The sequence below is a fragment of the Quercus suber genome, unplaced genomic scaffold (genome assembly GCF_002906115.3).
Source record: "Quercus suber isolate HL8 unplaced genomic scaffold, Cork oak 2.0 scaffold_671, whole genome shotgun sequence".
Classification (NCBI taxonomy): domain Eukaryota; kingdom Viridiplantae; phylum Streptophyta; class Magnoliopsida; order Fagales; family Fagaceae; genus Quercus; species Quercus suber.
The window spans coordinates 226,830-279,952 of NW_027070112.1; the positions used below are offsets into that span (position 1 = coordinate 226,830).

The 53,123-nt window shown below is 36.5% G+C and overlaps 4 protein-coding genes and 1 long non-coding RNA gene across 8 annotated transcripts; 4 read left to right on the forward strand and 1 right to left on the reverse strand.

Annotated features, from left to right (window-relative positions):
• Nucleotides 1-5,495: 5,495 nt before the first annotated feature.
• Nucleotides 5,496-5,966, reverse strand: LOC136064345 (uncharacterized). The gene has a single exon (XM_065765992.1). It carries the CDS (start codon nt 5,964-5,966, stop codon nt 5,496-5,498), a length of 471 nt encoding a protein of 156 aa, XP_065622064.1.
• An 8,831-nt stretch (nt 5,967-14,797) lies between these two features.
• Nucleotides 14,798-17,731, forward strand: LOC136064350 (3-oxoacyl-[acyl-carrier-protein] synthase, mitochondrial-like). The gene is made up of 6 exons (XM_065765997.1): nt 14,798-15,130; nt 15,561-15,790; nt 16,508-16,615; nt 16,718-16,789; nt 16,944-17,030; nt 17,533-17,731. Exons 1-6 carry the CDS (start codon nt 14,989-14,991, stop codon nt 17,686-17,688), a joined length of 795 nt encoding a protein of 264 aa, XP_065622069.1. The 5' UTR covers nt 14,798-14,988; the 3' UTR covers nt 17,689-17,731.
• A 106-nt stretch (nt 17,732-17,837) lies between these two features.
• Nucleotides 17,838-32,075, forward strand: LOC111986795 (3-oxoacyl-[acyl-carrier-protein] synthase, mitochondrial). Of its 2 annotated transcripts, XM_024018473.2 has the most exons (14): nt 17,840-18,165; nt 18,586-18,815; nt 19,533-19,640; nt 19,743-19,814; nt 19,969-20,055; nt 20,559-20,710; nt 20,858-20,938; nt 21,037-21,070; nt 21,191-21,257; nt 21,347-21,423; nt 30,068-30,128; nt 30,241-30,323; nt 30,812-30,883; nt 31,360-32,075. In XM_024018473.2, exons 1-14 carry the CDS (start codon nt 18,024-18,026, stop codon nt 31,522-31,524), a joined length of 1,431 nt encoding a protein of 476 aa, XP_023874241.1. In that variant the 5' UTR covers nt 17,840-18,023; the 3' UTR covers nt 31,525-32,075. The 2 variants fall into 2 exon arrangements, with proteins under 2 accessions (XP_023874242.1, XP_023874241.1); XM_024018474.2 differs by lacking the exons at nt 30,812-30,883; nt 31,360-32,075 and adding an exon at nt 30,401-30,803 and having other exon boundaries at nt 17,838-18,165.
• A 4,854-nt stretch (nt 32,076-36,929) lies between these two features.
• On the forward strand, nt 36,930-37,957 carry LOC111986812 (glycine-rich cell wall structural protein). 3 transcript variants are annotated; one of them, XM_065765986.1, is made up of 3 exons: nt 36,930-37,105; nt 37,560-37,637; nt 37,683-37,957. In XM_065765986.1, exons 1-3 carry the CDS (start codon nt 37,006-37,008, stop codon nt 37,826-37,828), a joined length of 324 nt encoding a protein of 107 aa, XP_065622058.1. In that variant the 5' UTR covers nt 36,930-37,005; the 3' UTR covers nt 37,829-37,957. The 3 variants fall into 3 exon arrangements, with proteins under 3 accessions (XP_065622058.1, XP_023874261.1, XP_023874262.1); XM_024018493.2 differs by having other exon boundaries at nt 37,560-37,957; XM_024018494.2 differs by having other exon boundaries at nt 37,563-37,957.
• Nucleotides 37,958-47,555: 9,598 nt separating this feature from the next.
• LOC136064349 (uncharacterized) lies at nt 47,556-49,108 on the forward strand. The gene is made up of 2 exons (XR_010625974.1): nt 47,556-47,940; nt 48,759-49,108. It is a non-coding gene; the product is annotated as an uncharacterized LOC136064349 (long non-coding RNA).
• The last annotated feature ends 4,015 nt before the right edge of the window (nt 49,109-53,123 follow it).

Below are 53,123 nucleotides of genomic sequence, written 5' to 3' on the forward strand. Positions count from 1 at the left end.
TTCAGCTTTCTTCATTTTCTTACAGCCGCCTTGGCTACTCTGGTATACTCTCCTGACTTCTCAAGTAATAAGGAGTAATTTTCTTGAAGATTAGCGGTATTCTCTTCTTCTTCTTCAACATCTGATTCTTCCACATTCCCAATAGACTCTGAATCAAAATGCTCACCAAGCTCCTTCACAAGTGCACCAAAATCATCCGATGACTCCACATGAGCAATGGTCATGAACGCGGAGTAGTTTCCCTCTCCGTCACAACTCTCTTCCGAGTCAGAATCAGAGGAGTCTGAATCACTGAGTGTCGTGGCATAGGCTTTGCCTTTTCCCCTCAGAAAATTTGGACACTCCTTTAGATGTCCATGGCCATTGCACTCATAGCATATAATTTCTGAAGAAGGTTGAAACTCCCTCCCTTCTTTCTTTGTAAACTCTTTCCTATCACCTTTTGAAGATGAAAATTTTCCTCTGTTGAATGGTTTTCCACTATTCTTCATCTTCAGAAATTTGCGGAAGTTTTTCGCAAGAAATGCTACCTCCTTTTCCACCCCATCTTCTTCGAAGGAATCACCTATCCTTTCGGTGATGGTTTTAAGAGCAAGTGATTTACTCATCTTATGGGAAGGCAGTCCCATCTGATATGTTTGGAGAGACCCAACTAATTCTTGAATCTTAATCTCATCCAAATCCTTGCTTTCCTCTATGGCTGTAACTTTTGCTCTAAAACTTTCAGGCAAGGACCTCAATACTTTTCTCACCACCTTAGCATCTTCAATCTTCTCCCCAAGATTGAGTTTAGCAATAACAATTTCATTGAGCTTCCCATAGAATGAATCAAATGGTTCATCATCACCCATCTTGAGCTCTTCAAATTTGGTGGTAAGCATCTGAAGCTTTGTGTCCTTAACTTTCTTTGTACCCTCATAAGTGGTCTCCAAAATCTCCCAAGCTTCCTTAGCAACTGTCAAATGAGAGATCCTGTAGAATTCATCAGGTGAAACAGCACAAAATATAGCGTTTAAAGCTTTACTATTTGCATTGGCTGCTGCGAGAGCTGCCTTATCCCAATTTGCCTTAGGAGCTTCCGGCTTAGTCCAGCCGAGCTCTACCGCATCCCAAACGGTATCTTCCATAGAGCATAAAAATGCTCTCATTCTGACTTTCCAGAATGCGTAATTGTTCCCATCAAAAAATGGTGGAACATTGAGCGATTGAGACCGGTCCATCTCAAATAGGGTCAAGGATCACACTAAGGTATTTAAACCAAGCAAGTGTACCTGCTCTGATACCAATTGAAAGCTCGAAAACGTATTGAAAAACACAAGAGCTGTTTAGACCCCCGATTAAAATTACGGCTCGATAGATTTTACACAACTTTAATATAAAGTGCGGAATAGTGTAAAAGCGAGCGGATGAACAATATAGCTACTCTAATCCATAAACTAAACAACACAGCAGTATAATGGAATATAAAAGAGTAGGGAAGAGAGATGCAAACACAGAAAACACCAAGACGTGTTTTTGAAGAGGAAACAGAAGAACTCGACGAAAAACCTCTCCGCCGCCCTCCAAGCGAAAATCAATCCACTAGACAATCAGTTGGGATACATGAGTAAGCAAGATACCCTCCAAGCCTAATCTACCCGATGTACCTAAGCCCTCCAAGCTCCTACTCCAACAAGGCTTCTCGGAACCGTGTCTTGTCTTAGTTATCCGGATCCCGCAATAAGCTCCATTTTGCATCTGCCATTCTAGGCTTCTTCCAATGCTTCCTAGCAGCACCAAAACGTCACACAACACTCTCCAAAGGTGTGGTAAGTATTTGGGCTATCAACCTTTCAATGGTGTGAAAATGGAGAGGGAAGGGTTGAGGAGATACCACAAGCAAGTGTATAGAGAAAGGTGGGGATGACAATCTCTAATTACAAATGTGTTTGGCTAGGGTTTTCTCTCTGAAGCATTCCTCAACATTTGTGGGTAATGGGGGTTTATATAGGATAGGTGCAAAATGTGTGAGTCAGTCAGTACAGGCTGGCAGAACAGCATGTCTCGCGGGTGTCTCGCGGGAAGGCCTTACCCGCGAGATACTCGCGAGAGACAGCTGTCTCCATCTGTCATGACTCTTCGCATTCCAGCATATGCAGGGCACATGCTTCACTTCGCGGGAAGCTTAGTCGCGAGATACCCGCGAGATTCCATCAGCTTCCAACTTGCTTGAGTCTTCACACACTCTCTATCACACACCCCTTAATTCCCACAACAAATACAGGGTATAAACGATTGATAGAAATTACAATCAAATTTGGTACGGAATAAAAGCCAACAAAACACATAGTTGTAAATCACAACTTTACAAGGACAATAGGATCTATCCAACTAAGACCCACCTTCAGTTGATGAATATGGACCTTCTTCCTCTCCATCTCGGTAGGGTTGCATAGATCCTCGACCTGGATGACCTAAGGTAGACTCTGCGCCGAGGAAGTTGCAAGAGTGGCAAGGGAATCAGTATGCATTTTTCTGCTTCTAAGAATTTGGTGTAAGGAAAAAGAGTCAAATCCTGACAAGTGCCTAGCCTGGTTTAGGTATTCTTGCATTCTTACATCCCTGACTTCTAGTTCCCTTTTTACTTAGCCTACAACTAACCTCAAATTTGAAAACATCTCTACTGCTTTTCCTCCCATTTTTTGAACCATAGCCATCCCCACAAGCAAAGCCTCGTACTCGGCCTCGTTGTTCGTGGCCGAGAAGCTTAGCCTTAAGGATTTCTCAATAGTGATCCTTTTAGGAGATACTACAACCAGCCCTACTCCTGATCCCCTTTAGTTTGCTGTGCCATCAACATACACCTTCCAAGGTAAGGGCTCCTACAAGGAGACAATCCCTACTGATTTTCCATCCATGCTTGGCCTTTCACCGTTTTCTTCAAACGAAGGCTCAACAAACTCAGCCACTAAGTCGGTGAGGACATGGCCCTTTATAGAGGTGCAAGGCATGTATTTACTATCGAAGGCTCCTAGGATCATTGCCCATTTTACAACCCTCCCTATGTAATCAACTTTCCAAAGTAGTGATCGGAGAGGGAGTTGGAACAGTATGAGCTGGAAGCAATGTAGGAGCTTTTATGTAGCATACACTACTGCCAAGATGGCTATTTCCAGTGGTAAATAGTGAACCTCTACCTCGTGTAATGATTTGTTCACATAATAAACTGGTCTTTGCACCCTATTCTCATCCCGCACCAGTACCAGACTCACCACATGTGAGGCTACAACAATGTAAGCGAATAAAACCTCAGCCTCCTCGTGTTTAGACATAATGGGTGCCCAAGAAAGATATTCCTTCAATTGTTAGAAGGCCGAAGAACACTCCTATGTCTATTCGAATCCCTTCCACTTATGCAACAACTGGAAGAAGGGCCTACACCTATCTGCTAATCGAGAAATGAATCAATTCAAAGCGGCAGTCAATCTTATCAACTTTTGGACCTCTTTGGGATTTTGAGGAGGCTACAGGTCGTGGATTGCTCTAATTTGATCTGGGTCGAGTTCAATTCCATGGTAGGTAACCATATAACCTAGAAACTTGCTAAAGCCCACTTCAAAAGAACACTTAGAGGCATTAAGGAATAGTTTATGTCTCCTCATTATCTCGAAAATATTTTCGAGATCATTTATATGCCCGGATTCCACATTACTCTTTACCACCATATCGTCTATGTAGACCTCAATACTCTTGTCCAGTTGTGGTTTCAACATCATGGTCATCATTCTCTGATAAGTTAACCCCGCATTCTTCAACCCAAAGGGCATCATTTTGTAATGATAATTTCCTGTGGGCTTAACAAAAGAAGTCTTCTCCTAATCACCCAAAGCTAAGCGTATTTAGTGATATCCCTGGAAAGCGTCCAAAAAGCTCATCCGAGGATGGCCCATAGTTGCTTCCACCAATTGATCTATCCGAGACAAGGGGAAAAGATCCTCTGGGCAAGCCTTATTTAAATCTGTAAAGTCTACATACACCCACCATTTCCTGCTTTTCTTCTTTACCACCATTGTGTTGGCCAACCACTTAGGGTAAAACACCTTATTTATGGCCTCAGCTCGCTTAAGTATGAGTACTTCTTCCTTGACAGCATCAGAATGTTCTTTGGATGAGCATTGAGGTTATTACTTTTTGGGGAGGACAGATGGATTGATGTTTAAATGGTAACAAATGAAGTCCAGATCCACTCCAAGGGCCTCATAAGCGCTTCATGCAAATACATCAATATTTTTTTTTGGAGAAAATCTATCAGCTCTTACTTTTGCCAAGGAGGCAGCTGAACTCCGACCTGGAAGAATTTCTCCTCATCATTGCCAATAACAACTTTTTCCAATTGCTCACACTTAACCCTTTTTGCCACTGCCCCCGTAGACAACTCCGGCACCCTTAATTGCTATAAGTCCCTCGCCGCAGAGGCCGAGGACTCACCCCCAGTCTGATGTCTAATTGTGACCACCATGCATTACCTGGTCATGGATTAGCTCCCCATCGGTTCCTCAACCCGTCCCCTGGATGGATATTTCCCCTTCAAGTGCAAGGTGGAAGGTACGGCCCCCATGGCGTGAAACTAAGGCCTTGCCACAATGGCAGTGTAAGGGGAATAGGCATCTACCACAATGAAGTTCACTTCCACGACCTCTATTCTTGTCTGAACAGGTAGTCGGATTTGGCCTTTTGGAAAGACAATCTTGCCGTCAAACCCTATTAGAGGGGAATCATAGTGTGTTAGGTCCTCAAACCTCAACTTTAGTCCCTTAAATAGGTCAAGGTACATGATCTCTGCACTGCTGCCCTGACCTACCAACACCCTCTTCACATCATACCCTCATATCCTGAGGGTAACTACTAGGGCATCATCGTGTGGCTACAAGGTTCCCACTTTGTCTTCATTGAAAAAGCTCAAAGCTGGTTAGGCCTCCACTTTACTCCTCTTTGAATTAGGGGACGAGCCATCTGTAGATAGTCAAACTACAGTCATCACCTTAGATGGTTGAGAACTAGTTCTTCTCGGGGCTACTAGGATGACGTTGATTGTACCTAAAGGTGGTCTTGCGGAAGCATTTCTTTGAGCCCTTAACCCTGCCTGACCGCCATGTCCGTTGGGCTGATGCAGGAATTGCTTCAACTTTCCCACCTTAACTAATTGCTCTAAGTGGCTCCACAAAGTCTTGCAATCCTCGATAATGTGCCCTTGTTCCTGGTGGTACTAGCAATAAAGACTTTAGTTGCACTTCGTGAGATCCCCCCTAATTCTATTTAGCCATTGAAAGTGTGGCTCATTCTTGATTTTTTTCCAGGATTTGGTGTACCGGCTCTCAGAACACAATACTAACTACTTAAGTAGTAATAGATCTAGAATGCCTTGCAAAATCTCTTCGAGGTCAGTTGTTATTATACATGTCCGACCTGAGATCCCTTTTGTCCTATGGGACGACCTTAGCCTTCCCCTTTCCCTGTTACTGGTCCTCGTTGACCCATTTATACTCATCAATACGATTAATGAGCCTACACATACTCTTGACTGGTTTTCTGGTCAAAGACTTTCTCAGATCATACTTGGCAGGCAAGCCGACCTTGAAGGTCCTCATAGCTACGTCATCAAAGTCTCCATTTATCTCGTTGAACATCTCCCAGTACCTGTCAGAGTACGTTTTCAAGGTCTCCCTCTCTTGCATTGCCATAGACAACAAAAAGTCCAAAGGCTGAGGAACCCTGCTGCAAGTCACAAAACGGGCCCTAAACACCCGAGTAAGCTCCTTAAAGGAGTTGATAAAGTCTTCCTTCAGACTGTCAAACCATCTCATCACCACAGGCCCCAAGTTGGATAGGAACACTTTGCACAACAAGGCCTCGCTCTTGGAGTGCACAACCATTCTCTGGTTGAAATGGCTCACATGCTCCGTGGGATCCATTCGTCCATTGTACATGGTAAATGTTGGCTAAGCAAAATGCCAGGGAAGCTTTCCCTTTTCAATTCTATGCGTAAACGGTGATTTGGAGATCTGGTTAAGAGCCCTGCTCATAGCATCATTGCCCAGACCTTTGTGAGGTGGACTCTTACACCTCTGTTTGTAGTGACGGTCTTCATCATTCGAAAAAGACTCACTAGGAGGAGTCCTGGACCTGGGCTTGTAGCTACCATCTCCTTTATCATCAGAAGAAGGGTCAGAATCTGAGGGAGTCCTTCTTCGTCGCTCGTGGCGTACCCTCCTGTGAAGACGGTCATTCTCCAATTGCATGCTTCTAGTATTCTCCTTATGGGAGATGTGACTCCCTCTTCGAGACTGGCTCCTGCTAGTATGCGTGGTATGCACACTAACCTCACAGCCCCTCATCTGCTCAAGATTGCGGAACTAATCCTGACATTGGGAACCAATAGACTCCTCTCGGTCCTACCCTGATCCTGCCATAGTTGGATGTCGAACTCACTAAAGCTCAAGCCTTTCCCATAGACAGTGCCAATTGTAGGGGCAGACTTTAGTTCTTAAGTCCAAAAATGAATGGAATTAAGCCCAAAGAGCCTAATACAATAAATTAGTAGAGAGTGGGCTAAAAAGTTAGGCTTCAATGAAGTGGACAACGCCCTCAATGGGCTAAAGATGGTAAGAGAGTAAAGAAAAATAATGAATAGACAAATGTGGTGCACAGAAATTCTTTCTCGACAATGTCCGAAGAGAGTAGCTCTTGAATATATTTATCTTAAATTTGATTACAGTTGCTATTCTTAATGCTACAGTGTTTTCTCTACAGATTTTCTGCCCCCCTTCCTTGCAGGATCTCTCACATTATATAGCTCCCTTCAGGCGATTTTGGCCTTCCATTTGTTGATCGTCCAGTCCACCACTTGAGTGCTTGTCCCATCAGACACCTTCCCAAACCCCTTGTGAGTTGTGGTGGTTAAGGCAGCACTGTTCAAAGGTATTCTCCACATAAATGCAGCCAAGAGGCTTGGTGGGATGCATTAAATGTGGGGGTAGCCACTATCCCTTTAGTCATGTCAGGACTAACCCTCTCTCCGAAGCTTTTTCTCAACAGTAGAACTTCCTCTGGCAATGTGCCACTGACGTGGCCTTACTGTCCGAGCGTGTAGCCTTCTCGGCACGATAATGGACTCCTCGGCCATGGATACGACACATGGCACAGGTACCTGATTTAAATTCTTGTGCCCCACAATTTTGTTTATTACTAGTAAGAAGTTTATCCAAAGATATTTTTTGAGATTCAAGTAGTTTTTCAAATTTTCTCTTCTTTTCTTAAAAGTTTTTCATATTCAATAGAATTTTTCTAGTAGACATTTATATTAAAAATATTTAGCAATAAATGAAAGTATATCTATAATATAAAATTATAATTAATTAGAAGAAAACGGTATGATCACTCTATAGTTTATACTCTAAACTGTACAAATAAAAATTTATCAATTACATGTTAAAGGACATGCTTAGCTCATTGAAAAGGGCGTGCCTAGTGTACATATTTAAAAAAAAAAAAATTAATTTCTTTTATCATACTATTAAGTATTAAGTGTATTTCCTTCTACAAAAAAGAAAAAAAGAAAAGAAGAAGAAGAAGGAATTAACTGTATTCTTCACAAAAGAAAAAGTATTAAGTGTATTATAAGTTTTTTTTTTTTATAAGTGTATTAAAAGTTGAATTATACAAAAAAAATATAAAAATTAAAAGTAAAAAAAAAACCTAAATGAAATTATAGCCTTGAAGGCTCAAATGGGTAGCTATGCTAATATGATGGTGACATGATAATTCATTCTAACTAAAAAAGAAAAAGAAAAGGAAAGTGGTTAGGATAAAAATAATATAGATAAAGATGAAAAGGTCTTAGTATACGTTTGATACATTATAATAGTGATTACAATGTAATAGGAATAGTTGAGAGAGAATTTAATTAGATCTTAAATTGGAGTATAAGTTTAAGTCATGTTTCCCATTCAATTTTTATAATTTTATCACTGCGCACCTTTGGCGCAATGGTTAATCCACAATTATAAGTATTTGTGGGGTGTAAGGGGCAAGTCCAGGGTCACTTCATGAGTATATGATTTAGAATTTAATTGATTTTATACTTTTCGGTTTTTGCATATAATAATTCACTTGCCACAAAAATTAAAAACTTAGATGGACATATGGCGGAAAATTGGACTCCAATTTAGAATCTAATTGGATTTGGACTCTTTGATTACTACACTCAATAATTCACTTGGTACAAAATTAAAAATTAAAAATTAAATGGGACATATGACACAAAATTGAGAATCCAATTAAAATCTAATTGAATTTTCTCTAAGTTTTGGTTAAATATATACTAGTGTGCAGTTCTGTGCATATGTATTAACTTAAAATCTAATTATACATAGCATTAACTTACACTTTTTTTAAACCATACATTTCTAAAATATATAATAATTTCTCATATTATATATATATATATATATAATGGTATTTGATTTAGAATTTAATTGGTTTTAGACTCTTCGATTTTTGCATCCAATAAATTCACTTGCCACAAAAATTAAAAACTTAGATGGACACGTGATGGAAAATTGGACTCCAATTAAAATCCAATTTAGAATTTAATTAGATTTGGCCTCTTTGATTTTTACACTCAATAATTCACTTGACGCAAAATTAAAAATTAAATGGGACACATAGTGCAAAATTAAGAATTCAATTTAAATCTAATTGGATTTTTTCTGAGCTTTTGCTATTAATATATATATATATATATATAGATATAGATATATAAATAATTCACTTGGCACAAAAAATTAAAATTTTTTATATGTCAAGTGAGATTTGTTGTGCAACATCTAACAACTTGTGATAGGCCATTTAGTTATAACCTTTAATCATTTAGGGCACGCTTGGTACATTCTAATGATAATTACATGGGAATAAGAATACGTATTACAAGGTATACAAGATGTTGTTATGAAATAACAATTACTATTGTTTAGTGACAATACAATAATAGAACCCTAACTCTAGTTAAATGAAAACATATTTAAACCAAATTCTCTAAAATACCCTTATTTATAAAATTACATTTTAAAATCTAACTTAACATTTTAATTGTATAAATTGAACACTTTTATAATTATTATATATTTCTTTTTTTCAAACTTCAAAATTAATAACTCCATAAATGTTATAAAAAAAGAGGAAAAAATGATAACACCTTAAATTTTAACTCGTGCTTCTATGCAAGATGTATTATTTTGATAATTAAAGTTCAGTTGTTGGAGCTGAGCCATAGACTGACTAGGGAAAAATCTTTTTAATGTAGAAATTAATTATGGCTGAAAGAACCATAGATTGATTCTCAAAAAAAAAAAAAAAATATATATATATATATATATTTCCTTTTCTAGAAGAAGAAGATGAACAACAACAATGATAGCTTAATAAAGAAATATTGTTTTATGAAAAACATAGTCTATGAATTTCAGATTTTGGCAAGTTGTGGTTTTCAGATTTTCGCAAGTCCTTATTGAATTTGAAAACCATAGATTAATATGGCAGAGAGAGAGAGAATAAAAAGGTTGAAGGCAGTGACAGGTAGGGGGCTTTCTGAGATTTTCCTTTTAAGTGAATTAGGTTGGGTTAAGGAATAGAAATTATATGGGTTTTGATAAGGAACGATTATTTCTCATTTTTAAGAATAATTATTTATTATGAATAGTTATTCCTTGTAATAGAAACATAACCAAACGACTGAATAATTATTCCTTAATAGTTATTTTGTGAAGCAAAGATTGGAGAATGCCGCCAATTGCTTGATATCCTTACACAATAAAAGGAGGCCTTGGGGCAGGCTATTAATAGGGCAAAGACCACACTCTTTTTTAGCTAAAATACAAGCCAAAGGGATGTGGAAGCTATTCGGACTTTGATGGCGGCATAAGTCATGACTAGCTGTGAAAAATATCTTGGGCTGCCTATGGTTGGGGTAAATCAAAGGTGGGCACATTTAAGGAATGACAAGAGAGGATAACAAAAAAGGTGATGGGATGGAAGGAAAATTCCATATCAAAGGCGGGGAGGGAGACATTGATCAAGTCCATGGCCCAAGCAATTCTTGCCTACTCTATGAGCATCTTCCAAATTCCAAGAAGTGTGTGTGAGGATATCAACTCAATCCTGGCAAGATATTGGTGGGGGCAAACACGAAATGAAAAAAAGATCCATTGGATTAATTGGAAGAGACTATGCATGCCAAAAAATAGGAGTGGAATGGGATTTAGGGACATTCATGCTTACAACCTTGCTATGCTAGCGAAACAAGCATGGCACTTGGTTACCGAATCCCACTCCCTCTTCTATCGGGTCTACAAAGCCAGGTATTTTCCTCGGTGTTCATTTATGGATGCTAAGTTAGGCCACAATCCCTCCTTCGTGTGGCATAGCTTGCTAGTTGCAAGGGATGTACTTCAGGTGGGGTCTATGTGGAAGGTTGGAGATGGACAGAGCATAAAGATTACTAGCAATAAGTGGCTGCCACACCCCACTCTGTCCAAGCCAGGAGCTGACACTACATTGACAGTGGGGGACCTCATCCACCATGAATCCATGCAATGGAATCGTCCCTTGATACAGGCCACATTCGTGCAAGCCACACAAAATGATATTTTGAATCTTCAACTTAGTAACACACGGACGAGAGACAAACTATACTGGAGAGAAAACAAAGCCTAGCAGTTCATGGTTAAGACAGCCTATCAAGTGGCCCTTCGGTTGCACCAAGAGGTAGGAGTTGAACATTCGATAGTAGGCGAAGAGAAGAGGTTTTGGAATAGGATTTGGAGGATGAATGTACCACCAAAGGTCCAAAAACGTATGGGCGATGGCGCAAGGAAGATTGCAAAAATATGAAATAATGGCGCAGAATTTCTACCGCTTGGTTCGACAGTTGGAGGAAAAGCTCACAGGGAAGGAAATGGAGACTTGGGCGGTGGTGGCATGGGCCATTTGGAACGCCAGGAATAGGTTCTGCTTTGAGGAAAAATAGTCCTAGCCAAAGGACATTCTTCAAGGTGCGTCAACTCTTTTATAGGACTATCAGCGTTGGAACAGAGACTTGGCCAAACCATGACAAACTAATGAAGAAGTTACATGACTAGCCTTTTGTTTATAATATTTTCTTTTTACTATTATACGGGTATGTAATCCATGGGCCAAAGAGGTGGGCCTATAATATTTTGGTCTTGTATACTTTCTGAGGGTGTTTTGCAAACCCTTTAATCAATAAAATTCTATCTTCACAGTAAAAAAAAAAAAGAACTTATTTCTTAAGAATATCTATTACTTTACAGTGTCTATTACAGTTTACCAAATGTGCCTTTAGTGAAATCCTCATTTAGCAATGAAGCGACTCATTACCAGCAATAAAATTCACTCAATAGCAACCATTTTCATTACGTGGCAACTGGACTTGTTCATATGCAAAGTATTACTCATTTAGCAATGTTCTTAGACATTTAGCACATAGTACTCATCTATGGCAACCTTGTACATCCAATGATAACCCAAAATAAACATGAACTCAATGGTACAAGAGAAAGACATTGAGGATGAGTTTTGTAGTTGTTGCATGTAGAGTTCATGGGTTACGATAGATGCCCAGAGCTTCTCTTTACCAAGTATTGGTCAAATTTAACATTCCCTTTACGTTGGACATGTTACTCCACCATTGTTGCATCTTCAAGCTACAACTAACCATGCTTTTGAACATAATGCAAAGCGAAAAAGGATATGATAATCAACACAAAAGCATAATTTTTTTTATAAACGAGGGTATCAAAATCATTTCAAGAATTTGACTTCTCTCTAGTTGGCATAATCTAAAGTGGATAGTTTTTTTTTTTTTGGTCTTGACTGTTTTAATAATATTCTAATTAGATTGGTGGGAGAAGAAAAGGAAGAGTACTTGTAGGACTATCCAAGCAACCAGTGGAACCAACCTACCCACCCTAACTGACCGGATCTAACTAGACACCGGTGTGGTCAGGGGTAGGTCGTCTTTGCCTTCAAAAACTAATTTTGGAGAGTCAATTGGTGGGCCATTGCATGAAAACCCAATTCTAACTGACTTGACCAATCTCCACCATTACAAGTAGTCGTTCTCCATCGATACAAGGCTTTCTCGACTAAAATGAGGCTTTCTTAATCGATATAAGGCTTTCTTTGGTCAGATTTGGTCCATATTTGGTGAGATATGGTGAGATCTTGCCAGACTAAGCAAGATTTTGGCAAGATCCAATGAGTTTCCACCATATATGCTCTTTGCGAATCTAACTGACATCCAACTGATAACTGAAGAGACTTGACTCATCTAAACCGAAGCTTCTTCTCTATCTGCAACGAGTGCCATTCTTAGGGACTTAAAGTGATCAGATTGGGCACAAACCTACCCATGGACAACCTTAAGTACTTGGATAATGCTTCTAAATAAAGTAGGATTACTTTTTGATCTACTAAATTAGAAAGAATGGATATTGGAAATTTTAAGTAAAATGACTATTGAAATTCCTTTTTTGAATAAGAACTTGGGGGGGGGGGGGTTGCAATGTATGTCTTTGTTGGTGTTTGTGGATGGAAGTCTCACAAGTGTGCTAATCATATATATTCTCCCTTTCCCTCTTTTCTTCTTCTTCTTCTTCCATCATTATTTCACACTCTTTCTCACTTTGTCTCTTATCAATCCCTTTTTGGCTTTTTATTTTGTTAGTAGAAGGAAACTGTCACTTCATGTACTTTGGTTGTTTTGTGTGTGTGTGTGTGTTTTTTTTTGTGTGTGTGTGTGTGTGTATGTGTGATATAGATATATTTAAGTTCTCTTTTTATTTGATTTTGTATAATATAAATTTCTTAATGATTAGCATAGAAAAATTTCTTAGAGTTGTCACTGAGTTCAAGATATTGATTGCTTGACAAGAGCCTTCTAGCTCAACTGGCATCTCCAATTGAATCCAATCGAGACATCCAAAGTTTAAATACATCAAACTTGAACATAGATCCCTTATTTGAGGGAAAATTCTTAGGTATTTTTTAAACACGAAGAAATGATATTTCATTTTCTCACATTCATGGTAGATTTCACTATGAATTTAATGAGTGAAGTCTACCATTAATGTGAAAGGAAGGAGTACCATTTTTTACCGAGAGTACCAAAAAATTACTCTTCTTCGAGTACCAAAGCGTAAAATTAGTATCCTATAAAATGTAAAATCAAATTGACGATAATGACTTAAAATGCAAGGATGAAAAATGGTATTTTCGCGCTAAAAAAACAACCATCCTATAAAGTCTTAAAAAAAAAAAAAGTCACCACTTACCGTGTAGAGACGGTTAAGAGCTGAGATGAGACAACTAAAAGAATTTTTTTTTGAGAAAGAGTTTCAACCTATACGTCCACTCTTGATGATAGTTCTTTATCATCAGACCAAGACACTAATCAGTTTTTTGTGTAAGCGGGGATTGAATCCCAGATCTTTTGTATAACCATTAAAGACTTTATCAATTGAGATAACTGAACCCACACAATCGAAGGAAAATTGAAAACGTAGTTTCACAGAGTTTATCGCAGTCCCGTACCCACTCTCATATAGAGATGGCAATTTTGACCCACCCCTCCCTGCTTCGCCCACACATGGTTTTTTCCCATCCCGCAAAGGTGATGAGGCGGAGATGGGGCAAGAATGGGCGGAGATGAGTTTAGACTTTTTAAACCCCCCTGCCCCACCCCTCCTCGTCCCCGTCCCGCCCGCGTTGCTAAGGGTTATAATTGTAAATTTTTTATACCCTAAAACTTTACTATTTAAATAACATATTAATATTAGCTTATTTTATTCTACTTAATGTAGTTCTCAGTTTTTATTTTGTTATGTGTTATACTATGATTTTTTTTTTTTGGTGATTGTCTTGTTAAACGCTTGAATATATTATTCAATTTTTTCTAAAAATTGATTTGATTTGATGGGATAAATTTAGTTATAATTTTAAGTATTCTTAAAAAAAAAAAAAATTGCATGGAACTCGAATATCAGAAAATCGAGTTCCATGAAAAAAAAATTTATAATTGGGAGCCCTATAGTGGCGTTTTTATGCCCTATAGTGGCGTTTTTATTCCCTATAGTGACGTTTTAAAACCCTATAGCGGTGTTTTTCTGCAAAATTTTTATAAGTGTGATCACGCCATACAGGTTCAGGGACCCTATAGTGGCGTTTTTAAGCCTTATGGTGACGTTTTAAAGCCCTATAGCGGTGTTTTCATGCAATTTTTTTTTTAAGTGTGATTTTTCATGTAAATTTTTTTTACAAGTGTGGTACCATTTAGGAAGCCTTATAGTGGTGTTTTTAAGCTATATAGTGATGTTTTAAAACTTTATAACGGCGTTTTCCTGTAAATTTTTTTATAAGTGTGATTACCCCTCAGTGAGTCCTATAGTGGCGTTTTTAAGCCCTATAGTGACGTTTTTAAGCCCTATAGTGGTGTTTTTGAACTCGATTTCTGTAAAATCAAGTTCCATACTTTTTTTTTTTTTTTTTTAAGGTTTGATCGGGCATAACTCGATTTTCTATAGATCGAGTATTTTGTAGAAACTCGATTTTAAGATAATCGAGAATCAAAACAGGGGCATATTCCTATATAGTTTGTAAACAGAGCAAATTGCTAAATAAAAAAAAAATTAAGGGTAAAAGGCCAAATAGTCCTGAAAATGGACTGAGAAAGTTTTTCCTATTCTGCTGAGCGAGACGAAAATGGAGTAAAACAAAACCACGCGGAATGAGAGGAACATTTCACCCTTTGGCCTGCAGCGCCCATTGCTATCCCTCCTCTCATGTCAGCCTTAAACTAAACGAAAAAACAGCATGTACTGCTAAAATTAAAAACCCAAAACAAAAAAGCAAAAATTCAGAAGGGTCTTGGAAGCCATGGCAGGCCCTCCTTTTCCTTGGCGTAAACTTGTAGTTCCCTCTCGTTTCCATTTCAGTCGTCGCATATCTTCTTCTTCTCCTGGTTTCGGAGCTTTTGATCCCCCTCCTGTAGTTCATTCTCGAAGAGTAGTTGTTACCGGTAACTCTCTCTCTCTCTCTCTCTCTCTCTCACACACACACACACACACACACACAAATGCAGAAACCCATTAAAGATTAGAGCTTGAAGCGTGTAATTTGACTTTATATATATGCGCGTGTGTTGGTTATGCGTGTATTTTGCGTATGCATAGATACAAATACATAGAGACATCTGAACTATATATAGCCTTCAAGCTTCAATTTTGTTGGGTTTTTTTTTTATTTTTTTTTATTTTTTATTTCTACTGTTGATTTTGAAGTGGTTATTGCATTTTTAGTGTTAATTTGTAAGTGATTATTGTATTGTCTCTCTGTCTTTGGCCAGTACTTGCTATCGTCATTTCCTACTACAATCTCCATTGTTAGATTAGCTGTGTTTCGGTATTAAATTTATTGTTAAAGTACTTTTTGTTTAAAAAAATTTTAAGGTTTAGGCATGGTGACTCCACTTGGCTGTGGAGTGGAGACTACGTGGAAGAGTCTAATAGATGGGGGATGTGGGATAAGAGCAATAACACCTGAAGATATCAAGATGAATTCCTTTGACAGGGAAACCCAGTTGCATACTTTTGATCAGTTGACATCGAAGGTTGCAGCAATTGTACCTTGTGGAACTAATCCGGGTGAATTCAATCAGGATTTGTGGCTTAATTCTAAGGTAAATTTCTCCTCTAATATATTGCATTGAGGCTCAGTGCTTGCTTTGCCTTTGAGTTGCTTTTTAGTCTTTTGTATAATTTGGTTCTTAAGCGTTATAGTGGGTGTGGTAACTAGGGAATCAATTTGTTTGGTTGGAATCTGAATTTTACATTGTGTAATCTATGAAAAGGTACGGTTTTGATGATTTGAGATATGTGTGTGATACTTAGATGAAAAGAGGAACTGTGGGATATCGGTTGTGCTAAATTCTATGCATCTGTTAGCAAAAGACTTTGAGGGTGACAATATGAGTGAGTACATATTGAGTGCAGCTGAAGTACGAATTACTTCTGGATGGATTGAAGATGGGTAAAAGCACTGCTTTACCACAAGAAAATCATTTTAACCTTGTCAATCATTTGGGGTTGAACTTGAAAATGGTAGTTTGTTTGAAAAAAATGAAGGAGCTCCATTGACAAGAAAAGGGATTTGGTTGATATCTTGCATGATTTTACTTTCAGTTGTCAGGTTGGATATATTCTGCTCTGCTCTATTTCTTTTAACTGGTCTCTAGTGTCTAACATTGATGGTGGATGACTTTGGTTAGGTTATAAAGAATAGTACTGCACTTATTATTTTCTTCTTACTGTTCATCTATTCATGCTGTAATTTCTAATTCATTTATATATATTCTATTTTTTCATCTCTTCAAGTTGATCACAATGATAATTCTCAGGAGCATCGATCAATTGCAAGATTTATAGGCTATGCACTGTGCGCTGCTGATGAAGCTATAAAAGATGCAAAATGGGTGCCCTCTGAGCAGGAACAGAAGGAAAGAACGGTAAATATTCTTCATGTGTGAATAATACATGACATTTTTTTTTTCCATACCGTGGTTATATGCTTTTTATTTTATTTTATTTTATAACTTGAAGAACACCAGGGAGTCTCCATTGGTGGGGGAATTGGAAGCATCACTGACATATTGGATGCAGCACAAATGATTTGTGAGAAGGTTTGTTTGTCCTACACTGTTCTAATATTTGCCAGCTCTTAGAACATGTTTCATGGTTATTAGTTTCTCCTGATGGTCATAATTGTAGCCTGGAACCATCCTGATAGCTCCATAAACGATTAACTCTATATGTATTTTTCCCCCCTTAATGCAGCGCCTTCGTCGGCTTAGTCCGTTTTTCATCCCACGGATATTAATTAACATGGCATCTGGTCATGTGAGCATGAAATATGGATTTCAGGTGCGTAGATAACTTTAATCATGGAAAAATATCTTTTTAGAAATTGGGGGAAGGGGGAGTTGTGTGTCCATGTTTGTGTGAGCTTATGAGGACAAAGGGCCAGTCATGGAACTACAACCTCGTGTGGCAAATTGACGCATGGATCACAACTCCCTGGTTGGGGCTTTATCTCCCTAAAGTCAACTTCTTGAGGCTGAGCTTGAAATAACCTTTGCTTTCAAGAAAATTATGCAAGTGTAGGCAATTACTTGTCATGTTGGTCCAGTTTCTAGGTTACTCATTATGAAAGATTGGGATAATTAATTGAACCATTAGAATGATGAGCTGGCAAGTTCTTCTGCACAAAAAAGTGGTAGAGCTCATTGTCCTCAATAAGCTCATGAACGCTTCCCCATTTTCAGTTACTCTAACCAATGATACTCTGTAATTTGGAGGACTCATTCATTCTTATTTTTGCAATAAAAGATATTATTGTCTGGTCTGGTCTTGTTTCTGAATATAGGGACCAAACCATGCTGCAGTGACAGCATGTGCCACTGGGGCACATTCTATTGGCGATGCTGCTAGGATGATTCAATTTGGAGATTCTGATGTTATGTTGGCTGGAGGCACAGAGTCTAGCATTGATGCTTTATCAATAGCGGGATTTTGCAGGTAATTAGTGCATTGAATTTTGTGCCTTATCTAGAGCCTTTATACTGCAACAAAGTCTGCTAAGGCAGTTAACTTTTTTTTTTTTTTTTTGGGAAAGGGTAAAAGGCCAAATAGTCCTGAAAATGGACTGAGAAAGTTTTTCCTATTCTGCTGAGCGAGACGAAAATGGAGTAAAACAAAACCACGCGGAATGAGAGGAACATTTCACCCTTTGGCCTGCAGCGCCCATTGCTATCCCTCCTCTCATGTCAGCCTTAAACTAAACGAAAAAACAGCATGTACTGCTAAAATTAAAAACCCAAAACAAAAAAGCAAAAATTCAGAAGGGTCTTGGAAGCCATGGCAGGCCCTCCTTTTCCTTGGCGTAAACTTGTAGTTCCCTCTCGTTTCCATTTCAGTCGTCGCATATCTTCTTCTTCTCCTGGTTTCGGAGCTTTTGATCCCCCTCCTGTAGTTCATTCTCGAAGAGTAGTTGTTACCGGTAACTCTCTCTCTCTCTCTCTCTCTCTCTCACACACACACACACACACACACACAAATGCAGAAACCCATTAAAGATTAGAGCTTGAAGCGTGTAATTTGACTTTATATATATGCGCGTGTGTTGGTTATGCGTGTATTTTGCGTATGCATAGATACAAATACATAGAGACATCTGAACTATATATAGCCTTCAAGCTTCAATTTTGTTGGGTTTTTTTTTTATTTTTTATTTCTACTGTTGATTTTGAAGTGGTTATTGCATTTTTAGTGTTAATTTGTAAGTGATTATTGTATTGCCTCTCTGTCTTTGGCCAGTACTTGCTATCGTCATTTCCTACTACAATCTCCATTGTTAGATTAGCTGTGTTTCGGTATTAAATTTATTGTTAAAGTACTTTTTGTTTAAAAAAATTTTAAGGTTTAGGCATGGTGACTCCACTTGGCTGTGGAGTGGAGACTACGTGGAAGAGTCTAATAGATGGGGGATGTGGGATAAGAGCAATAACACCTGAAGATATCAAGATGAATTCCTTTGACAGGGAAACCCAGTTGCATACTTTTGATCAGTTGACATCGAAGGTTGCAGCAATTGTACCTTGTGGAACTAATCCGGGTGAATTCAATCAGGATTTGTGGCTTAATTCTAAGGTAAATTTCTCCTCTAATATATTGCATTGAGGCTCAGTGCTTGCTTTGCCTTTGAGTTGCTTTTTAGTCTTTTGTATAATTTGGTTCTTAAGCGTTATAGTGGGTGTGGTAACTAGGGAATCAATTTGTTTGGTTGGAATCTGAATTTTACATTGTGTAATCTATGAAAAGGTACGGTTTTGATGATTTGAGATATGTGTGTGATACTTAGATGAAAAGAGGAACTGTGGGATATCGGTTGTGCTAAATTCTATGCATCTGTTAGCAAAAGACTTTGAGGGTGACAATATGAGTGAGTACATATTGAGTGCAGCTGAAGTACGAATTACTTCTGGATGGATTGAAGATGGGTAAAAGCACTGCTTTACCACAAGAAAATCATTTTAACCTTGTCAATCATTTGGGGTTGAACTTGAAAATGGTAGTTTGTTTGAAAAAAATGAAGGAGCTCCATTGACAAGAAAAGGGATTTGGTTGATATCTTGCATGATTTTACTTTCAGTTGTCAGGTTGGATATATTCTGCTCTGCTCTATTTCTTTTAACTGGTCTCTAGTGTCTAACATTGATGGTGGATGACTTTGGTTAGGTTATAAAGAATAGTACTGCACTTATTATTTTCTTCTTACTGTTCATCTATTCATGCTGTAATTTCTAATTCATTTATATATATTCTATTTTTTCATCTCTTCAAGTTGATCACAATGATAATTCTCAGGAGCATCGATCAATTGCAAGATTTATAGGCTATGCACTGTGCGCTGCTGATGAAGCTATAAAAGATGCAAAATGGGTGCCCTCTGAGCAGGAACAGAAGGAAAGAACGGTAAATATTCTTCATGTGTGAATAATACATGACATTTTTTTTTTCCATACCGTGGTTATATGCTTTTTATTTTATTTTATTTTATAACTTGAAGAACACCAGGGAGTCTCCATTGGTGGGGGAATTGGAAGCATCACTGACATATTGGATGCAGCACAAATGATTTGTGAGAAGGTTTGTTTGTCCTACACTGTTCTAATATTTGCCAGCTCTTAGAACATGTTTCATGGTTATTAGTTTCTCCTGATGGTCATAATTGTAGCCTGGAACCATCCTGATAGCTCCATAAACGATTAACTCTATATGTATTTTTCCCCCCTTAATGCAGCGCCTTCGTCGGCTTAGTCCGTTTTTCATCCCACGGATATTAATTAACATGGCATCTGGTCATGTGAGCATGAAATATGGATTTCAGGTGCGTAGATAACTTTAATCATGGAAAAATATCTTTTTTAGAAATTGGGGGAAGGGGGAGTTGTGTGTCCATGTTTGTGTGAGCTTATGAGGACAAAGGGCTAGTCATGGAACTACAACCTCGTGTGGCAAATTGACGCAGGGATCACAACTCCCTGGTTGGGGCTTTATCTCCCTAAAGTCAACTTCTTGAGGCTGAGCTTGAAATAACCTTTGCTTTCAAGAAAATTATGCAAGTGTAGGCAATTACTTGTCATGTTGGTCCAGTTTCTAGGTTACTCATTATGAAAGATTGGGATAATTAATTGAACCATTAGAATGATGAGCTGGCAAGTTCTTCTGCACAAAAAAGTGGTAGAGCTCATTGTCCTCAATAAGCTCATGAACGCTTCCCCATTTTCAGTTACTCTAACCAATGATACTCTGTAATTTGGAGGACTCATTCATTCTTATTTTTGCAATAAAAGATATTATTGTCTGGTCTGGTCTTGTTTCTGAATATAGGGACCAAACCATGCTGCAGTGACAGCATGTGCCACTGGGGCACATTCTATTGGCGATGCTGCTAGGATGATTCAATTTGGAGATTCTGATGTTATGTTGGCTGGAGGCACAGAGTCTAGCATTGATGCTTTATCAATAGCGGGATTTTGCAGGTAATTAGTGCATTGAATTTTGTGCCTTATCTAGAGCCTTTATACTGCAACAAAGTCTGCTAAGGCAGTTAACTTTTTTTTTTTTTTTTTGGGAGGGGGCTGTTATCACATTTTATTATTTAGAAAAACATTTCTTGTCAAGTCCAGGTCAAGGGCTTTGACAACCAAGTACAATTCTGCTCCACAAGAAGCTTCAAGACCTTTTGATTGTGGCCGAGATGGGTTTGTGTAAGCATATTCTCATAGCTTCCCTGTTTTTCAAATTTATATTTTGTTTTGTTTTGATATGCTTTCATTATGTTGTCTAAATTTTACATTGAACTTAGGATAGGAGAAGGCTCTGGAGTCTTGGTGTTGGAAGTGAGTTGAAACATCTCTTTTTTGAACATTTATTAGATTTTTTTTCCCCTTTCCTATCCTTATTGAGTGGTTTTCACTGTTTTTCATTGGGATTGGTATTTTTCTTTTTTCTTTGTGAAGGAACTTGAGCATGCAAAAAAAAGAGGTGCAAAAATCTATGCAGAGATTCGTGGCTATGGGATGTCAGGTCATTTATCATGGACATAATAACTATTAAATTTCTCATTATAATGTTTTTGTGGATTATTGGTTTCTGAAGATTATAATGTAGTTTAGGTGATGCATATCATATTACTCAACCACATACTGATGGAAGAGGTGCTATTTTGGCCATGAAGCGTGCCTTAAGTCAGGTAACAATCTAATTGATTGTATCGAACTTTTTATGTAATGTACACTAACTATTGGCATGCATGTGTATTCTTGTATATGCATATATTATCATTAGCTAATTGTGCAAATGATATATGTAGATCAATATATGTTGGACTTGATCAACCAATTCTATTTTTATTTTGGTACTCTTTTGTGGTGGCAGCACATATCTAGGGTGTTGTAGACTTTTAGAGGATATTTTTTTATGATAAGTAAGAAAGATGTACATTCAAAAGGCTACTTTCTGCATGAAAAGCACAAAGCAAACCAAAATTTACAAAGAAAACAAAGAAGAGAAGAAAACAAAGAAGAAAATTAAAGAGTTGGTAGTACCTTCTATTGAGTTGGTGAATGATGAATGTTTTCAGAATTTAATAGCTATGAAGCTTTCTTTAAGGTTTGTGTGGTGCAACCTTCTCCGAGGTGTGATGCCAAGGAATCCAAGGTGTGATGCTTAGGAAGTCTAGGTGTGATTCCTAAAATTGATCTATCTTCTTTAATTTTACTATTCACGATTACTGTTCACATTATTGTCCACAGCAGCCCAAATCTTGATTTTCACCTTTGTTTTCATTCCCAAACCCTATTAATCCTTGTTCCCTTTGGAAACCCTATAATCCATATTATTTTCTAGCCTATTCCATACCGAAACCTAACCCTAATTCTTCAAAACCCAGGCTATACCAAATCTGCCCCTGGTGTTCTAAATCAGATTTTGTTGTTTGGTTGCATCGTAATTTCTGTTATTTTTTAGACTCAAGTCTCATAGATTAGGAGTTATGTGGCAGAAATAGATTTTTTTGGAGTCCGGCTACCTCAAATTAGTTAGAAATACTGTTTTAGTTTAATTCTTTGGATCAGTATGGGTGGTTTCCAAAGTTTTTTTTATTGAATCTAAGCTGTTTTAGTTGGTGGTTGGGGAGGGGGAGGGGGAGGGGGGGGGAATTTTTCTCCCTTAAGATTTTCGAACGGGGAAAATACTACATGCAATCAGTTTTTATGGGCAAGAGTGAAGCACTTTGGTTAATGCAAAACCTGGAGCACACTTTCATTTGGGTCAATCCCAAGCAGTTTTTCACGCTCAGGGTAGGAGATACTGCCTACACATTGCAATGGTGGTCCAACTCGTTTGGTCAATACTTATCAGTGACTGAGCTTAAAGTAGGCGTGTTGTGGAGATCTATCATTATCCCTGCCAAAAAGTTACAACAAGGTTGGAGGGCCTTTGGGATTGAATTAAGAAGAATGTTAGAACCTTCCCAATATGCGTGGGGTGGCCTGAAATTTGTACCGTACAAGTCTAAGTAGTTCTCAGAGTTTCATTCTTCCTAGTCCTTTGTTGAAACTGTAAAAGCTCCAGTGCAGGCAAGTTTGAAGCACACTCAACAATCTTTCATTAGAGAAAAGGATAAGAATAGTTGTGGAGAAAATAGCGGAGCCTCCAAGAGACAAATCTTGCACACAGGTAATAGTTTTCAAAGCTCAGGCCAGGAGAATAATACTGAGGCGAAAATTGTGGAAGGAAATAATCTCAGATTTCTATTGAATTTTTATTCGAATTCAAAAACTTTTGATTTTGGAAAGGTGCGTGATATTAGGAAGTCACGTTGGTTAGGGAAAGGGCTGATTGTGGATGTGAATGAGAATAGTAAGAAGCGGGTATCTTGGGATCGCTCTAATGTGGCGTTTGGTACAGGGTAATGTTTTAGGATTCCTAGGAATGTTTTTAGATTTCCATGTTTGGTTGCAAATCATGCTAGGGAATCAAATGCCAAGGGAATCTGGATTCCCCCCTTAAACCCCTCTCAGTAGGAATGTGGATTCCCTTTAAAACAGGTGGGAATCTAGATTCTCAAGCTTAAAGGAAATTGTATTTTTTATAAATTGACAATTTTAACCATTTTTTTTAAATGACTTGGTAGTTCACATTCAAATCTAAGGATAGAATTGGAAAAATAAATTCATTTAAGATTCATGAGAATAAACCAAACATAGGAATAGCTACATTTTTAGGAATAGGAATCACATTCTTAGGAATCTAGATGCCAAGAGTAATGTAGATTCTCACGTACTAAACGCCACATAAGTGTGGTGAGCAAGTTGGCAATTGGGTAGCACAGGAGAGAATTGTTTTTCAAAATAAAAAAGTGGGGTGGGCCGCCCCTTCGATCAGAAAGCCCAAGTAACTCTTTTGGGCAGTAAACAAACATACTTGGGCCCGTGTTTGTCAAGCCCAAGTGTCTTTGAGGCTGGCAACTGTTCCAAACATGCTCAGGCAAACTTTGGGCTTTCTTTTACGGGCCAAATTGTTCTGGAATCATCTAACTTGAAGTGCCACTTTAACTTGAGCTCAAATACAAGTGGTTCGATAGCTACGGAGCAACCCGTGAGCTTCGTGGTCTTGCCTACACCACTGGGGAAGCTTGCGATGGTGTCGATGGTGCCCTTGGTCACGATTTCCCCTATAGCAGTGGTGGAAGTGGTAGGTGATGTTGGTGTTGGTGGTCTAATAAGCCTGATTTGACATACCCAGCCATCCACCGTGCCGATCTTGCTAGTGGTGGTGGCTCAGGCATCCCTCGAACCGATATCGGCTTCTAGTGCTCTGATAGGGTCGGCGATAGGGTTGGGGATGGTGCCATTGGTGCCTTTGGCCACGGTTTCCTCCATAATGGCGTCAGAAGTGACATGTGATGATGGTTTTGGTGATTAGAGAAGCCGGATTCGGCATACCCAGTCCTCCACCATGCTGGTCTTGCCAGTGGTGGTGGCCTAGCCATCACTCGAACCGGTATAGGCTTCTAGCGCACTGATAGGGTCGGTGATGGTGACTTTGACATCTCAGGTGGCGACGAAAGATGGGTATGAGGATTTTGTGGGTTCGAAAGTATTGGCCATTACTAATGAGGATTTTAATCTTGAGGGGGTTCATCAATCTTGGCCCACAATTAGGGAATTGGTTGGAGACTTGGATAAGTCTTGGGGTAACTCCAAAGAATGGATGCTACAATTGTGTGATGGACGGCAGTTAGTGCTTCCTTTGTCACTATATCGATTTCTAGAATGCATGTCGGTTTTCTCAGGCATGGAGGGAGAGTCTGTACTAGGTATTAGTTCTATTGTTAATGAAGGGCAGAGGGTTAGTTGGGCAAATGAGGGTGATGGGCTAGTAGATTCCTTGTCTGTGGTTCCTGGGTTAGAGGATGAGATTTGGAGGTTTGATGAAAGGTTAAGGACTTGGGAGAGAGGTGGCGAGCCATTAGTTGTGGTACCTTTGGCCACTGAAGGTCCTTTGGATTTGTGATCTAGTCCTGTGAAGGAGCTTGGGTGTAAGGAGAGTGTTGATAACAATCAGCTTTCACAATGGGTAACCAATCGGATAAAGGCTTTTAAGAGATCTGTGGGAACTTCATTGGAAGGTTTTAAGGAGCAAATTACAGGATTGTTGTTAGCTATAGAGGCCAGAAAAAAAAAAAAAAAAAAATAGCAACATGTGATAGGTGATTAGACGAATTGGTCAAGTCGAGGCAAAAAGGTCAGTGGGAGTTGAAAAATTTATTGTTGTCTTTGAATGTTGAGTATGGTTCAAAGAAATTAAGGAATGCAAGTATGGAGTGGCTGTTGTGTCTCATCAATGAGTTTGAAGATTATTTCTTGGAATGTTAGAGGGTTGAATGAGCAGGATAAAAGGCTTTGGGTTAGAAATTTGATTAGGAAATGGGGGCCAGATGTTGTCTATCTTCAAGAAACCAAAATGGAGTTGATAAATAGAGTTGTGATTCGCAATTTGTGGGGTGGTCAACATGTTGAATGGTCTTATTTAGGCTCTTGGGGAGCTTCTGGAGGGGTGTTACTGATGTGGGACACATGGGTTGTGAATATAGTGGAGAAAGCTGTGGGAAGATTTTCAGTTTCCTGTAAATTTACAAGTGTGTTAGATCAATTTGTATGGGCATTTATGGTCCTAATTTACACACAGAGAGAGAGAGAGAGAGAGAGGAGGTTTTTATGGGAGGAACTTTGTGGTTTGAATAGTTGGTGGAGTGATTCCATGGTGTGTGGGTGGTGACTTTAGTGTGATAAGGTTTCCTTTCAAACGATTGGGCTCTAATTCTTTTACTGTTGCTATGCAGGAGTTTTCCAATTTTATTTCGGAGCAAGGCCTCATTGATCTTCCTTTGCAAGGAGGAGCTTTTACTTGGTCAAATTCTTGAGAAGTTGCTTTGAAGGCTAGGCTGGACAGATTCTTGTTCTTTGCAGATTGGGAGGACAAGATTCCAATGGTTTCTCAAAGATGAATGTCTAGGTTGTTCTCGGATCATTTTCCAATTGTCCTTGAGGGTGGATCTTTTCAGAGAGGGAGTAGGCTGGTTTAGGTTTGAGAATATGTGACTTAAGGATGAGGGTTTTGTGGATAGGGTACGATCTTGGTGGGAATCCTATTAGTTCGAAGGTGCTTCGAGTTTGTTTTGGCCAATAAACTAAAACTTTTGAAAAATGACTTGAAAAGAAGGAATGTGGAGGTTTTTGGTAATGTTGAAGATCGAGTTTAAAAATTGTGGAAGGATATGAGTGTTTTGGAGAATATTGAGGATAGTCGGGGTCTATCGGCAGAGGAAAAGCTAGAATTGGGAAGAATTCATGATGAATTAGAAAAAACTACTTTGATGGAAGAAATTTGTTTGGAGGCAGAAATCTAGAGTTCTTTGTATTAGAGAAGGTGGTAGGATACTAAATTCTTCCATCGTATAGCTAACTCTCACAGGGGGTTTAACTTCATTGATAGGCTTATGGTGGATGGAAATTTGTCTTCGGACTCAATAGCTATAGCAGATTGTATCTCTTGTTTCTATAGGTAGCTTTATTTTGAGGATGTGGCTTATAGACCTGTCTTAGATGATGTGGAATTTTCTAGTATCTCGATGGAAAATGCAATTTGGTTAGATAGACATTTTGAGGAGGAAGAGGTGTTTGGGGTGATTAATGATTTTAATGGTGATAAGACTCCTAGCCCGGATGGCTTTTCCATGGCATTCTTCCAGTCTTGCTGGTGTTTTGAAAACAAAAATTATGGCTGTGTTTCACAACTTTCATACTTAGGCAGTGTTTGAGATGAATCTTAATGCTTCTTTCCTTGCATTTATTCCCAAGAAGGTGGATGCTGTTGAGGTCAAGGATTTTTGGCCAATTAGCTTAGTTGGTTGGTTTTACAAGATTATTTTTAAGGCGTTGGCTAGTAGGCTTCATAGGGTGGCTTATGGGCTTATTTTAGATTCATAGAATGCCTTTGCGAAAGGTAGACAAATTTTGGACTCTAGATAGCCTCTGAATGTATTGATAGTAGATTGAAGTCAGGAATTCTAGGTGTGTTGTGTAAGTTGGATGTGGAGAAGGCTTATGATCATGTGAGCTGAGATTTTTTAATGTATATGTTTCAGCACTGTGGGATTTTAGAGAAATGGAGAAAATGGCAAATACACTGCATTTCAACTGTAAAATTTTCCTTTCTACTTAATGGTAGCTCATCTAATTTCTTTGGAAATTCTAGGGGTGTTTGGCAAGGGGATCCTTTATCTCTATTGCTTTTTGATATTGTTATGGAGGTGTTGAGTCGTATGTTGGATGCGGCTGCTTCTGCTGGGTAGTTCTCCGACTTTTCTGTAGGTAGTATGGCTGGTACATTGTTGATGGTGTCTCATCTTTTATTTGTTGATGACACTGCTGAACCTACTCAAATTGCTAATTTGAGGGCAATTCTTGCTAGATTTGAGGAGGCATTAGGGTTAAGTATTAATTTGGGAAAATCTAAGTTGGTACCTATTGGTGTGGTGCACAATCTGGAGGCTTTGGTGGGGTTGTTGGGGTGTAGGCAGTCTTCTCTTCCCTTGAAATATTTGGGCCTACCATTAGGTGTTAAGTTTAAGGACTTATCTATTTGGAATCTTATCTTAGAGAAGATGGAGCGGAGATTTGCAAGTTGGTAGAGACTGTATTTATCTAAGGGAGGTAAGGTAACTCTTATTAAAAGCACACTCTCGTCTTTGCCTACATACTTTCTTTCCCTTCTGCCTTTACCTGGAAAGGTGGCAAAGCGTATGGAGAAATTACAGAGAGATTTTATGTGGAGTGGAATTAATGGTGAATCTAAAATACATCTGGTTAAATGGGCCAAGGTTTGTAAACCTTTGCAGGTTGGGGGGCTAGGTATAAGATGATTGGGGAGCTTTAATTTTGCCTTGCTAGGAAAATGGTTGTGGGGGTATGGCATAGTTATAGAGGCAAAATATGAGAATACTTAGGGTGGTTGGTGTACGAAAAAGGTGACAAATACTTGTGGGGTCAATCTGTGAAGATTCATTAGAAGTGGCTGGTTGAACTTTTCTAAACTCCTTGTATATGATGTGGGGGATGGTACTAGAGTGAAGTTTTGGAAGCATGTGCAGTGTGGGGACTGTACTTTCCAAAAGGCTTTTCCGGAGCTTTATTTTCTTAGTAGGTCAAAGGATTCTTCGGTGGTTGAAGTTATGAGTCGCTCTGTTGGGAGGATTCATTGGAATGTGCAATTTCGTTGTTGACCACAAGATTGGGAACAAGAATCTTTTGATTGGTTTATGGGTTTGGTCTATTCTTCGACTGTGAGGGGGTTTGGTCCTGATAAGGTTTTTTGGAAACTAGCAAGGAGCATAGGTTTTGAGGTTAGAGGATTTTATTGTTCCTTCTGCCCTCCTACTTCTTTATCCTTCCCTTGGAGAATGATGTGGCAATCGAAGGTTCCTTCAAGGTAGCATTCTTTTCTTGGTTTGCTTCCTTAGGTAAGATCTTAACAACAAACAACCTTCGTAAAAGATGTATGCTTGTGCTTGATTGGTGCTATATGTGTAAGAGATGTGGGGAGTCAGTGGACCACCTTTTGCTTCATTGCTCCATAGCTTGGTAGTTGTGGTCACTGGTTTGCTATTTGTTTGGTATTCACTGGGTTATGCCTCATACAGTTATTGAGTTGTTTGAGTCTTGGTAGAAAAAGTTTGGGCGACATCGTAACATGGATGTTTGGAGATTAGTGCCTCATTGTTTGATATGGTGCATTTGGCAGAAAGGAATGCTAGAAGTTTTGAGGGTTGTGAATGTTCTTTGCTAGAGATAAAGTCTTTTTTCTTGCACACTCTCTTTGAGTGGAGTGTGGTCTTTCCTCATTTTTCTTGTTCTTCTCTTCCTGTTTTCCTTGATTGTTGTAATTTTGGTTCTCGATTTGTACCCCCATAGTACATCCCCAATGTACTCGGTTTGGCATTTTTATTAATAATATTTTTACGTTATCTATCAAAAAAAAAAAAAAAAAAATTTTTTTTTTGTTGCTCCCCCTTGTCCTATGTCACAGATTCATTTGAATTCAAACTGAACCTTAATGGAAATCTCTTTTTATTGCCTACCAAGATTGTCTCCCCTAATTTAGCATCCACATTAAGGCACCGAGGTCCCACGTCTCCCCCTCCTACGGCTCTTGGACATGGGTTGCCTGCCAGAATTACACTCAGCACCACCTGTGCATGTTCTGCAATTGTCTTCACCACCCTCTCATCACCTGATCGAGTATTCCCCTTATCTGTGGTACCAGCTACTGTGATTGATTCCTATCTCTAATGATCGGAGGTTTGAATCTCAGAATTTGGCTGAGCAGTAAATTTCGAGTGGCCTGAACCACCCACAACATATTGGTTAGGTTCCAACATCTTTCTTAATTTAATCCTGAAAATCCTTCAACCATGTTTTGCTTGGCCTCCTGGGATAATAACAGACCTCCTAGACCTGCCAGTCTTAAGTTCAGTCAATAATAAGAAGTGGCCAAAGGAGTTGGAGCTCTGTTGAAGAGTGTATGCAATGTCACCTTCCATGAACGTAAAAAATTGCTTGGGATTAACCCCAACGAAAGTGTGTTAAATATTCTTCATCAGCCATTGTGCTGCACTCTTACCCATAAAAACTGATTTCATGAAAAATTTTCCCTGTTAAAAAATCCTTAAGGAGAAATAATGGCCCCCTTCCTGTATCACCAACTGAAAGAGTTTGGATTCAATAAAAAAAAACTACGAAAACCTCCCATGCTTGATCAGAAAAGATGAAAAAGAAAGAAAGAAAAAAAAATTCCCTGCTAATCTGAGGTTGCCGGGCCCCATATCTTGCCACAAGTATTTTTCAACCAATTTAGAAGAGGAATTTCAGACTGTTGCTCTACTGGGAACTCATAGGTTTTGGTTATGCTTGGTTTAGCTGCATTGGTGGATATGTATTCAAATCTAACAAATTGTTATATGCCTACAATTGATTTAAATGATTGTTTTAACCATCCAAATCTCATGCGATCAGTTTCACATGAGAGCACGGAAAAATCGGTGGATGTATGGGCATAATGGGTGCGGGGCTAAATTGTCTTGGCAACTAACTTCATTGTTGTTTCACTCTTTTCATTTGCCATCTTAGTATGACCCTTAAATAGTTCTTTTGTAAGGTTGATATAATAGTTGCCTCAACAAAATGCTTCTGATTAAGTTAAATTATATGCCAATATGCATTAAAGGATAATTGCGGTTTGTTATAATATGCTCACTTTTTTATGACCTGCAGTCTGGCCTTCATCCTAACCAGGTGGATTATGTAAATGCCCATGCTACTTCTACACTTTTGGGTAAATCATATGGACCTTCAGAACTTGCTGCATTCTGATTCCATAAAGCTGGCTTAGAATGTTATTTGCTCAAACTGATGCATGTGGTCCTGTCTCTGAATCCGTTATTCAGGTGATGCGATAGAAGCCAATGCTATCAAAAATGTATTCTCAGAACATGCAACATCAGGTGCTTTGGCCCTATCCTCCACAAAGGTAAGCTTTGGCACTTCAAATAGGTTGATAACCTATACATGATATCCATCCATTTTATTAGCTTAATTTATGTTCAGAATGTTGGCTGGCCTCCACAGGCCCAGTTTCATCTTCCCATCAGTGGTCACGGAGGAGTGGCATAATTTGTAGATGATTATAGAAGTAGGAAGCCTTCAGTCCTACACAAGTATTTATGTCCATTAAATAATATTTTTCTTATAGTTTCTAGCTTTGTTTTAAGATTTTTTGTTTAAGCCTGTGATGACTTTTATGGAGGAATCTTTGTCTCAATACATATTTTCTGTTGCAAGTTCAAAATTTGGTGGGCTTTGACGTCCTCACCTATATATTATGCTGCTTTGAGAAAAAAATTTATCATCCTTTATTGTTGAAATGCATGCCAATATACAACATATACATCTGCTATTACTTGGTTTTCTTACTGACTGGTTCTTTTGGTGGTTTTATGTAATTACAATAACTTTTAGGGTGCTATAGGCCATCTCCTCGGAGCAGCTGGAGCTGTTGAAGCAATTTTTGCAGTTTTAGCCATACACCATGTGAGTAATTGCGATTACCTTACTCCTTGGAAAATTGACGTGAAAACCCTAAATCCATTGTATGAATTCCTGATTGATAGTAAAGAGCTTTTTGGAGATCTCATGATGAGAAGAGCATGCTAAGCTGATCTCATGATAAGGCTTTTTTTGTATTTTTTTTATTGGTAAGTTATACACACTCAGTGGGCCTTGAACTTAAAGACCTCACCCTCCAACCAAGTATTATGAGAGAAGGAAGCTCATTGGCACGAAGCAAGACATTTTTTTTCATTGAAACTTTTTCTTACCGGATTTTTCATGAATATATGAAATGATTCATGGGGTAAGATATATTCTTGAAAAAGAAAAGATTTGTGGAGATTTCCTCAAGTACCTGAAACTTAAAAGAAATTACTTTGAGCTTTCTTAACATGCAAATTAGTTATCAGCCTTACTAAGTTTGCAATCATGACTAAGTGGCTTGTGTTCCATTGCAGGGAGTTGCGCCATTAACACTTAATCTTACTAAACCTGATATCATATTTAATGATGCTTTCATGCCTTTGACTGCTTCAAAGAAAATGCCAATCAGGGCAGTTTTGTCAAACTCGTTTGGCTTTGGAGGAACAAATGCATCACTGCTGTTCACTTCTGAACCATAAACAATATCGGTTGGCTGCATTTTCTTTTTTCTCTGGACTTCTGAAGATGCAAATCTCATTGGTCTCAACTCTCAAGTACATCCATGACTTTTCAAAGCCACGGCTTATTGGAAATGACCATAGGGTCACGACAGAATAGCCCCCTGATCCTCCCTCTCCCCTTTTCTCTCCTTGATGTTGTTGTAGTATCTTTTATATTCTGTTTTAGATAGGGTCACGTTTTTTGGAATTTTGAAATGTTGATTAGTTGAGCTTGGTAGTAAGGACCAGGTAGGTTTGCAGAGAAAGTATCATAACCACGAGGTTTATACAGAGATAAGAAATTGTTGTTCCCTCATTAATATCCGGCAATTTAAGATTACCTACTTAAAAGAGAGAGGAGGGATTTGATAACATTTATAAAACATGCTTTGTGTTGAGAAGTAGTGTCTTGGTGATGTAATCTTGACCATTATCAGTTACTCTTATTTTGTATACATATGCACATGTACTTCTCACGGAAGATAGTATTTTGTTTCAATATTTATTTTTGGAAAAAGTTTTTGATGCTATCTTCGTCCAGTACACCATGTGACGATTGAATATTGTCTTGGTGATGAAATCTCTTGACCATTATCAATGTACTCTTATTTGTGTATATGCATATATATTTCTCATCGAAGATACTATTTTCATATTTTTGTTTCATTAGGTCTTTTAGTTAGATAATGATTAATAAATCTCCTTAACTTTTAAGGACTATAAAATTAATCACATAGCCTTTCTTTTTATCAAAGTTTTAACACTTGGTCAAAAACAAGTGAAAGTTCAAAATTCAGTGCCTTCAATCAGTTGATCGATCGAAAAATGAAGAAATTCATCACAAAGTTTCTGCCTCGTTCGATTGATTCTCGATTCCTATTCGATCGATCGAAAGGAATTCTCGATCGATCAAGACAATGAAGAATTTCATCATGGAGTTTCTACCTGACTCGATCAGTTCTTGATTCCTCTTCGATCAATTGAAAGGTACATTCAATCGATCAAAAGGAATTCCTGATCGATCAAAACTCGTATAACTGAATTTTTTTAGAATTTATAAACCCCTTTTTTTTTTTTTTTTATTTTTTTTTTATAGTTTTTGCAATTTTCCATCAAAAGCACCTTTTGATTTTATGAATGAAGATTCATAGATCAAAAATTAAGGTTTTCAAGATCAAGATTAAGAACCATAATAATGCTAGAAACCCTTGAAAACATAATCCTAATTCATTAGGAATAAATTTTATAATCCTAGTATTAACATGATAGCATATATATCCGTATCTCCGTATAAATTGCAACATATGAAACACACTTTAATATATGGATCCAAGACATCCAAGGCATATAACACATGCTAGAAACATTGTATCACTACCTTATATCAATAATCCGAATGCTTATGAATCCATATATATATATATATATTATATTGGATGAATCCTTATAAACTATTAACACATGCAAGATGCCCATCAAGGCAATTAACATTAAATTGTCTTTCTATAGCCAAACGGTGCAAAACATAATTCACATGCATGTGTCATCCAATCCGTATAAACAATTAACATTAAATTGTCTTATGCTTATAAGATGGCCAAGCGGTGCAAAAATAGTCCAAGCGGTGCAATAGCTAGATACATGCACATGACGATTATTTCAATACCATTCAATAACTACTCACAACGGCAAATAATATCCAAGCCGTGCATATCAAAAGTAAACCCATTCGCAAGATGTGTAGATGGTGTCCTTGATGAATACAAACACTAAAAACATACGGCACAAAACAAAAGTTACAGCTGTGTCCTCTTGGAACCATGCAAAACAATATATCGCATATATTGATCAATGCACACAGGGTTTATGGAACAATAACTTTATGTAGAAATTTGAAAACACAAAGATAATGGTTTTCTTAAATTCTAAAACTCAATCACATGTTATACAAACATAATATTGAAGACCGCTCTGATACCAATTGTTGGTAAATATGGTTTTGTATCTCATAGAAAACACTTAGCGAAAGCAACAATCACGGATCTACTTCATTCATGAAAGATAATGTGTAACCTTGAATTCTAGAACAAAGAATAGAAAGCGTACTTTGGTGCAGTGAAATTCAAAACAAAATATTAGAAGTACTTGGGACCACTTTTAATCTTCACTCTAATTTCACTTTACGCCCAAGAAGTGTGGTCTCTCAATAAGTTTCCAAGGGAGAATAATTGAGTGGCTTCACTCACACATACACACCATTTCACAATGATGTTTCTCTTAAATACAAGAATATATGTATGTTTCTCCTTTTATAACTATCTGATTATCTAATTGGGCTGACTTATTGAGCCTTTCCAATTGGGTTTTAGTGTGTGGCTTGGAATGGGACCAAGCCAATTGGGCTTTATTAAATATAATTGCATTCTAAGTTTTATTAATAAATCATATTCCAAGACTGTAATGATATCATATGACCCCTCCATGAAATATCCATAGTGAACAAAGTTATAAAGAATTGTCGCTTTGTAAACAACTATTTTATCCTTAAGTACCTGGTTTAATTTATTAGTTATTCACATTTATTGAAATCCAATTTCAATAAATATAAACTTTAGTAATTCCTTATTAAAGTGGGTGCCCTGAATAACTAGTTCCCATTAAGCTTATCTCAAGGGGTTATTTTGTGTCTCTATAAAAAGAGATTATGAATTCTATCTGGAGAATGTATTCTCTCAACACTACATGTGGTTACCCAACATACTGAGGTTTTGGCCGTGATTATTAGATCTCACTCCTGATATATCAAAGTAACCTACATTTCATGATCAGATTCACTATCCTCTCAGAATTAAGAGTCTATGAAATTAAAAGTCGTGAAATTAATTATTCAGGTGACAGTTGTTGATTGAATAATTAATCTCACAGCGGTCCAATTCAATATGTCTTAACTCTTAAGACACATCAACATATCAACTAAAAGTCTACACTTGCATGATCAAAACAAACCATTTTAATTGATGTGTTATAGTCTTCGCAGATGAAACGCTCAATTTCATCACCTATTACGAACTATATTTTGAGTTTATAAGGAACTTGTGATTTATATATTCTGTGACTAAAATGCATAAACCACATACAATGCATCTCAAGGACTATGATAATGTCCCATTAGTTCATAAATAGTCTCATATAATTAAATAGCTTAATTACCAATAAATTAGATTTTTGGGCATAAATCCCAACACCTATTTGCTTCTATTCTTAGATAAGACTAGAATACATACAAAGTTAGTATGTTCCCTTCATTTCACCAAATGACATTTTTTTGCCAAAAAAAGAAATTGTAAAAGTTATATTTAAATACAAACGTACATTCCATTTGTTTCAATGGGAAACCTTGTATAGAGATAGTTTTTTGTATTTTTCAGCGTTTGGAAGCATAAAAAAGATAAGTTAAAGGAAAATTATTTTTTGTCAACATAAAAAGTATGGCTTGTTCTTAGAGATTGTTTTCCATTAATTTTTTTTTGGAAAACAACTCTATCTCATAGCAAACTAAATACGGGATTAGGAGGTTGTTTTTCAACTCATTTAAAGTTGTTACCAAACATTGGAAAATGAGATAATTCAATAGAAAATGCTTCTTGGAAAATAATTTATTTTCTAGAAAACATCATTATTGAAACAAACATCATTGGCATTTTCCCATAACTTTCAATGCCAAATGTTGTTTTTTTATATATTGCTTTTATTTAAATAGTAATGGTCTTTTCTTGCAATATTTCCAAATATAATTTTTAGCATAATTTAGTTTATTGTAGCATAATTTTCTAATGACAACACTTTCCATCCAAATGAAGGTTAAAATGATAATAAAATAATTGGACTTTACAAAAAAGGAATAACTCTAACAATAATATTTTCCATAGTGAAAGTCAAATTGTTGTTTAAAATTTTTTTTATTTCAGTCCTAATTATATCAAGGATGATTTTTTTTTTTTTTTTTTTGAGAATCTATATCAAGGATCTTGTTTCTTATTGGAAAGTATATTTCCAAACTAAGCCTAGTGTTAATGTAAACAAAAATGGTAAATTTTATTTTCTCATTCAATGAGGAGCGGGTCAAGATATACACAAGGAAAAAAAAAATTGTAAAAGTTTGTTGCCTAATCAAGAAATCATGACCATTAAACCTATATACGACAATAAATAAATTATTGAATTTAATTTTTCACATTAATGTAAATCACTAAATTAGTAAAATAACCTCAAAAAATTATTGCCTAAACAAACATGCATTAACTTTATAAAGAAAAAGGCATTAATATTTTATTATCATAAAAAGTGGAAATCCTTCAAACATGGAAGTTTAAAAATAAAAATAAAAACATGACAACGTTTAAATGGGAAGTTTGAGTAATAGAGTAAGTAATTTTTCCCCATTAATAGCTTATTAAAGTGGTAGCTATTTCAATGTTTCTTTTAGGCCTTTCATGGTTTCACCTTCACACAATTTTAAAAAAAGAAAAAAAGAAAAAAAAGAAAGACCCGACCCAATACCCAATCACCTGACTTGACCAGAGACCTGTACCTTTCGGGTTGGGTCGGGTTTCTCCTTGATAAACCCGATTGTTATCGGGTTGGGTTGCGGCTGGTAGTGAAATTGACCCGACCTGATCTTAGTCCTTGTAATGACAGTTGTATTGTTAAAGCCTCTCATGCATGTAGTTAATTTCACAAGGACCTTACGCACTTAATTTGTGGATGACTAATGCGAGAAAGTATACCATGTTTAGGTAATACCAACTCAACATTTGTTTTGGTATTTCCTACCCAATAAATTAGTAACATATTTTTCAAAAAAATCATATCAGACTACTTCAATAAATGATTAATTTATCTTATCTCGATAGCATAAAAGATTGTGATTAATTTATTGGAGTAGTCTAATGTAGTTTTTTGAAACAAGTGTAATCCATTTATTAGATAAAAAGTACCAAAACAGATATTGAGTTGATATTACCGAAACATGGTATACTTTCTCGATTAATGCGGATGCATTGCTTCATTACTATTGTGTTGACAAATCTGTCCACATTTATGAACTACTATCTTGAGTACGTGCAGAAATCTCCAAATTTATTTGCTACTTGGCACCACTTCACACTTTGCTGAGCTCAACTAATACACGTCTTTATTCAATCTAAATGTCTGTCAATGGAAAGTATTAAGAATTAGATAATTAATGCATACTAAAGAGCCAACTTCCAACAGCCAACTAAACTTTTGGATATGAATTAATGACGCAACACTTTAATAATCTATTGTCTTTTACGTTTACACCCTTTCGGTTTTTGGCATTGCTCCACCACTATAAATAACGGTTAAGGAAACCTAACAGTTCTCATCCTTCCTAAAATCTTTTAAGTGTGATTTCTGAATAGCGTTTTGTCAAGAAAAATGAATCCAAAGGCTTTTATATTCTTAGCTCTTCTATTTGCGTCTGTTCTTCTTATCTCCTCAGCCGTGGCTACTGAGACACCTAAAGATGAAGAAAAACGTTAGTCTAACACCCATTATTATTGTTAAATTTCTTTCATTTTCTCTTTACATTTTTCACTCATATTTCTGAAAGAAAGGTAGGAGAGCTTTCTTTTATTTATTTTTTATTCAATTTTTTTAAAAAAATATGAATATCATGATATCTTAATATTAATCATGAACCTGCAGCCACAAATACTTAAAAAGAATGACGAATGTGATTTTATTTTTACAATTAAGAACTATACATTATATACCGATCATGATTATATGCTTCAGCAAGAAGTTAGTATATGTATCGTTTCTTTTATTATTTATTTACAAGTAAAGGATAAGGGAAATAAACCTAGGTTTTTCCTATGAAAAGAATGAGACAGTACTATTAAACCAGAACACTCTTTATGTATATATTTCTTGATCTGTCGTGATCAAGTATTTTGCACTGAGTTATTTAACTTTTGCATTGCACGCAGCAGAAGAATCAGAGCCTGTAGAAGACGCAAAGTATGGTGGTTACGGAGGAGGTGGACCTGGAGGGTATGGTGGTGGACCTGGAGGGCATGGTGGTGGACCTGGAGGGCATGGCGGCGGTGGACCTGGAGGGCATGGCGGCGGTGGACGCGGAGGGTATGGTGGTGGACCTGGAGGGCATGGCGGTGGTGGACATGGAGGGTATGGCGGTGGACATGGAGGAGGAGGCCATGGAGGCCGTGGAGGTGGCGGCGGCCCAGATGGAAACTGAAGCCAAGCCCTAGAGAACTAGAGTGGAAAAAAGTATCATGCATGTATTTGTCTGAATAATGTAGAATGTAAGCTTTGAAGTATGAGAAAATATAAATAAGCATGCATGCATGTGCTTTTTTTGTTTAAACTAGTAGTCTAAACTTTTCCACAGTATCACCCTCAAAAAAAAAAAAAGAAAAAAAAAAAAAAAAACTCTACAGTACCAAAGTCCAAATGTCATCGGTGTTTAACTACGCAAAAAAAAAAAAAAAAAAAAAAAAAAAAAAAAACTCTACAGTACCAAAGTCCAAATGTCATCGGTGTTTAACTACGCACAGCTATGGTGCTTTTGTTGTAACAAACTGAATAAAGAGGATATGAATTTGGTTTTAGTTCAAGGAAAATCCTGACATCCCAATTAGCAAATTTGCTGAATAATATTCTGATTGATTTTTATTGATATAACATGAAGCTATATAAATAGCTTTACAGACTTTGATAAAAAAAATAAACAGCTCCAATATTCCTGATCAACCAACTAGATAAGGATAAGCAAGACTCCTAAACCAAACTCCCTAATACTTCAATCCAATAACTATTTAGATTGTTATTGTAAAACCAAACTCCTAATACTTTAATCTGATAATTATTCAGATTGTCATTATTATCTTCCCTGACTCTACTAGCACAGAGAGACTTAAAAAACAAATACGAATAAAAGGTAACCGATAAAGTAATTCAAAACAAATGAACATCCAATAGAGCGTGTGAACCCAGTAGCTCTAGCCACATCTCTTTGGGCATTAACATTCCTTCCCCCTTAAATTTGACCCTTGTCCTCAAGGGTATTTATATTAGGAAAATGAAGCCACATTGTGCAAGCATCCTCCCAAGTAGCTTCTACTGGTGATAGCCCCTGCCAATGGATCAAAACTTCTTATTTGTTTCTCTGAGTTCACCTATCCAAAACAGCTTGTGGAAGAGGACCAACAACACTATTGCTCCCATGAATTTCTGGCAAAGTAGTACCCTGTTGGTCATTGTGGCCAAGTGACTATTTGAGGTTGGAAACATGAAACATAGGGTGAATCTTGCAATTTTCTGGCAATTTAAGCTTATAGGCAACATCACCAACCTTTTATATGATCTGGAAAGGTCCAAGGAATTGAGGAGAAAGCTTCAAATTCCTACGCAAGGCCACAGATAAATGGCGGTAAGGTTGTAACCTCAAGTACACCCATTCCCCCACTTCAAAAGATCTCTCTCTATGCTTCTTATTTGCATAAAAATTCATCCTCGACTGTGCCAACAAAATATTTTCATGAAGCTCCTTCAAAACCTCATCCCGTGCTTTCAATTCGTTCTCCACTGCTTCAGTTCTAGCTGTACCTACAACATATGACAATAAATTTGGTGGGGGCTTACCATACACAATTTCAAATGGGGTCTTTTTGGTGGTCATATGAATGCTTGTATTGTAACAATATTCAGCCCAAGAAGTCCAATTAACTCACTCCTTGGATCAAGGACTTGAGAAACACCGCAAGTACATCTCCAAAGTGCGATTAACTACCTCCATTTGCCCATCGGTTTGCGGATGATAAGCAGAGCTGAAATTGAAGCTAGTTCCATTAAGGAGAAATAATTCCTCCCAAAACTTACTTATGAATGTAGTATCACGATCACACACTATCGATTCGAGTAGCCCATGCAACCAAAAAACATGATCAAAGAACTCCTTGGCCACACTCTGAGCTGTGTATGGGTGAGAAAGGGGTATAAAATGTTCGCATTTGGATAGCCGATCCACAACCATAAAAATGGTTTATTTACCCATAGAAGTTGCAAACCTTCTACAAAATCCATAGATATATCAAACCATACCTTAGTTGGAATAGGTAGAGGTTAGAGAAGACCGGCTGGGCTGGTGCATTCCATCTTATGTCTTTGGCACACATCACAATGCCAGACATAGTCTTGTGTCTCTAGAATGAAACTCCAGGATTATATCTTGAAGCAATGGAGAATCAGAATCAAGATAAATCTGATTCTTAAAAAATAATACTCCCTCCTTGAAGTCCCATGGTCCAACAGCCTCCCCTTCTTGAAAAAGCTTGACAATGTGTTGTAGTTTTGGATTAGTTTGCACCTCCTCCTTAATGGTATCAAGCCATCTAGGAACTGGAGTAGAGATTGTAGCAAATTCCGCATTTTCTTCCTTTCTAGAGAGTGCATCTGCCACTTGATTCTCAATTCCCTTCCTGTATTCCACTTGGAAATCATACCCCATTAACTTGGACAACCATTTCTATTGTGCATATGTTGTGATTCGCTGCTCCCATAGAAAATTAAGGCTTTGGTGATCGGTTCTCACTACAAAGGTTTGACCAAGGAGATAAGACCGCCACTTTTGAATAGCCAATACCAAGGCTAGCATTTCTTTTTCATACTTAGAGAGCAATAAGTTCCTTCAATGTAATGCTTGACTGAAAAAAGCAATGGGTCGTCCATCACAAATATGTTCGCAAAATTGGTAAGGGCCAACACCGGTGCTTGAGTCATTACCTCCTTGAGATCTTAGAAGGCCTTTTTGGATACAGGAGTCCATGTGAAAGAATCTTTTTTTAACATGTTGGTGAGTGGCGACACAATCCTTCCATACTCACAAATGAATTTTCAATAGTAATTGTAGACACCTCATTTTGTACCTATTAATAAATTTTGATCTTTGACCCCAATGATGAGCTTGACATATGTCAACCAATGGTGTTTAAAGAGTTCACAATAGTTTCAAAGTAATCACAATTCAAAAGTGCTTAAATCACGTTGAAAACAATTATGAAAAATGATATTTGCTCCCTATTTTGACCCTAAATTTTACTCCAGAAATAATATTTGAGTGATGTTTATTTCATTGGAAAGTAAACATCCTGGGCTTCAATTTGAACACAAATATTGCCCACTTTGAATTTATATTAAGTAAGTTATGACTGTTTGAAGTTGAGCTATCAAAACTGTTAGGAATTAGGGCATGTGTGCGCATGAATCAAGGGTATGTGCTCACCCTTGAAAGATGCTTACACAGGCCAATTTTATGGGCAATGGAACTTCATTTTTAAGGGCCTATAGTATCATTCTTTGATGTGGGCCAGCCTCTAGATCCTTAGAAATGTCCAAAGACAATAAAAGCCTCGAAAACCCTAATTTTAACTGATAAATACTCATCTTATGTCCCCAATCAAAACCCTTGCGAGAGAGAGTTATTTTTTTGGCTTCCATCTTTTCTAAAACCCTATTTTCTCTTTTCAAAACCCTAGGGCAGCAGTTAGCACACTTTATTTTTACAAAGATTCAAAGCCTTTTTCTAGCACAAAGCAAAGGCAGAAACCTATTTTTAATTGGATTTCTCAAAACCTTTTCAAAACCTTTTATATCTTGAATTGTGATTACTAACTATTGTTGTGTTCTTTAATTATTCTTGTTCCCCCAATCTAATCTTTATGTTGTAGGCAACAATCTCAAATCTATGATTCTAAAGTAAGGTGAGTCTTTTTCCCATGATTTCCACTTTGCTACATAGGATTCACATGTTTCTTTGTTTAATATTATATTAAGTGTTCTAACTTGTTTTAGTTGACTTTATGATCTTTTATGTTTATTAATCTGACCATGGCTTAGTTATATTTTGTTTTTTGTTCCCTTTTGTTTCTTTAATTCAATTTTACATATTTCCTCTTAAGTTTAACATGTTTATTTATGTTATGTTAGTTTAGTATTAAAAGTTCAAATAACTTTGAAAACACTATGAACGTTTAGATCCTTAAACAAAAAATTACCAATTCAAGCTTTATATCAAACAATGTATGTACGAAAAATGATAACAAGGTTATAACAGAATTGATAAACAATCTAAACCAATTAAAATCACATCCACAATAGAAATTAAAAGGTGAAGATTAAGGAAAGAGAGATGCAAACACAAAAACAACACGGCGATGTGTTATCGAAGAAGAAACTGAAGCCCTCGATGTAAATCCTCTCTGCCGCCCTCCAAGCGGTCAATAATCCACTAGAAAATGTAGTTGGGTTACATGAATAACAATAGACCCTCCAAGCCTAATCTACCCAGGTACTTAAGCCCTTCAAACTTTTTACTCCAATGGGGTTGTGCCGAACCTTTTTCTTCTCTAACTTACTGGATTACGCTATAGCCCATAGTATTAACCAATAACTATTGGTCCATTCTAAACTGCTTCCCTTAACACCAAAAGAACCTTCTCACAAACGTGGGTATGGTGAGAAAATGATTTGGTCAAGAACCTCTCAAGGATGTATCAATGGAGAGGAAGAAAGTAGAGAAATTTGAAGAGTCTCTTTGTGAAGATTGTAGATGAGGCAATCTTGTTTTTCTCTAGGGTTTCTCTCTCAAAATTCTCCCTGGAAGCTCTCTACATTTCGTGGGTTTAAGGGGTATTTATATTAGGGTGAGATAGGAATGCGAAGAGTCAGGTTTTTCAGCTAGTTGGTGGCTTGGCCTTGCGACTTAGCTGAGTCGCGAGTTCAAGCCGCAAGCTAATAGAACGGTCAGGCTGGACTTTTTGTCCTGTAGTGCTCCAGCTAGCGCGACTGTTCATCTTCTCGCACGCTTCACTTGTGTGTTGAATTTGGTGGCTTGCCAGTCGCAAGTCACCTGCGAGTCCCAATCGCGAAGCCCTGCATTCTTGCACTTTCTTGAGCATTTCTTCACACTCTCTCTCTCACTACCCTTACATGAATCCCACCTTAATACAGGGTTTCTAAGTGCTGAAATACAAGCAAATTGACACGGAATAAAGTCAACAAGATGGTTCATTAAATTCAACCTTACAAGTATATTTACTTGATTTTGTTTCATGTTTATTTGTTTATATGGATGTTTGTTTTATTTGCTTTATGTTAGTTTAGTGCTTAGGATTCTAACATGCTTGTTTGATCTCACATATTATATCTTTATTTGATTAATTTCTAAAAATGTAATTTTTCAGATCTATGCTAAATGATGCGTACGCATCCATCGAGTATGTGTGCACATGATTCAACCATGCGTACGCTTAGTTGAGTATACATGCGCACCTCAAACCCAGATAAGGGAAAATTTCTTGTTTTTGTTTGTTTAGTTATTTTTCACATGATATTTAATTCGTTTAACTATGTTTAGGTTAATTAATTGTGTTTAATTATTTTCCATGTTTGTTTGAATCTTTTTGCCATGTTTGGTTTATTTTGTAATCTTTCCTTATGCATGTGATTTAATTGTTATCTTTTCCCTTTTAGTATATGTTTGATTGTGTTTTATTTGCTTCCTTTTATACTGTGATGTGATCTTTAATATGTTTTGTGTGTTATTTTTTTAAGTGCATGATGTATATTTAAGTTAAGGATTAGGACTCTCTTAATAAACTCTTTAATTAAATATGGCCTAGCAACAAATAATGGAGGTCGGCCCACAAGCCGGGCGGTCTTGGGTTCCTAACACCTTCCCAAACCGTACCTAAAATCTGGACCCATAATTTGGTATGCAAACTTATGCATGTAAGTGATTGGTCCAAAATGCCCAATATGAGGAATAGACCTAATCTAGGTGGTGACTCAATTTTTTCTCTACCACGGTCCACTCGGCCGAGGCGTACGCCCTTGCGCCCACAGTTGCGACTCCACTGGGGATAGAAATGAAGTTTAACTCTGACGTGTTGTTAGGCCATAATTAAATAAAGATTTTATTAATTAAGCCCAATTCTATTTTACATTTTTTTTTCACACACATGCACTTTTTACCCATGTAACCTTGGTTGGTGATGAGTGGGAAAGTGGAGGCTCCATTCGAGCTAAGACTTTCAGAAGTTCATCCCACTAACACATAATCTGTGCCATTGTTTGTGATGGGCTTTGAGTACATTAACGGTTTGGATCCATTTAGGCCAAAGGTTGGAACAATGGTCTACCTAGCTAGTTATGAGTAACCTACTGATTTGCTCCTTTAACTTTAAGGAGCTTACCCACGTGTTGATGAGCTTGGAACCCAATCATGTAGGGTTACCCAATTGTGTATGCATGTGTGTGCTTTGTTTGAATTGTTTATTGGGCTAATAAAATTGGTCAATCTTTTTTTTTTTAGTCTTTTATGGTTCTTCAATATTATCAAGTTTCAAGGGAAATTGAAGTGAGGTTGAAAGTGAAGATGGATTGAAAAAGGTAAGAACGTCTTTAGCGTGTACTACAATAAGAATAAGGATAATTGAATTCATCATTGCCACCAAAAGTTTTCTCATAAATTCATTTGCCATCGATTTTCTTCTAGTTCGGAAATCTTCTTGTTTTGAAGATAAATTCAAAATAATAATGAGGGCTTAAACCCTTATGTCTTATATATAATTGAATGATCAAACACAATTGAATCATAATTTAATTTATAAATGTACTTATTCATATATATAATATTTCTTTATAAAATAAGTCTTGCTCAAGAATTGTGACTCTTGGAACAATGAGAATCTAAAAGTTAAGTGGTTCCTAGTTTTAAAATGTAGCCATGACACAAGGTATCATAATAGGTTTTATGTTAGCATGTAATTTTTTACAAAATTCAAGTATACTTGTAAAATTGCAATTAGATTCAAACAAACATGTGACAAGGGATGATCCAATACTCAAAATAATCTACATTAAGGAACCCATTTTAAAAGTTTTTGAAGAAAGGTGTTGATTTAACAATTATGATATTCAAATTTTATCATCTGATTATTAATTAATGATAAACTATATATGGTAAAAGTAATATGTGTTTAAAGAGAAGAAAAGTTATTGGAAACAAAATGGATTGGTCCAAATATCACCGAATATTTAATTTAAAAAAAAAATAGAATAAACAAACTTATTAAAATATATGACTTGGGAGGGAAGTAATTTATTGATTCAATGCATAAGGCAAAATACCGCATTTCCCTAAACAAAGTTTACTTAAATAAAGAGCTATTTAAAAGTGGCGACTTAGATAGATCGATAACTTTGAAAAAAAAAAAAAAAAAAAAAAAAAACCTCAGAGTTGTACTCATTTTGTAGTTTTACGATGGGTCATTTTGTAACATGATGGGCATTTGTGTGAAGAAAAAACCTCTGAAGTTCTATGGCTGATAAAAGAAATTCTCTCAAATCTCTTTTTATAGAGAGATGAGTTTGTGCATGTTTTTATACATCTTTCATAGTTGTATTATGACGAAGCAGGTTCAATGAATTTATATTGGTACTACCGATTCCCAAAGCATGAGTGTTTAATGTGTTATTAATTTCATCTCATTGGCTTTTGCACATGACAGCAAAATTAAAAATAATTAGATCATACACGTGTATAGTAAAATTGGACTCTAATTTCAGATTCTAATTGAACAATTGGAATGATAATATATGATAGTAACAACAATAGGAAAATTCAAATAAAATTTCGGATTAAATTGTAACAATATGAATAAAAAATTCCAGTAGAAAGACAGGGTGGAGTGATCCACTCCAAGAAGGCTACTAAACTTGCGTAAATATAGAATAATAAATCTCTCTCCGAAAAATTTACATTGTTCATAACCTTTACCTTCACTGAAAATTTTAAAAACATAGTGACTCACATTTGCCATCCAAACATCTACAGCCGGGTCTTCTTCAATTCGCGTGAGATTTCATTGATCATTAAGTTCTTTTGCAACCTGCAAAAAGTATCATTCATTGGTTCATAGCAGTGCTTTGTTCATTGTTATAGGTGTCAAACCTGAACAAAAAGCCAAATATAAGGATAGTGAATTTTAGGCATAATGTGCATCTAATCACATATCAGCAATTTATAACAAATGTAAAGATGCAAACTTTGTAAGTGAATAGTAAACAAAACTCAGTGTCAGAACTAAAAAGAAAACACTTTAATTCGAAACTCAGTGCAAATGTAAAGATGCAAACTTTGTAAGCAATTTATAACAAAGATGCAAACTCTAGCTTTGCTATTTTTTTGGAAATTATGCAATGTACCCAAACCAAGTTTTTATCACCGATATTAATCTCTTTGGTTTTCACGTTTGACTGCAAAATCAAGAAAAAACTTAATTAGCACAGTAACTCACTTGACCCGATACATAGAAGTGGTTTTAATGAGAATGAGCCCACATACATTTAGCCACATGATGCAAAATTCAATTTCAATTTACCCAAACCAAGTTTTTATCACTGATATTAATCTCTTTGATTTTCACGTTTGACTGCAAAATCAAGAAAAAACTTAATTAGCATAGTAACTCACTTGATCCGATACATAGAAGTGGTTTTAATGAGAATGAACCCACATACATTTAGCCACAATTGGAGTTCTAATTTGGAATTCAATTTCACACTTTTTCTGCTTCACCTATTATTATATATATAGATTTCAAATGAACTTATAGTTTATTGTATAGTTACATTTGTTCATTTCTTTTCTTTTCATTTTTTTTTTCCTTTTGAGGTTTTTCAGTGTACAAAATGCAAATTTGTTTTGGTTTTAAGAACTTTTTTTTTTTTTAAGCATAAACTTCACGCCAGCCAAATTTTAAATTTCGGCCGGTATTTACCGAAACGTCTCGAAACACCCGAAATGACCCGAAATTTTTTCAAAGTGGAATAGGAATACCCTGGACAAAATTCCTGGAGTCACCACTGCTCATATTTGTAGACAATGTAATACTTTAATATTTTTTCCAAGAGAGCAAAGTTTTCTTTTCCATTGTTGATTTAGGTGGAGTTTGTTCAACCGGATCTTTATAATTGTTATTTGTCGGATTTTTCAAAGACTTAAAAAAAAAAGTATGTATATTTTATAATTATTTTAATATAAGATATGAAAATTTACATAAAAATAATTTTAAAAAATTAATAATTTTATTTATATTATTTATTACGCCACATGTTGGACCATGACCCCAGTTAGACTAGAAAACCAATAACCAGTTTCTCTTTTGGTTCTTTGACAATACCAATTTTTAAAATCATGCTAAACACTAATCACATAATCCACAAAAATCTGGTCTACTGAGCTAATTTCATTTTACTTTAAATTTTTGGGAAGTCGAAACTTGAAAGTGCTAAATTGTGCTCACGGAGTCACGGGAGAATGAACATGAAAACATCAACTCTGAATCATTTTTATTAATTTCGAATCATACCGCTGGTCAAATTGTCATATCCATGCTCTGTGACACTTGTCGAAATTATATGGAGTGCAATACCATTTGACCAATCATACTATATTAACCCACGGTTTTTCGCAAAACTCCAATTAAAAATCGGGAAATTATTGTGTTGTCTTGGAGTACAAGGTTCAGCATGCCAGCGTGTCATAAAAATCGTTGATGCCTTTAATGTGTGTTTAGACTGGATTCACAGCAGGTGCAATAGCTTATTAAAGGCTGAGATTGAAAGTTAAAAAAGCAACTTTCAATCTCAGTCATTAAATAAAATATATTAAAAAGGTGTAAAAAAATTAAAGTTAAAAAGTGAAAAAAGTTAAAAAAATTGTGAAGGAAATTGAGGAATTGCACCTGATGCTGATCCGTTTAGACTGTTACCATGAAGCCAAATTCAAAATTTTCACCATGCTAGTTAAAAGGTTTGGGGCTTTGGGCCCACGTTAATAAAATAAGTGATAATAGCAAGTGATAATAGTAATATAGGCTATAGGTTCTCAACTTAAAAGCCACAAGTCTGTGCACATTGAAATTTCAAATTTAATTTATTTAAACAAATTCATACGCCTTGTTCCTTCATCTCCTCACCCACGAGTTCCTCTATAGCCTATAATAGACTGTCTACCCCTCTCTCATGAACGGCGTCTCAAGCACCATGATTTGTTCCTCTCTCCCTCTCTCATCTCCGTTAACATTGTGGCTGTTCACCGTGCGGCCACCTTGCTGTTTCCGCCTTTGGTTTGGGTTGCTCTTTGATGCCGTTTCGATTATTATTTAAAACGAAAACCGATCTAGCCCAAGGCCATGTGGTCCGGCTTCTTTTCCGACTCGAGACCTCTTCAGACTTTCTCTATGTGTTTTTCCTTCATCTAATCCATAGCTACAGGCCCCATTGGTGAGTGCAATTTTTTTTTTTTTTAATTTGTAGGAATTTCGTATATACATTACAAGAAAATCATTATTAATGATTTGAATTGCAAATCTTTGTGATTGAATATACTGTTTGGGGTTTAGGTTGTAATGTGATTTGGATTTGCAATTTTTTCCCTATTGGGTGTTGCAGTTACTGTTTTGTTTTGATATGTACTTGTACATGTAATGTGAGTTGTTTCTTAGGCACAATGAGCTGGCTCTTGGTCACTTGATACCACAATTTAGATAGAGCTCATTACCCGCACCCTTGCCATATAGACCTCATCCAACTTTCTGAGATAGACCAATAAGCACATACATAGGTTGGATTGTAAAATTATTAGTTTCTTTGAGTGAAGTATTTGCTGGTTTTCGCAACTTGGGCTCATTATTTCTGTACTCCAACTGTTTGATAAAATGCTCCAATGAAAATTTTTTATTTTTCATTTTATAGAATTTGGGTATAGACCTTTCATAAAACTTGTTTATTTCCATGAGAAAAGCTTAGTTTAATCATCAAGGCTCATTCTTGGACATGTTATTGTTATCATGTAAACTCTTGAGTCATAAACATGTAACTTTGATTCATAAGTCATTTTAGTTTCTAGATCTAAGGTGCAATTTTACGTGCACTGGTCAAGATTAGTGCTACGATCATGCTTTTTGTTTCTCCATTTATAAAATTTCCAAATTGTTATAAATTTGTCCCTCTTGCTTTCTCCATCCACAATTATTGCCACTGGGATGTGAGGGCCATTTAGTTACCTCTCTTGTGTTGCTTGGCATTTGATTTTGCAACAGCTAGAAGCGTCAATGGATTTTAGAGCTATGATACCAAAAAAACTTGCATAACGAAGAGATATTATACCAAGAAATGGTGGGGCATGTTTTATAACATGAGCCATAAGAGCTGGAAGTACTGAATTTTTGTGTGTCGTTGTAATCAAGCTTAGAGCCATTGGAGCTTACAAAAAAAAAATTGCAGATTTCGGATGGAATGTATAGTTAAGAAGCAAGAGATACATCAAATGTGAAACTATCATACTATTATAGCCTTTGTAGTCAAAGTGTATTTCAATAAGACTTTTGTTACTATGACCCTATAATCAAAGTGTACATTTAAATAAAATTTTGTTCATTTTTGGATCAAATTCCTTTCTTGTCTCCTTTTCTTTTAGATGAAATTTTGATTGTACGAAAACATCAAAATTGTTCAACTTTGCAAAGGTGTAATTTTTTTTTTTTTGAATGAATACAATAGAAGTTATTGATTGACAAATATAATCTAGTATTGATTGACAAATGTAATCAAGTATATGTTGTACAAGGAAATATGGAGCGGCATTCTACATCTAGATTTCTACACTATCCCTATTGTGAGGGGTACGTCTTTGCTAACACATAAGCACTTGTATTGCCTTTTTTGGGTACAAGTTCAAACTCAACACTATAACATAACTTTGCCCCATCTTTGATATCCTGTAATGGATGACCAAGCTAGAGGTATTGAATTTGGTTGAGTAGATTTGAATACACAGGTAGCCAAGTACTTAATTTCATTGTTAAAATCCTATAAGTCAAGTTCTTGATAGCATGAGAGCACCTCCCAAACCCTTGAATAGCTCAGGTATAGCTGGTTCACTCTATTGCTACACACCAAAAGAGTGGAAATAAGCAAAGTACAAAATAACAATCTTGAACAAGCCAAAATACACAAGAATCAATCCTTGAGAGGACTAGGAAATAAGCTATTAATAATTTCTATCTTTAACAAATGAATCTATCTCATTTGAAGCCAATAATGATAGCTCCTTCATGTTTAACTTGCTGATCCTCATCCTTAGCCTATTGCTCATCCTCATCCTTAGCCTATCCTCCCCTTGACTTTTAGATATGACCGTATTAGCTATTCGCATCATGCTATTATGTCATACTATCTTTGCCTCTTTATTATTACTAAGCGAATGATTGTCTTGTTCGTAAGTCATAATCCCCTTTTTAGCCTCTTTTGTCCAACGTTTCAAAATGTATTGACTTGGAATTCTAGTTAAATTTCTTATGCTAAAAACCCGCAATGCATGACAACAAAGAATCCCCAATGACTCAAATTTCTTACAAGAACAAGAAATATTGCTATTGAGATGATCAAACCGAACAGTGCATGCTCTTTCACTATTTTCTTCTTTGACCTCAAAAACACCAATTGTATCTTGGCAATCAACTTGATCCCAAACCATGCAAGACTATTAATAAATTGATTTTCAAATAAATTGAATATCTTACAGGTGCAAACTTGAGCTGCATGATCCAAAATGCCACTCTTCTTAACTGCATTTTGTGGGGCACCTTGCTTGCATTGAAAATCTTCATCCAACTCCGAGGAACGCATACCTACCAATACATTTTCATATTTAATTACAAACTTAGTGAGACTAATTGATTTATTTGCTATACCATTCAAAACATGGTTCGTGCTCTCACTCCTCGAGGAAGATTTAAATTCAGCTATGAAAAAATCCTTAGTGAATGTAGTGCTCTACTTATGTCAAATTTTGTACATCATATTAAGCCAATGATGATTCTCAATATCAAATTTTTGTGTTATTTGATCCCATGTCTGTTGAAATTCCAATTCTGAATCACAATATTTTTGGCACTTGTTGAACAAGTACATGAACTCTGAGTTAGAGTTTAAATCTCCTAAGCGGGAAGGAGCATTTTTTGAAATATGCCACAAACATAGCCGATGATGTGTATTTGGAAATACTTCCTCAATGGCATTTGACATAGCTTGATCTTGGTCAGTGAAAATTGTTATAGGCGATCGATTCCCCATTGAGTCTAAAAATGACTTAAACAACCATTTAAATGAATCAATGGTCTCATCCAAAAGGAATGCAGATCCAAACATCACATTTTGCCAATGGTGATTAACACCTACAAATGGAGCATAAATCAAATTATATTTATTGGTACGGTATGTAGTATCAAATACCACTACATCTCCAAAACAATCATAATCAACTCTTGATCTCTCATCTCTCTAGAAAAATTTGTCATTTGATTTTCTTGATCTACTTGAACTGTGTAAAAAAACATGGGATCTTCTGCATGCTTAGACTTAAAATGATTTAATAAGCTTTGAGCATCTCCAGCACTAATCATTGTCATCTTTTGCACATTCACATGATTATAACAATCTCTTTCGGTAAAGCCCACATTTTCACTCCCTCCAACCTCTTTTGTTAGATATGAATAAGTATTCATTGTACTTGTACCTGCATTCACCATGGTATCAATTACATCTGCCTTAGGTTTTGAAATACGACGACCAAATCTTAACAAATGCCTCTCTAATTGTAGTGCAAGTTCATGATTATGCTTTGGATTAACAAACATATGCTTTACAACCAATTCTAGTCTCTAGCCTCTTCGAATATGTCTCTTTACAAAAATCTTCATCTAGTTTAAAACCCTCCTTAGAACATAGAAATTCATGTTGCTTTATGTTCTTCATCCCATTACAATATCTAGGCTTTCCTTTTCGAATACTATAACCCATTCGCAATGTATAATCATTATATAAAGCATATGCTTCATCTGCATTATGAACCACCTTATTCAACAAATTTTCATCACTATTTTCTACCCTTGCTACAAACATGCAATCCCCTTCAATTTCTTCAATATCACTTTGTTTGCAAATAACTACAACAATTTTTTTGACAAATATAAATATTAGAAACAAAATACTAAGGAAATTATAATACAATAATTATATCATGTTTACAATTTTTTTTTAATCAATATTTTCCATGTTTACAATTTTGTATGTCTTCTTAAATGCCTATGGTACACTTGATCACAAAACTCTTATGTTTAGGCACAACAATATAACAACAAAGTTTTAATATCAAATTTTTTAATATTTATTTATTTATTTTTTTGGTATTGACTATGGATAACAACAACAGTAACAACAAAATTTTATTCTTAAATTTTTTTGGGTCGATTATGGATACTCATTGAAAAAAATATATTATAATAATAAAAATTAACAATAAATATTGGAAAGAGCAAAAAAAAAAAAAAATACAGCTATACATTTTTATATAGTTTTATTTGAGAGCAACTATATGACCATAAATAATTAAATATTCTTTCAAAACATAAATTAAATCAAAATAAGAAAAAAAAATTTATCTTTATCACTTTCCAAGAGCATTATTTCTACCATGCATTTACTTGAAGCCAAAAAAAAAAAAAAATAGTGATTTGTTCAGTTGTTTGTTCTTTTGTCCGCCGCTTAACCACTGCCAAAGAATTTGGGTTTGCTGTCAATGTTCTTTATGGCTTTTAAGTTGGGAACCCTATAGCCTATATTACTATTATCACTTATTTTATTGACGTGGGCCCAAACCTTTTAATGGCATGCCGAAAATTTTGAATTTGGGAGCAACCAATACCTGCTCTGGAACTAACAACACAAAGTCAAAAAGTAAGCGTAAAAAAGAGAAAGCTTGAGCATGGAAGCTGAGTACTGCAATGAACCACCAAGATCAAGTGAGGAAGAAGATGAGTTAGGACGCAGTGTTAAGAAATTCAAGGAGAGTAATGGGTTAATCAGACAAACCCAGCTAGGAATGTTATCAGTTATAAAGATAGTCTTGTGGGAGATATTCCTGGAGCATATGAACAAGCATTTAAGTTGGATAATGTTTGGGATGATGGAGAGGAGTCAGATACTGAAGTGGAGCCTCTTATTGAAGAATGGCAGATGTGAAGCTGTCCAAGGAGACGAAGGCTCGTATTAGGGCTCCATGGTCGAAGGCTTTAATAGTGAAAGTGTTGGTAGAACTGTTGGTTTAGCTATCTCAGTTTCAAGCTAAATGCTTTATGGAAACCGGCAACTAGGATGGATTGTGTGAATCTGGGGAAGGATTACTTCTTAATTAAGTTCCATTGTGCGGATGATTATGACAAAGTGCTTCGTGGAGGACCTTGGTTTATTGGGGAGCACTTCTTGGCCATCAAGCCTTGGGAACCTTACTTCAGAGCTTCAGGAGATAGCCTTAAGTCTGTTGCTGTGTGGGTGAGGTTTCCTGAATTACCGATTGAGTTCTATGATATGGAAGTGTTGAAGGAGATTGGTAGTGCTAACTTTAT

Coding starts and splice junctions, on each gene's coding strand:
- LOC136064345 (XM_065765992.1), bottom strand. CDS start 5,966: ATGTACAATGGACGAATGGATCCCACGGAGCATGTGAGCCATTTCAAC.
- LOC111986795 (XM_024018473.2), top strand. CDS start 18,024: ATGGCAGGCCCTCCTTTTCCTTGGCGTAAACTTGTAGTTCCCTCTCGT. Junction 20,056..20,558: donor GCATGAAATATGGATTTCAG/GTGCGTAGATAA, acceptor TTCTGAATATAG/GGACCAAACCATGCTGCAGT. Junction 20,939..21,036: donor TGTGGCCGAGATGGGTTTGT/GTAAGCATATTC, acceptor CATTGAACTTAG/GATAGGAGAAGGCTCTGGAG.
- LOC111986812 (XM_024018493.2), top strand. CDS start 37,006: ATGAATCCAAAGGCTTTTATATTCTTAGCTCTTCTATTTGCGTCTGTT. Junction 37,106..37,559: donor ACCTAAAGATGAAGAAAAAC/GTTAGTCTAACA, acceptor CATTGCACGCAG/CAGAAGAATCAGAGCCTGTA.
- LOC136064350 (XM_065765997.1), top strand. CDS start 14,989: ATGGCAGGCCCTCCTTTTCCTTGGCGTAAACTTGTAGTTCCCTCTCGT. Junction 16,790..16,943: donor CACAAATGATTTGTGAGAAG/GTTTGTTTGTCC, acceptor CCCTTAATGCAG/CGCCTTCGTCGGCTTAGTCC. Junction 17,031..17,532: donor GCATGAAATATGGATTTCAG/GTGCGTAGATAA, acceptor TTCTGAATATAG/GGACCAAACCATGCTGCAGT.